At 45.6% G+C, this 71,013-nt stretch overlaps 6 protein-coding genes and 1 pseudogene across 7 annotated transcripts; 6 read left to right on the top strand and 1 right to left on the bottom strand.

Moving 5' to 3' along the window:
• Positions 1-964: 964 nt before the first annotated feature.
• On the top strand, positions 965-2,657 carry LOC139566228 (2-oxoglutarate receptor 1-like; annotated as a pseudogene).
• Positions 2,658-14,854: 12,197 nt separating this feature from the next.
• On the top strand, positions 14,855-16,041 carry LOC139566446 (2-oxoglutarate receptor 1-like). The gene has a single exon (XM_071387619.1). It carries the CDS (start codon positions 14,876-14,878, stop codon positions 15,914-15,916), a length of 1,041 nt encoding a protein of 346 aa, XP_071243720.1. The 5' UTR covers positions 14,855-14,875; the 3' UTR covers positions 15,917-16,041.
• Positions 16,042-20,385: 4,344 nt separating this feature from the next.
• Positions 20,386-21,326, top strand: LOC139566495 (kelch-like protein 41b). Its single transcript, XM_071387767.1, has 2 exons — positions 20,386-20,530; positions 20,921-21,326. Exons 1-2 carry the CDS (start codon positions 20,391-20,393, stop codon positions 21,030-21,032), a joined length of 252 nt encoding a protein of 83 aa, XP_071243868.1. The 5' UTR covers positions 20,386-20,390; the 3' UTR covers positions 21,033-21,326.
• Positions 21,327-24,985: 3,659 nt separating this feature from the next.
• LOC139566450 (2-oxoglutarate receptor 1-like) lies at positions 24,986-26,803 on the top strand. The gene has a single exon (XM_071387628.1). The coding sequence runs from the start codon at positions 25,469-25,471 to the stop codon at positions 26,507-26,509; it is 1,041 nt and encodes a 346-aa protein (XP_071243729.1). The 5' UTR covers positions 24,986-25,468; the 3' UTR covers positions 26,510-26,803.
• A 1,187-nt stretch (positions 26,804-27,990) lies between these two features.
• Positions 27,991-29,308, top strand: LOC139566227 (kelch-like protein 41b). Its single transcript, XM_071387263.1, has 3 exons — positions 27,991-28,025; positions 28,441-28,587; positions 28,978-29,308. Exons 1-3 carry the CDS (start codon positions 27,991-27,993, stop codon positions 29,087-29,089), a joined length of 294 nt encoding a protein of 97 aa, XP_071243364.1. The 3' UTR covers positions 29,090-29,308.
• Positions 29,309-31,506: 2,198 nt separating this feature from the next.
• LOC139566440 (2-oxoglutarate receptor 1-like) lies at positions 31,507-35,136 on the top strand. Of its 2 annotated transcripts, none has more exons than XM_071387611.1 (2): positions 31,507-31,609; positions 33,793-35,136. In XM_071387611.1, exon 2 carries the CDS (start codon positions 33,820-33,822, stop codon positions 34,858-34,860), a length of 1,041 nt encoding a protein of 346 aa, XP_071243712.1. In that variant the 5' UTR covers positions 31,507-31,609; positions 33,793-33,819; the 3' UTR covers positions 34,861-35,136. The 2 variants fall into 2 exon arrangements, with proteins under 2 accessions (XP_071243712.1, XP_071243713.1); XM_071387612.1 differs by lacking the exon at positions 31,507-31,609 and adding an exon at positions 31,628-32,859.
• Positions 35,137-43,001: 7,865 nt separating this feature from the next.
• Positions 43,002-69,328, bottom strand: LOC139566389 (heparan-sulfate 6-O-sulfotransferase 3-B-like). Its single transcript, XM_071387513.1, has 2 exons — positions 68,224-69,328; positions 43,002-46,372 (listed from the first exon to the last, which is right to left on the bottom strand). The coding sequence occupies exons 1-2, from the start codon at positions 68,790-68,792 to the stop codon at positions 45,613-45,615; spliced, it is 1,329 nt and encodes a 442-aa protein (XP_071243614.1). The 5' UTR covers positions 68,793-69,328; the 3' UTR covers positions 43,002-45,612.
• Positions 69,329-71,013: the final 1,685 nt, after the last annotated feature.

Genomic DNA, 71,013 nt, shown 5'->3' with positions numbered 1-71,013 from the left:
TAGTTGAACGCTTCGCAACAAATGTTGCTACTTATCCATTTGATCCATAACCATCGTGGTCCCAAATGAGAACAACCACGTCGTCGAGCGATCACACCAAGGATTGATCCAAACACTGTACAACCACATACGCTGAAGACAAACAAAAAAACCTCTGCAGCATAGCACACAACAAAAACTGTCGCGCCAATCAATAGCTCTTTCCCAATAGAGCTTAACGAGCTCTTTTATCTCCTCCTTCCTTACTGCTCATGCTCTCTTAAAGTGGCAGCGCACGGTGAAGGCTCCGTGCAGGATTTCGCCACAACAGTAGTAGAAGTAGCAGTAGTAGTTGTAGCAGTATTAGTAGTAGTAATAGTGGTAGTAGTAGCAGTACTACTAGTAAAAGTAGCAGTAGAAGTAGTAATAGTAGTAGCAGAACCAGTATTAGTAGTAGTAATAGTGTTGACTGTGGTAGAAGTAGGCCTAAAAGCAGTGACAGTTACTGTTGGTGGGTTCTACAGTCCTGCAGATTTTTATCACATTTTTAAGTGTGCATTAAATTGTAAAATAAATCACAGACAGTGTCACCAGCAAAGCACCGCCACACCATCACACCTCCTCCTCCATGCTTCACAGTGGGAACCATACATTCGGAGATCATCCGTTCACCTACTCTGCATCCCACAAAGACACAGCGGTTGGAACCATAAACCTCAAATTTGGACTCATCAGACCAAAGGACAGATTTCCAACGGTCTAATTGCTCGTGTTTCTTGGCCCATACAAGTCTCTTCTTGTTATTGGTGTCCTTTAGTAGTGGTTTCTTTGCAGATATTTGACCATGAAGTCCTGATTCATGCAGTCTCCTCTGAACAGATGATGTTGAAATTTGTCTTGAAGTCTTTGTTACTTGATTTGTCTTTGTTACTTGAAGTCCTTGAAGCATTAATTTGGGCTACAATTTCTAAGGCTAGTAACTCTAATGAACTTTTCCTCTGCAGCAGAGGTAACTCTGGGTCTTCCTTTCCTGTGGCGGTCCTTGTGAGAGCCAGTTTCATCATATCACTTGATGGTTTTTGCGACTGCACTTGAAGAAACTTTAAACGTTTTTGACATTTTCCGATTGACTGACCTTCATATCCTAAAGTAATGATGGACTGTCGTTTCTCTTTGCCTTTTTGAACTGTTCTTGACACAATATAGACTTGGTCTTTTACCAAATAGGGCTATCTTTTTACCACACCCACCTTGTCACAAAACAACTGTTTGGCTCAAACGCATTAAAAAGGAAAAAAATTCCACAAATTAACTTTTAACAAGGCACACCTGAAATGCATTCCAGGTGACTACCTCATGAAACTATTTGAAAGAATGCCAGGAGTGTGCAAAGCTGTCATCAAATGAAAGTGTAGCTACTTAATAAAATATATTTTGATTTCTTTAACACTTTTTTGGTTACTACTTGATTCCATATGTGCTATTTCATAGTTTTGATGTCTTCACTATTATTCTACAGTGTAGAAAATAGTACAAATAAAGAAAAACCCTTGAATGAGTAGGTGTGTCTCAACTTTTGACTTGTATATAATTATATAACTCTCTGTCTCTACTTAGGTGTTTCTTCTAGGCCTATAACAACAATCACATCACGGTCATGTCTAGCGCCATCTACGGCGGGAGCAAATCCAACGATAACTGCACCAACGTGGACAGCCTGATGAAACGCTACTACCTGTCCGTCATGTACAGTGTCATTTTCATTGTGGGGCTGCTGGGTAACGTCACCTCCATCGCCATCTACCTGACCAAGCTACGACCCTGGAAGTCCAGCAGTATCATCATGTTCAACCTGGCGTTGACGGATCTTCTGTATGTTCTGAGTCTGCCTTTCATGGTCTACTACTACACCAACGGTGAATCCTGGGCCCTGGGCGACTTCATGTGTCGCTTTCTGCGTTTCGGGTTCCACTTTAACCTATATGGTAGTATACTGTTTCTCACCTGTTTGGCTGTGTTTCGATATGTCGTGGCGGCGCATCCTCTGAGGGCGGCGCAGGTGCAGCAGAAGAGGTGGGGTATCTTGGCGTGCGCCGCGGTCTGGGCTATAGCCGTGGCAGAGATCGTGTCCATGCTCACCATGATCACCATGGAGAAGAAAAACAACAAGACACACTGTTTGGATTTTGCTAGCAGTGACCCGGCTGTCCTGTGGTGGTATGGTTGGCTGCTGACCATGGTGGTGGTGGTGTGTTATGTGTTATATCGTCCGTGACCTAGCCAAGGGGCCCCACAACCACAGCCCTTGCCGGGGACGGGCACACCGCCTCACTGTACTGATCCTGGTGGTGTTCATTGTATGCTTCTTGCCGTACCACGTCCTGAGGATCCTAAGAGTAGACACCAGGAGGAAGCCTGAGTCGTCATGTATGCTGGTGCACTGGGTCCACGCCGCTTTTATCCTGTCCAGGCCCATAGCGGGGCTCAACACCTTCTTTAACCTGGCTGTGTACACCCTGGCCGGGGACAAGTTCCAGCAGGCCTTCCTCAGTGTGTTCCCCTGGGGCCCCTGGTGGACCAAGTTCAGGACTCACCTCAAACTCAGCCTGGCTGTCGTCAGTAAGCCCAGTAACACAGCTTCAGCCGAAAGGCCAGCAGCCAAGGATATGGCATGAAATAAGGACATGAGATATAATACAGTGTTCTGTTTCATTCTGTGTGGATATTACTATCATGGCAATATATTGTCCTACAATATTGTATATACTGTACTGTGATCCTGTAAATAGAAAAGCTTTGATCAGATTTTATTATACGCCAATATGAGGTTTACAACATTGATGTGATTTCTATAAAAATATTACATACTTGTAAAGAGTGACTTTATATCTACTGTATAGTCTAATTGATATTGCCATATCACTTTATTATAAATAAACGTTTAACAATCCAATATCCGTCTCAGGGCTTGGTGGGTATTTGATGCATTGTTCTGGCATGACTTGAGAGAAACAAGAACATGATACACTTGACCCAGGACCAGAAACATGTCAACATGATTCAGACAACAAATGTTTTCAATTCTATACCCAGTGTTGGCACTCTCTCAGGTATGTATTTCTCACCTACTTAACACAAGCAACTTTGAAATGAGAGTCTTGGAATAAGGAACATATTGGCTGTGGGGAAAGGAGTGGCTGGGCAGAAAGATGTCCTGCTGTTATGTGACGTCTGTTTCACATCTGATATTATGGCGAATCACAGAACCACTTTCTAATAATAAAACTGATTTTTATTTATTCTATTTATTTATTTCACGTTTATTTAACCAGGTAGGCCAGTTGAGAACAAGTCATTTTTTACAACTGTGACCTGGCCAAGATAAAGCAAAGCAGTGCAACACAAACAACAACACAGAGTTACACATGGAATAAACAAACGTCCTGTTACGGCTGTCGTCTGAATGAGACCAAGGTGCAGCGTGGTAGGCGTACATTTTGAATTTATTAAAATGAACACCAAAAAAACCAAGAAAGATAAACGACACGTAAAGTATTGTAGCGCTAACACAGCAACTAACAAAAACAAGATCCCACAACAGAAAGTGGGAAAAAGGGCTGCCTAAGTATGATTCCCAATCAGAGACAACGATAGACAGCTGCCTCTGATTGGGAACCATACTCGGCCAAAAACAAAGAAATAGACAACATAGAATGTCCACCCCAAATCACACCCTAACCTAACCAAATAGCGAAATAAAACGTCTCTCTAAGGTCAGGGTGTGACAGTACCCCCCCCCCCCCCCCCAAAGGTGCGGACTCCTGGCCGCAAACCTGAACATATAGTGGAGGGTCCGGGTGGGCATCTACCCTCGGTGGCGGCATAGCCGCCGCTCCCTACGCTCATCCTTCCGCTTCTGTGGAACCGGACCGTGGACTTGTACCTGGCAACCGTCCACCCGGCTCCTTCGGGCCGTGAGAGGGTGTCCGTCCTCGTCTCGTGCCTCACTGGGAAAGCCCTGGTGTGGGTCAACGCTGTGTGGAGAGAGGGAGATGCGGCGTTGGACCAATTTGAGGAGTTCACCCGCCGCTTCGGGCAGTCTTCGACCACCCGCCCGAGGGTAGAGCGGCGAGTGAGCGCCTCTTTCATCTGAGGCAGGGGACGAGGAGCGCACAGGAGTTCGCCCTGGAGATTCGAGCCCTGGCTGCCGGCACGGGATGGAACGACAGGGCCCTGATCGACCATTATCGCTGCAGTCTGCGTGAGGACGTCCGTCGGGAGTTGGCCTGCAGAGACACCATCCTCATGTTCGACCAGCTGGTGGACCTGTCCATCCGGCTGGACAACCTGCTGGCTACCTGTGGATGTTCAGATCGGGGTCTGTTGGTTCCATCCCCACGCACCCCCTCTCCGATACCCATGGAGCTGGGAGGGGCGGTGCGCAGGGAGACCGGAGGGGATTCCAGCTCGTGCACCATCTGTGGCCGCAGAGGTCACACTGCCGGTCGGTGCCGGGTTGGTTCCTCTAGGTATCGAGGCAGCAGGCAGGGCGCTCTGGTGTTACCCCAGGTGAGCCGGCACCATATGTTTGTGTGTATGTCACTTTCCCTGAGTTTTCCCCGCATTCCCAGCATAAGGCGCTCGTCGATTCAGGCGCAGCTGGGAATTTTATTGATAGAGCGTTCCCCCATAGTTTAGGGATCCCCATTGTTCCCGTGGCTGTGCCCTTCCCCTTTCACGCCTTAGATAGTTGACCATTAGGGTCAGGGTTGATTAGGGAGGTCACCGCTCCTCTGGGCATGGTGACGCAAGGGATCACTAGGAGATAATTAGTCTCTTCCTCATTGACTCTCCTGCGTTTCCCGTGGTGCTAGGCCTACACTGGTTAGCTTGTCATAACCCCACTGTATCTTGGCCACAGAGGGCTTTCACGGGGTGGTCGCGAGAGTGCTCGGGGAGGTGTTTAGGGGTTTCCGTTGGTGCTACTACGGTGGACAGTCCAGACCAGGTCTCCACCGTACGCATTCCCCCTGAATATGCCGATTTGGCTCTCACCTTCTCCAAAAAGAAGGCGACTCAATTACCACCCCATCGACGGGGCAATTGTGCGATAAATCTCCTGGTAGACGCTGCACTTCCCAGGAGTCACATGTATCCCCTCTCACAGGCGGACACGGAGGCTATGGAATCATTTGTCTCTGAATCCCTGCGTCAGGGGTACATTCGGTCCCCCACTTCAGATCGCCTCCTAGAGTTTATTTTTTGTGAAGAAGGAGGGAGGTCTGCACCCGTGTATTGACTATCGAGGTCTGAACCAGATCGCGGTAAGGTACAGTTACCCGCTCATAGCCACAGCGATTGAGTCAATGCACGGGGCGCACTTCTTCACCAAACTAGTTCTCAGGAGCGCTTACAACCTGGTGCGTATCCGGGAGGGAGACGAGTGGAAGACGGCTTTCAGTACCACCTCAGGGCACTATGAGTACCTCGTCATGCCGTACGGGTTGATGAATGCTCCATCAGTCTTCCAAGCCTTTGTAGACAAGATTTTCAGGGACCTGCACGGGCAGGGTGTAGTGGTGTATATTGATGACATTTTGATATACTCCGCTACATGCGCCGAGCATGTTTCCCTGGTGCGCAGGGTGCTTGGTCACCTGTTGGAGCATAACCTGTACGTCAAGGCTGAGAAATGTCTGTTCTTCCAGCAGTCCGTCTCCTTCCTAGGGTATCGTATTTCCACCTCAGGGGTGGGGATGGAGAGTGACCGCATTTCAGCCGTGCGTAATTGGCCGACTCCCACCACGGTAAAGGAGGTGCAGTGGTTCTTAGAGTTTCCCAACTACTGCCGGAGGTTTATCCGGGATTTTGGTCAGGTAGCGGCTCCCATTAACTCACTGCTGAAAGGGGGCCCGGTACGCTTGCAGTGGTCGCCTGAGGCGGACAGGGCTTTTAGTCACCTGAGGGCTCTGTTTACCTTGGCTCCCGTGGTGGCCCATCCGGATCCCTCTTTGGCGTTCATAGTGGAGGTGAACGCGTCCGAGACTTGGATAGGAGCTGTGTCCCTCAGCGCTCGGGTACGCCACCGAAGCTCCGCCCCAGTGCCTTCTTCTCGAAGAAGCTCAGCTCGGCGGAGTGAAACTATGACGTGGGGGACCGGGAGCTGTTGGCTGTCGTCAAGGCCTTGAAGGCGTGGAGACATTGGCTTGAGGGGGCTAGACACCCTTTTCTCATCTGGACTGACCACCGTAATCTGGAGTACATCCGGGCGGCGAGGAGACTGAACCCTCGCCAGGCAAGGTGGGCCATGTTTTTCACCCGTTTTGTGTTCACCCTTTCCTACAGACCAGGCTCCCAGAACGTGAAGGCAGACGCATTGTCTCGGCTGTATGACACAGAGGAGCGGCCCATGTATCCCACTCCCATACTCCCGGCCTCCTGCCTGGTGGCGCCGGTAGTGTGGGAGCTGGACACGGACATTGAGCAGGCGTTACATGCGGCGACCGCTCTGGTCCAGTGTCCGGCTGGGCAACTGTACGTCCCGTCTGCTGTTTGTGACCGGTTGATCTATTGGGCCCACACGTCACCCTCCTCTGGTCATCCTGGGATCGGTCGGACAGTGTGCTGTTTGAGCGGGAGGTACTGGTGGCCTACCTTGGCTAAGGACGTGAGGGTTTATGTTTCCTCCTGCTCGGTGTGCGCCCAGTGTAAGGCTCCTAGGCACCTGCCCAGAGGTAAGCTACAACCCTTACCCGTTCCACAACGGCCTTGGTCGCACCTGTCGGTGGATTTTCTGACCGATCTTCCACTCTCACAGGGTAACACCGCGATCCTGGTCGCTGTGGATCGTTTCTCTAAGTCCTGTCGTCTCCTCCCTCTGCTCGGTCTCCCTACGGCCCTACAGACTGCGGAGGCCTTGTTTACGCACGTCTTCCGGCACTACGGGGTGCCTGAGGATATAGTGTCTGATCGACGTCCCCAGTTCACGTCTAGGGTCTGGAAGGCGTTCATGGAACGTCTGGGGGTCTCGATCAGCCTTACTTCAGGGTTTCACCCCGAGACTAATGGGCAGGTGGAGAGAGTAACCAGGATGTGGGCAGGTTTCTGCGGTCCTATTGCCAGGACCGGCCGGGGGAGTGGGCGGCGTTCGTGCCCTGGGCTGAGATGGCACCGAACTCGCTTCGCCGCTCCTCCACTAACCTCTCTCCCTTCCAGTGCGTACTAGGGTACCATCCGGTTCTGGCACCTTGGCATCAGAGTCAGACCGAGGGTCCTGCGGTGGACGACTGGTTCAGGCGCGAGGAGGAGACATGGGAAGCTGTCAGTGTTCACCTTCAGCAGGCTGTGATGCGCATAAAGGAGAACGCAGATCGCCACCGCAGTGAGGCCCCTCTGACTGCTCTGCCGGAAGCTGGGTCCGCGGTTTGTGGGGCCACTTAAAGTCCTGAGGAGAATGAACGAGGTTTGTTATAGGTTACAACTTCCACCTGATTACCGTATTAACCCCTCGTTCCATGTGTCTCTCCTCAGGCCGGTGGTGGCTGGTCCGCTCCAGGAGTCTGAGGTGCGGGAGGGTCCTCCGCAGTACACAGGGCCCCTGTGTACTCCGTTCGCTCCATACTGGATTTGAGGCACCGGGCGAGGGGCCTTCAGTATCTCGTGGAGTGGGACGGGTACGGTCCGGAGGAGAGGTGCTGGGTTCCGGTTGAGGACTTATTGGACCCTTCAATGCTGCAGGAGTTCCACCATCTTCTTCCAGATCGCCCTGCGCCTCGCCCTCCGGGTCGTCCACGAGGCCGGTGTCGGCGCACTGCTGGAGCCGCGCGTCAAGGGGGGGTACTGTCACGACTTCTGCCGAAGTTGGTTCCTCTCCTAGATCGGGCGGCGTTCGGCTGTCGATGTCACCGGCCTTCTAGCCATCGCCAATCCACTTTTCATTTTCCATTGGTTTTGTCTTGTCTTCCCTCACACCTGGTTTCAATTCCTTCAATTACATGTTGTGTATTTAACCCTCTGTTTCCCCCATGTCCTTGTTTCTTGTAGTGCTTGTGTACGTTATGCTGGTGGATACCGGGTTTTGTTTGACCCATTCATTTATTAATATGTTTATGGTGGTTTTATGTTTATTAACTTCTCTGCGCTACGGATCCCTTTTACGGGATCATTTTCCTAAACAACCGCTGAATTGCAGGGCGCAAAATATTACAAAAAATATTTATAATCATGCAATCACAAGTGAAATATACCAAAACACAGCTTAGCTTGTTGTTAATCCACCTATTGTGTCAGATTCTGAAAATATGCTTTGCAGCGAAAGCAATCTAAGCTTTTGTGAGTCTATCAATCAATGCTAGAACAGCTAGCCCCAAATTAGCATGGTCACGAAAGTCAGAAAAGCTATAAAATTAATCGCTTACCTTTGATAATCTTCGGATGTTTGCACTCACGAGACACCCAGTTCCACAATAAAGGTTATTTTTGTTCGATAAATATTACTTTTATAACAAAATAAACGCCATTTGGGTTGCGCGTTATGTTCAGAAAACTACAGCCTCGTTCCGGTCCTGAAAGGCAGAAGAAAATTCCCAAACGTATCAGATTCAAAAATATTACTAAAAATATTTATAATCATGCAATCACAAGTGAAATATACCAAAACACAGCTTAGCTTGTTGTTAATCCACCTATCATGTCAGATTTTGAAAATATGCTTTGCAGCGAAAGCAATCTAAGCTTTCGTGAGTGTATCAATCAATGCTAGAACAGTTAGCCTTATATTAGCTTGGTTAGCTTGGTCACGAAAGTCATAAAAGCAATAAAATTAATCGCTTACCTTTGATGATCTTCGGCTGTTTGCACTCACGAGACTCCCAGTTACACTGGGATAAATATTACTTTTATAACAAAAAAACGCCATTTGGGTTGCGTGTTATGTTCAGAAAACCAAAGCCTCGTTCCATTCGACGAAAATTCCAAAAAGTATCCGTAAGGGTCGTAGAAACCAGTCAAATGTTTTTTATAATCAATCCTCAGGTTGTTTTTAACAAACATGATCAATAATATTTCAACCGGACCGTAACCTATTTTATAAGAGAGAAAAAGAAAATGGAGAGCTACCCTCTCGCGCGCAGGAACTAATCAGAGGACACCTGACTAGTTTTGAAAAATCTCGCTCATTTTTTAAAATAAAAGCCTGAAACTATGTCTAAAGCCTGGTCACAGCCCGAGGAAGACATTGGAAAAGGAATCTGGTTGATACCCCTTTAAATGGAGGAGGGGCAGGCAACGGAACAGGGATTTTTCCAAATAAAAGGCACTTCCGGGTTGGATTTCCTCAGGTTTTCGCCTGCAAAATCAGTTTTGTTATACTCACAGACAATATTTTGACAGTTTTGGAAACTTTGGAGTGTTCTCTATCCTAATCTGTAAATTATATGCATATTCTACAATCTGGACCTGAGAAATAGTCTGTTTACCTTGGGAACGTTATTTTTTTTTTAAACAAATCTGACCCCTAGCGTCAAGAGGTTAACCTCTCTGGGATATTCGGGACGCTAGCGTCCCACCTCAACAACAGCCAGTGAAATTGCAGGGCGCCAAATTCAAAACAACAGAAATCCCATAATTAAAATTCTTCAAACATACAAGTATTTTACACAATTTTAAAGATAAACTTGTGGTAAATCCAGCCACATTGTCCGATTTCAAAAAGGTTTTACGACGAAAGCACACAAAACGATTATGTTAGGTCAGCACCTAGTCACAGAAAAACACAGCCATTTTTTTCCAGCCAAAGAGAGTAGTCACAAAAAGCAGAAATAGAGATAAAATTAATCACTAACCTTTGATGATCTTCATCAGATGACACTCATAGGACTTCATGTTACACAATACATGTATGTCATATTTATATCCAAAAATCTTAGTTTACATTGGCACGTTATGTTCAGTAATGTTTTGCCTCCAAAACATCCGGTGATTTTGCAGAGAGCCACATCAATTTACAGAAATACTCATAATAAACATTGCTAAAAGATAAAGTTCATATTTATATCCAAAAATCTTAGTTTACATTGGCACGTTATGTTCAGTAATGTTTTGCCTCCAAAACATCCGGTGATTTTGCAGAGAGCCACATCAATTTACAGAAATACTCATAATAAACATTGCTAAAAGATACAATTGTTATGCATGGAATTATAGATAAACTTCTCCTTAATGCAACCTCTGTGTCAGATTTCTAAAAAACTTTGCGGAAAAAGCACACCATGCAATAATCTGAGTACGGCGCTCAGACACAAAAACAAGCCATGTTGTGGAATCAACAGAAGTCAGAAATAGCATTATACATATTCACTTACCTTTGATTATCTTCATCAGAATGCACTCCCATGAATCCCAGTTCCACAATAAATGTTTGTTTTGTTCAATAATGTCCATAATTTATGTCCAAATACCTCCTTTTTGTTCGCGCGTTTAGTACACAAATCCAAACTCAGGAGGCGCGGGCAAGTCCAGGTAAAAGTTCAAAAGAAAAGTAATATTACAGTTCGTAGAAACATGTCAAACGAAGTATAGATTCAATCTTTAGGATGTTTTTATCATAAATCTTCAATAATGTTTCAAACAGAGAATTCCTTTGTCTGTAGAAATGCAATGGAACGCAGCTAACTCTCACGGGAGTGCGCGAGACTGAGCTCGTGGCACTCTGCCAGATCCCTGACTCAATCAGCTCTCATTCCCCCCTCCTTCACAGTAGAAGCATCAAACAAGGTTCTAAAGACTGGTGACATCTAGTGGAAGCCTTAGGAAGTGCAATATGACCCCATAGACACTGTATATTCGATAGGCAATGTGTCACGCACTGACCTTAGAGAGCCTTTTTTATGTCTCTTTTTGGTTTGGTCAGGGTGTGATTTGGGTGGGCATTCTATGTCCTTTATTTCTATGATTTGTGTTTCTATGTTTTGGCCGGGTATGATTCTCAATCAGGGACAGCTGTCTATCGTTGTCTCTGATTGGGAATCATACTTAGGCAGCCCTTTTTTGAACCTGTGATTGTGGGTAGTTGACTTTTGTTAGTTGCACTTAGCCTTCGTAAGCTTCACGGTCGTTTATTTTGTTTCTTGTTTTGTTGGTGACATTCTATAATAAAAGGAAATGTACGCTCACCACGCTGCACTTTGGTCCACTTCTTTCGACGGCCGTGACACAATAACTTGAAAAACTACAAACCTCAGATTTCCCACTTCCTGGTTGGATTTTATTTACATTTATCTCGGGTTTTTGCCTGCCATATGAGTTCTGTTATACTCACAGACATCATTCAAACAGTTTTAGAAACTTCAGAGTGTTTCCTATCCAAATCTACTAATTACATGCATATTCTAGCTTTTAGGACTGAGTAGCAGGCAGTTTACTCTGGGCACCTTTTTATCCAAGCTACTCAATACTGTCCCCCCAGTCCCAAAGAAGTTAAACGACACCGTTGTAAATCAGTTTTCGCTCTCCTGCACCTGACTTCTCTGCCACCTGTACGCACCCCGCTACAGAACTTTACACCAAAACTCTAGAAACAAATTTCACATTCACCACAAAGAATTTTAGGAGCATATGTTGTGCTATTGTAAATGTGGGCATTTTCACTATATCGTAACTACCTCTAGATACCCTTTACATTCATGATTTGAACTTGCACTGTAACATTACTAAATACTTATAACCACCACAGCTTTTGACCGGTTTCACCGGCATCCATTTCTAGTTCACTAATGTCTGTCATCAACATGTATCAAGCATATCAACCTGCAGGCTGATGCCAAATGCAGGACATGTGACATCATAGTACAGTACAGTAACACTAAGCCACTAAACCACTAGCACTGAGGGGGAATAACGCAGCTCAATGTACTCCACGCTATTCCTCTCTTTATTTAACTGCTGCACAGCAATTTCTAGTTCACTAATGTCTGTCATCAACATGTATCAAGCATATCAACCTGCACGCTGATGCCAAATGCAGGACATGTGACATCATAGTTGTCGTGGAAAATTGCAGGATTATGTTATAATGCTGGTATTGCATTATAATGGTTGTTTTATTCGACAGAATAGAGTATTCTGTTAACTATTATGTGTGTGTTCCACTGAGGATGGGCCTCTATGAGATAGCACTGACAGAGGAGATTTACGATGTCTTTGGGTGATAAAACCTAAAGAGCATTCCAGATGACATGAGGTAATGTTTCGTGCTATGAGTACCAGGAACGAGATTAGAACCTCGTTTTAGGGACCAAACTGAACGATAATTTATAGCGAATGCTATCTGGCTGTGGGATACTCCTCTCTCTCAAGTAAAAGTGTTTCTATGTGAACAGTTCCAAAGATCTGTGGTTTGTCATGGAAGTTGAGAGGGGTGTATCTTGGCTATAAAAGATCTTTGTACTTTTCTGTTGACACTTTCAATGGTTCATTAGAGATAGCGCATCATTGAAAGTCAAAGGCTATTGCTAAGCTCTTATTATTAAAGATGTAGTATAACTCTGACTGGTGTGTGAAATTTGTAACACTCCTCATTTGGTAAAGCAGAAATATGCCACCACATAGTACAGTAACACTAAGCCACTGAACCACTAGCACTGAGGGGGAATAACGCCGCTCAATGTACTCCACGCTATTCCTCCCTTTATTTAACTGCTGCACAGGAATGATGTACTGTACCCATAGTGAAGAGGAAGTAGTACTGTACTTCCCGTATATGTTCAATAGTTTCATGTCAAATACAGCTGAAATAGGATCTGAATTCTTTGTGAATACGGGTTCTATGCAGAAGTCAATGAGGTAACGCCCAACAAAGGCACAGTGCGTGACATGCTTGTGTTTTCCTGTAGTGGGGGCCACACAGTGCTGTACGAGGTTAAAGTAGCTGGAAGGAGGGACTAGATGTGGCTGATGTTTAAGAGAGAAGAGGAGGAAAGTCTCAGACAGGATACCGATGACTGAGGGAACAGCACTGACTGACTGATTGTAAGTTGCCATATCACTAACTCTATCTCTAGCCTTGTTTATACCTGGTGCTAACATACGTATTTTGTCCTGATCTTATCCACATTCTGATTGTGCCCACATTGTAGCTGTTGCATCTACACACGGTATTAAAATGTGTCTCCTATCCTTCAACTGTGTCTGCATTGTGAACAGATTCCCTGGTGCCTCCCAGTATGCAGATTATTTGACAAATTTTTAAAAATAATATGTATTTATTTATTTTAGGACATGGTGTTACCTGTCAATGATTTTAGAGACCGGTATAGTGATGATTTAAATTATTTGACCATCCAGATCGGTTTAGCATTGGTCATTATTGCTAGGTAGCTGCACATGTTACAGTATTTTCTGAATGGAAGAATACATGAAGTGCAGACTTAAAAAGTAATGAACATGATGAGAAGGAATAATCAGACCTGAGGGGTAAATTTTGCACTGGCATGGTGTGGATGTTTTTGTTTGTGTAAGCTTCCAGACAAACCTGAGACTGTCTCACACCTTTTGTGATAATGAGAGCAGAGGGAACTAGAAATTGTAATTAGTAGAATAAGTTTAGAAATTGAAATTGTTAGAGGCTAGTGTTGAAAAGGTGAGGGTAAGTGACTGTTTTAGAAATAGTAGTTGTAGTAGTAGTGGTAGTAGTAGTAGTAGTAGTAGTAGTAGTAGCAGTAGCAGTATTAGTAGTAGTAGTAATAGTAGTAGTAGTAGTAGTAGTAATAGTGTTGACTGTGGTAGAAGTAGGCCTAAAAGCAGTGATAGTTACTGTTGGTGGGTTCTACAGTCCTGCAGAGTTTCATCAAATTTTTAAGTGTGCCTTGAATTCTAAATACCATCACACCTCTTCCTCCATGCTTCACGGTGGGAACCATACATGCGGAGATCATCCGTTCACCTATTCTGCATCTGACAAAGACACGGGTTTGGAACGATAAATCTCAAATTTGGACTCATCAGACCAAAGGACAGATTTCCACCGGTCTAATGTCCATTGCTCGTGTTTCTCGGCCCAAGCAAGTCTTTTCGTCTTATTGGTCTCCTTTAGTAGTGGTTTCTTTGCAGATATTTGACCATGAAGTCCTGATTCACACAGCCTCCTCTGAACAGTTGATGTTGAGATGTGTCTGTTGAACTCTTTGAAGTATTTATTTCGGCTGCAATTTCTGAGGCTGGTAACTCTAATGAACTTATCCTCTGCAGCAGAGGTAACTCTGGGTCTTCCTTGCCTGTGGCGGTCCTAATGAGAACCAGTTTCATCATAGCGCTTGATGGCTTTTGCGACTGCACTTGAAGAAACTTTAAAAGATCTTGACATTTTCCGATTGACTGACATTCATTTCTTAAAGTAATGATGGACTGTTGTTTCTCTTTGCCTTTTTGAGCTTTTCTTGACATAACATGGACTTGGTCTTTTGACAAATATGGATATCTTCTTACCACACCTACCTTGTCACGACACAATTGTTTGGCTCAAACGCATTAAGAAGGACATTAATATGGCACACCTGAAATGCATTCCAGGTGACTACCTCATGAAGCTAGTTGAAAGAATGCCAAGAGTGTGCAAACCTGTCATCAAGGCAAAGGGTGGCAACTTTAAAGAATCTCAAATATGAAATATGTTTTGATTTGTTTAACACTTTTTTGGTTACTACATTATTCCATACGTGCTATTTCATAGTTTTGATGTCTTCACTATTGTTCTACAATGTAGAAAAAAGTTTCAATAAAGAAAAACCCTTGAATGAGTAGGTGTGTCCAAACTTTTGACTTGTATTGTATATAATTATATAACTCTCTGTCTCGACTTAAGTTCCTCTTCTAGGCCTATAACAACACTCACATCACGGTCATGTCTAGCGCCATCTACGGCGGGAACAAATCCAACGATAACTGCACCAGCGTGGACAGCCTGATGAAACACTACTACCTGCCCGTCATGTACAGTGTCATTTTCGTTGTGGGGCTGCTGGGTAACGTCACCTCCATCGCCATCTACCTGGCCAAGCTACGACCCTGGAAGTCCAGCAGTATTATCATGGTTAACCTGGCGTTGACGGATCTTCTGTATGTTCTGAGTCTGCATTTCATGGTCTACTACTACACCAATGGTGAATCCTGGACCCTGGGCGACTTCATGTGTCGCTTTCTGCGTTTCGGGTTCCACTTTAACCTATATGGTAGTATACTGTTTCTCACCTGTTTGGCTGTGTTTCGATATGTCGTGGTGGCGCGTCCTCTGAGGGCGGCGCAGGTGCAGCAGAAGAGGTGGGGTATCTTGGCGTGCGCCGCGGTCTGGGCTATAGCCGCAGCGGAGATCGTGCCCATGCTCACCATGATCACCATGGAGAAGAAAAACAATAAGACCCACTGTTTGGACTTTGCTAGCAACGACCCGGCTGTCCTGTGGTGGTACGGTTGGCTGCTGACCGTGCTGGGCTACCTGCTGCCCCTGGTGGTGGTGGTGGTGTGTTACGCCGGTGTGGTCTGTGAACTAGCCAAGGGGCCCCACACTCACAGCCCTTGCCGGGAACGGGCACGTCGCCTCACTGTACTGATCCTGGTGGTGTTCGTGGTATGCTTCCTGCCGTACCACGTCCTGAGGATCCTAAGAGTAGACACCAGGAGGAAGCCTGAGTCGTCATGTATGCTGGTGCACTGGGTCCACGCCGCTTATATCCTGTCCAGGCCCGTAGCGGGGCTCAACACCTTCTTTAACCTGGCTCTGTACACCCTGGCCGGGGACAAGTTCCAGCAGGCCTTCCTCAGTGTGTTCCCCTGTGGCCCCTGGTGGACCAAGGTCAGGACTCACCTCAAACTCAGCCTGGCTGTCGTCAGTAAGCCCAGTAACACAGCTTCAGCCGAAAGGCCAGCAGCCAAGGATATGGCATGAAATAAGGACATGAGATATAATACAGTGTTCTGTTTCATTCTGTGTGGACATTACTATCATGGCAATATATTGTCCTACAATATTGTATATACTGTACTGTGATCCTGTAAATAGAAAACCTTTTATCAGATTTTATTATACGCCAATATGAGGTTTACAATATTGATGTGGTTTCTATAAATATATTAGATACTTGTAAAGAGTGACTTTATATCTACTATATAGTCTAATTGATATTGCCATATCAGTTCATTATAAATAAACGTTTAACAATCAACATTTAACAATCCAACATCCGTCTCAGAGCTCAGTGGGTATTTGATGCATTGTTCTGGCATGACTTGAGAGAAACAAGAACATGATACACTTGACCCAGGACCAGAAACATGTCAACATGATTCAGACACCAAATGTTTTCAATTCTATACCCAGTGTTGGCATTCTCTCAGGTATGTATTTCTCACCTACTTAACACAAGCAACAATGAAATTAGAGTCTTGGAATAAGGAACACATTGGCTGTGGGGAAAGGAGTGGCTGGGCAGAAAGATTTCCTGCTGTTATGTGACGTCTGTTTCACATCTGACATTATGGCGAATCACAGAACCACTTCCTAATAAGGAAACTGATCTTTATTTATTCTATTTATTTATTTCACCTTTATTTAATTAATTTAACCAGGTAGGCTAGTTGAGAACAAGTTCTCATTTACAACTGCGACCTGGCCAAGATAAAGCATAGCAGTGTGAACAGACAACAACACAGAGTTACACATGGAGTAAACAATAAACTATTCAATAACACAGTAGGTGTAAAAAAAATGGTCTATATACATTGTGTGCAAAAGGCATGAGGAGGTAGGCAATAAATAGGCCATAGGAGCGAATAATTACAATTTAGCAGATTAACACTGGAGTGATAAATCATCAGATGATCATGTGCAAGTAGAGATACTGGTGTGCAAAAGAGCAGAAAAGTAAATAAATAAAAACAGTAAGGGGATGAGGTAGGTAAATTGGGTGGGCTGTTTACAGATGGACTATGTACAGCTGCAGCGATCGGTTAGCTGCTCAGATAGCAGATGTTTAAAGTTGGTGAGGGAAATAAAAGTCTCCAACCTCAGCGATTTTTGCAATTCGTTCCAGTCACAGGCAGCAGAGAACTGGAAGGAAAGGCGGCCAAATGAGGTGTTGGCTTTTGGGATGATCAGTGAGATATACCTGCTGGAGCGAGTGCTACGGGTGGGTGTTGTTATCGTGACCAGTGAACTGAGATAAGGCGGAGCTTTACCTAGCATGGACTTATAGATGACCTGGAGCCAGTGGGTCTGGCGACGAATATGTAGTGAGGGCCAGCCGACTAGAGCATACAGGTCGCAGTGGTGGGTGGTATAAGGTGTTTTAGTAACAAAACAGATGGCACTATGATAAACTGCATCTAGTTTGCTGAGTAGAGTATTGGAAGCTATTTTGTAGATGACATCGCCGAAGTCGAGGATCGGTAGGATAGTCAGTTTTACTAAGGTAAGTTTGGCGGCGTGAGTGAAGGAGGGTTTGTTGCGAAATAGAAAGCCAATTCTTGATTTGATTTTGGATTTGTCACGATCGTCTTGCGGTGAGAGAGAGGACCAAGGTGCAGCGTGTGAAAAATACATCTTCTCTTTATTAGAAGATGAACAAACGAAACAAAAACAACAAACAGACAAACGTGAAGCTATTAAAGACTAAGTGCACACTTGCAACATAGAACATAGACAATTACCCACAAAACCCCAATGCCTATGGCTGCCTTAAATATGGCTCTCAATCAGAGACAATGAACCACAGCTGCCTCTAATTGAGAACCAATCTAGGCAGCCATAGACATACAAACACCTAGACAAGACACTGACCCATTTAACATACAAAACCCCTAGACAATCCAAAACACATACATTCCCCATGTCACACCCTGACCTAACTAAAATAATAAAGAAAACAAAGATAACTAAGGCCAGGGCGTGACAGGATTGGAGATGTTTAATATGAGTCTGGAAGGAGAGTTTACAGATGGTGATTGACAAAGTCGAAAGCCTTGGCCAGGTCGATGAAGACGGCTGCACAGTACTGTCTTTTATCGATGGCGGTTATGATATCGTTTAGTACCTTGCGTGGCTGAGGTGCACCTGTGACCAGCTCAGAAACCGGATTGCACAGCGGAGAAGGTATGGTGGGATTCGAAATGGTCAGTGATCTGATTATTAACTTGGCTTTCGAAGACTTTCGAAAGGCAGGGCAGGATGGATATAGGTCTGTAACAGTTTGGGTCTAGAGTGTCACCCCCTTTGAAGAGGGGGATGACCGCGGCAGCTTTCCAATCTTTAGGGATCTCGGACGATACGAAAGAGAGGTTGATCAGACTTGTTATAGGGTTTACAACAATGGCGGTGGATAATTTTAGAAAGACAGGGTCCAGATTGTCTAGCCCAGCTGATTTGTATGGGTCCAGGTTTTGCAGCTTTTTGCAGATCTCAGGTGGGCGATCGACCCAAGGAGAATGCCGGAGCCCGCCTGGGATTCTCTGGAGCAGTGTGAGGAGGGATACCGGCGAATGGAGGCAGCACGACGACGCGGTAGGAAGCCTGTGAGTCAGCCCAAAACATTTCTTGGGGGGGGGGCTACAAGGGAGTGTGGCGAAGTCAGGTAGGAGACCTGCGCCAACTCCCCGAGCTTACCGTGGAGAGCGAAAGTACGGGCAGACACCGTGTTATGCGGTAAAGCGCACGGTGTCTCCTGTACGTGTGCTTAGCCCGGTGCGGGTTATTCCACCTCCCCGCACTGGCCGGGCTAGATTGAGCATTGAGCCAGGTGCCATGAAGCCGGCTCAACGCGTCTGGTCTCCAGTGCGTCTCCTCGGGCCGGCATACATGGCACCAGCCTTACGCATGGTGTCCCCGGTTCGCCAACACAGCCCAGTGCGGGTTATTCCACCTCCCCGCACTGGTCGGGCTACGGGGAGCATTCAACCAGGTAAGGTTGGGCAGGCTCGGTGCTCAAGGGAGCCAGTACACCTCCCCGCCCCAGCCCAGTACCACCAGTGCCAACACCACGCACCAGGCTTCCTGTGCGTCTCCAGAGCCCTGTTCCTCCTCCACGCACTCTCCCTGTGGTGCGTGTCTCCAGCCCAGTACCTCCAGTTCCGGCACCACGCACCAGGCCTACTGTGCGCCTCAGCCGGCCAGAGTCTGCCGTCTGCCCAGTTCCGCCTGCACTGCCCGTCTGCCCAGTTCCGCCTGCGCTGCCCGTCTGCCCAGCGCCGTCTGCGCTATCCGTCTGCCCAGCGCCGTCTGCGCTATCCGTCTGCCCAGCGCCGTCTGAACCGCCCGTCTGTCCTGAGCCTTCAAAGCCGCCCGTCTGTCCTGAGCCTTCAAAGCCGCCCATCTGTCCTGAGCCTTCAAAGCCGCCCGTCTGTCCTGAGCCTTCAGGGCCGTCCGTCAGTCAGGAGCCGCCAGAGCCGCCCGCCAGACAGGAGCAGCCAGGGCCGCCCGCCAGACAGGAGCAGCCAGAGCCGCCCGCCAGACAGGAGCAGCCAGAGCCGCCCGCCAGACAGGAGCAGCCAGAGCCGCCCGCCAGACAGGAGCAGCCAGAGCCGCCTGCCAGCCATGACCTGCCAGTGCCGTCAGCTAGCCATGACCTGCCAGTGCCGTCAGCCAGCCATGACCTGCCAGAGCCGTCAGCCAGCCATGACCTGCCAGAGTCGTCAGCCAGCCATGACCTGCCAGAGCCGTCAGCCAGCCATGACCTGCCAGAGCCGTCAGCCAGCCATGACCTGCCAGAGCCGTCACTCAGTCCGGAGCCGTCACTCAGTCCGGAGCCGCCCCTCAGTCCGGTGCCGCCCCTCAGTCCGGTGCCGCCCCTCAGTCCGGTGCCGCCCCTCAGTCCGGTGCCGCCCCTCAGTCCGGTGCTGCCCCTTAATCCAGTGGGGTTTATATGGAGGGTCGACATTACAAGGAGGCCACGGAGGCGGGGATTAACTATGGTGGGGTGGGGACCACGTCCAGAGCCAGAGCCGCCACCGTGGACAGATGCCCACCCAAACCCTCCCCTATAGGTTAAGGTTTTGCGGCCGGAGTCCGCACCTTGGGGGGGGGGGGGGTACTGTCACGTTCCTGACCTTATTTCCTTTGTTTTGTCTTTGTTTAGTTGGTCAGGACGTGAGCTGGGTGGGCATTCTATGTTATGTGTTTCTATGTTGGGTTCATGTTCAATTAGCCTGATATGGTTCTCAATCAGGGGCAGGTGTTTTACGTTTCCTCTGATTGAGAACCATATTAAGTGGGGCTGTTCTCACTGTTTGTTTGTGGGTGAGTGTTCCTGTGTCAGTGTTTGTGCCACACGGGACTGTTTCGTTTGTTAGTTTGTTCCTGTTCGTGCGTTCTTCGTTGTCTGTAAGTCCCCCTGATGCTATCCCTAATGACCTTCTTTCACAGATGGGAGATGTTCACAGACTTTCCCCAGGAGAGGAGCTCAGTGAACCTGCTGAGCAGTGAGGGGGCCCTGTACGCCGTTGGGGGCTTCACCATCATCCAGAATGACAACAAGGAGGTGGTCCCCGCAGAGGTCACTGATGTTTGGCAGTAAGACCCCTCTTTTAATGTTATTATGTCATCAACCAGGATTTGAACCCAGGTCTTCTTCATGCATACAACAGGACTGTGTTAGCCCATCGTGCTAAAGCCTAGACAGTAACTCAGTGAGCTAACACAAGTTCACCTTGTTCAGCCCTGTTTGATGTTGGTTTGTTATTTTAGATGACTTACATTTCCATTCCTGAGAACAAAAAAGTAGAACATATTCGTCTTAGTTCATTTATAATAATTTGTTATATAAATGTATGATAAGAAATAAAGGTAAAGCTAAATGAAAAAATAAATGAGAGGGCCCTACTTGGTCAGTGGTACTGTACAAACAATCAACTACGTCTTGGTTTGTTCCTCATCACTGTATCTTCCTTTTCCCTGTGTTAGGTACGAGGACGACAAGAAGGAATGGAGCGGGATGCTGAGGGAGATGCGTTATGCCGCTGGCTCCTCCTGTGTATCCATGCGCCTCAAAGCTGCCAAGATGCCCAAACTCTAGACCCTCGCTGCGCCATCATGATTCCCCATGATGCCCTCTGTCTGCCCGGACTACCACCATCTTCTCTTGGTAGTCTTTCCATTTCAGTAATAGAGGGGGTGTCACCGTCACATGACAACTCAAATGTGGACTCTCATTGGTTGATGGTGTTGAGGTTCAATTTGTCTATTTATGATCTAAGGTGATTTTCTGTACAATAAAAACAACATCTACTTTGCGTCAGTGAAGACTGCATTAGTATATTAGTTTCTCTCACTATCGAGTAACCCACAACGTGTATTTAGCTAGCTTTTTGTATAATAAACATTTGTTCAAAAACTCCTGTTATGGTTGATTTTAATTTGGAGTAAGTTTAGTTTAGTTTAAACATCTGTCTGTCCATAGCACACATTTTTTCTAGAACTAGATTCAGTTCGAGATATGGTAAATAAGGAAATTAAATATAGGTGTGAGCCGGTTGGTATAGTAAAAACAAACAGGGTAAACACCAACTCATTGGCCGGTTTAAACAACTGTCCTGCATTATGCATATACTATGTACACCACATTATGTGTCATACCATCACTGTAGGTCCCAGAAGATTTCCACAGTAGGTTTGGCATACACTAGGTTAATCTCCGCAACCAAAAGTGGTGGAAAAGGTACCCTATTGTCTTACCTTAATAGAAAATGAAGCAAGTAAAAGTGAAAGTCACCCAGTAAAATACTACTTTAGAAAAATTCTAAAAGTATTTGGTTTTAAATATACTTATGTATCAAAAGTGTATATCATTTCAAATTCCTTATATTAAGCAAACCAGAAGGCACAATCCTCTTTCTTTGTTATTTACGGATAGCCAGTGGCACTCTCCAACACTCAGTGAGTCCGCCAGATCAGAGGCAGAGAGATGACAGGGGTGTTCTCTTGATAAGTGTGTGAATTGATCATTTTCCTGTTATGCTAAGCATTCAAAATGTAATGAGTAATTTTGGGTGGCAGGGGAAATGTATGGAGTAAAAAGCATATCTTCTTTAGGAATGCAGTGAAGGTAAAGTTATCAAAAAAACAAATAGCAAAGAACAGATTCCCCCCAAAACTACTTAAGTAGTACATTAAAGTATTTTTAATTAAGTACTTTACACCCCTGGTAACCCAGAACTGGAAATCTCTATGTTACGTAGTCTGTCCTAGATATGAAATGTAGGTGAACTTTACACCAAAACACACAAAAGAAAATCCACATTCACCACAAAAAATTTTAGGAGCATATGTTGTACTATTGTAAATGTGGGCATTTTCACTATATCGTAACTACCTCTAGATACCCTTTACATTCATGATTTGAACTTGCACTGTAACATTACTAAATACTTATAACCACCACAGCTTTTGACCGTTTTCACCGGCATCCATTTCTAGTTCACTAATGTCTGTCATCAACATGTATCAAGCATATCAACCTGCAGGCTGATGCCAAATGTAGGACATGTGACATCATAGTACAGTAACACTAAGCCACTAAACCACTAGCACTGAGGGGGAATAACGCAGCTCAATGTACTCCACGCTATTCCTCCCTTTATTTAACTGCTGCACAGGAATTATGTACTGTACCCATAGTGAAGAGGAAGTAGTACTGTACTTCCCGTATATTTTTAATAGTTTAATGTCAAATACAGCTGAAATGGGATGTTCATTATTTTTTCAGAAGGGTTCTATGCAGAAGTCAATGAGGTAACGCCCAACAAAGGCACAGTGTGTGACATGCTTGTGTTTTCCTGTAGTGGGGGCCACACAGTGCTGTACGAGGTTAAAGTAGCTGAAAGGAGGGACTAGAGGTGGCTGATGTATAAGAGAGAGGAGGAGGAAAGTCTCAGACAGGATACCGATGACGGAGGGAACAGCACTGACTGTAAGTTGCCATATCACTAACTCTATCTCTAGCCTTGTTTATACCTGGTGCTAACATGCGTCTTTTTTTCTGATCTTATCCATATTCTGAATGTGCCCACATTGTAGCCATTGCATCTACACACGGTATTAAAATGTGTCTCCTGTCCTTCCACTGTGTCTGCATTGTGACCAGATTCGCTGGTGCCTCGCAGTATGCAGATTATTTTACAGATATTCATTCAAAATAATATGTATTTATTTAAGTTAAGACATGGTGTTACCTGTCAATTATTTTAGAGAGCGGTATAGTGATGATTTAAATTATTTGGTCGTCCAGATTGGTTTATACTTGAATGATAATATCCAAATACTCTGGGTCCCTGACTACCTCCGGAGGTGGTCAGGAAGATCTGATCACTGACAGATCACAATGTGTATTTTAATCGTCCACACCTGTCTAAAAATGTGGGCCCAATCCGAATGTGGACAAGACCAGGACAAAGGACGCATGTTAGAACCAGGTATAAACGAGGCTTATTACTCAATGTGTATAGTACAAAGAAATTCTAAGGATGATTTTTTTTATTCTAGTCTAGCGTTGATCATACTTACTAGGTGGCTGCACATGTTACAGTATTTTCTGAAAGGAAGAATACATGAAGTGCAGAGTAAAAAAGTAAGGAACAAGATGAGAAGGAATAATCAGACCTGAGGTGTAAACTTTGCACTGGCATGGTGTGGATTTTTTTGTTTGTGTAAGCTGCCAAACAAACCTGAGACTGTCTCACACCTTTTGTGATAATGAGACCAGAGGGAACTAAACATGTTAATTTTAATTAGTATTAGTAGAATACGTTTAGAAGTTGAAATTGTTAGAGGTCAGTGTTGAAAAGGTGAGGGTAAGTGACTGTTTTAGAAATAGTAGTTGTAGTAGTAGAAGTTGTAGTAGTAGTAGTAGTAGTAGTAGTAGTAGCAGTAGTAGTAGCAGTAGCAGTATTAGTGTAACAGTATAACTTTACGTCCGTCCCCTCGCCCGAACCAGGGACCCTCTGCACACATCAACAACAGTCACCCACGAAGCGTCGTTACCCATCGCTCAACAAAAGCTGCGGCCCTTGCAGAGCAAGGGGAACCACTACTTCAAGGTCTCAAAGCGAGTGACGTAACCGATTGAAACGCTATTAGCGTGCACACAGCTAACTAGCTAGCCATTTCACATCCGTTACACTAGTAGTAGAAATAGTGGTAGTCGTAGCAGTACCACTACTAGTAGTAGTAGTAGTAGTAGTAGTAATAGTAGTAATAGTAGTAGCAGTAGCAGTACTAATAGTAGTTGCAGTAGTAGTAGCAGAAGCAGTATTAGTAGTAGTAATAGTAGTAGTAATAGTGTTGACTGTGGTAGAAGTAGGTCTAAAAGCAGTGATAGTTACTGTTGGTGGGTTCTACAGTCCTGCAGATTTTTATCACATTTTTAAGTGTGCATTGAATTCTAAATAAATCACAGACAGTGTCAAAAGCAAAGCATCCCCACACCATCACACCTCCTCCTCCATGCTTCACGGTGGGAACCACACATGCGGAGATCATCCGTTCACCTACTCTGCATCTGACAAAGATACAGGTTTGGAACCATAAATCTCAAATGTGGACCCATCAGACCAAAGGACAGATTTCCAACGGTCTAATATCCATTGCTCGTGTTTCTTGGCCCAAGCAAGTCTCTTCTTATTATTGGTGTCTTTTAGTAGTGGTTTCTTTGCAGCAATTTGACCATGAAGTCCTGATTCACACAGTCTCCTCTGAACAGATGATGTTGAGATTTGTCTGTTACTTGAACTCTTTGAATCATGTATTTGGGCTGCAATTTCTGGGGCTGGTAACTCTAATGAACTTATCCTCTGCAGCAGAGGTAACTCTGGGTCTTCCTTTCCTGTGGCGGTCCTCATGAGAGCCAGTTTCATCATATCGCTTGATGGTTTTTGCGACTGCACTTGAAGAAACTTGAAAAGTTCTTGACATTTTCCGATTGAATGACCTTCATTTCTTAAAGTAATGATGTACTGTCGTTTCTCTTTGCCTTTTTGAACTGTTCTTGACACAATATGGACTTGGTCTTTTACCAAATAGGGCTATCTTCTTACCACACCCACGTTGTCACAAAACAACTGTTTGGCTCAAACGCATTAAGAAGGAAAGAAATACCACAAATTAACTTTTAACAAGGCACACCTGAAATGCATTCCAGGTGACTACCTCATGAAGCTATTTGAGAGAATGCCAAGAGTGTGCAAAGCTGTCATCAAATCAAAGTGTAGCTACTTAATAAAATATATTTTGATTTCTTTAACACTTTTTTGGCCACTACTTGATTCCATATGTGCTATTTCATAGTTTTGATGTCTTCACTATTATTCTACAGTGTAGACAATAGTACAAATAAAGAAAAACCCTTGAATGAGTAGGTGTGTCCAAACTTTTGACTGGTATTGTATATAATTATATAACTGTCTGTCTCTACTTGGGTTCCTCTTCTAGGCCTATAACAACAATCACATCACGGTCATGTCTAGCGCCATCTACGGCGGGAACAAATCCGACGATAACTGCACCAGCGTGGACAGCCTGATGAAACGCTACTACCTGCCCGTCATGTACAGTGTCATTTTTGTTGTGGGGCTGCTGGGTAACGTCACCTCCATCGCCATCTACCTGGCCAAGCTACGACCCTGGAAGTCCAGCAGTATCATTATGTTCAACCTGGCGTTGACGGATCTTCTGTATGTTCTGAGTCTGCCTTTCATGGTCTACTACTACACCAACGGTGAATCCTGGACCCTGGGCGACTTCATGTGTCGCTTTCTGCGTTTCGGGTTCCACTTTAACCTATATGGTAGTATACTGTTTCTCACCTGTTTGGCTGTGTTTCGATATGTCGTGGTGGCGCATCCTCTGAGGGCGGCGCAGGTGCAGCAGAAGAGGTGGGGTATCTTGGCGTGCGCCGCGGTCTGGGCTATAGCCGTGGCAGAGATTGTGCCCATGCTCACCATGATCACCATGGAGAATAAAAACAACAAGACCTACTGTTTGGATTTTGCTAGCAACGACCCGGCTGTCCTGTGGTGGTACGGTTGGCTGCTGACCGTGCTGGGCTACCTGCTGCCCCTGGTGGTGGTGGTGGTGTGTTACGCCGGTATCGTCCGTGAACTAGCCAAGGGGCCCCACACCCACAGCCCTTGCCGGGTACGGGCACGCCGCCTCACTGTACTGATCCTGGTGGTGTTCATGGTATGCTTCTTGCCGTACCACGTCCTGAGGATCCTAAGAGTAGACACCAGGAGGAAGCCTGAGTCGTCATGTATGTTGGTGCACTGGGTCCACGCCGCTTATATCCTGTCCAGGCCCGTAGCGGGGCTCAACACGTTCTTTAACCTGGCTCTGTACACCCTGGCCGGGGACAAGTTCCAGCAGGCCTTCCTCAGTGTGATCCACTGCGGCCCCTGGTGGACCAAGGTCAGGACTCACCTCAAACTCAGCCTGGCTGTCGTCAGTAAGCCCAATAACACAGCTTCAGCCGAAAGGCCAGCAGCCATGGATATGTCATGAAATAAGGACATGAGATATAATACAGTGTTCTGTTTCATTCTGTGTGGACATTTCTATCATGGCAATATATTGTCCTACAATATTGTATATACTGTACTGTGATCCTGTAAATAGAAAAGCTTTGATCAGATTTTATTATACGCCAATATGAGGTTTACAATATTGATGTGGTGTCTATAAATATATTCGATACTTGTAAAGAGTGACTTTATATCTACTGTATACTCTTATTGATATTGACATATCAGTTCATTATAAATAAACGTTTAACAATCAACATTTAACAATCCAACATCCGTCTCAGAGCTCAGTGGGTATTTGACGCATTGTTCTGGCATGACTTTAGAGAAATAAGAACATGATACACTTGGCCCAGGACCAGAAACATGTCAACATGATTCAGACACCAAATGTTTTCACTTCTATACCCAGTGTTGGCACTCTCTCAGGTACGTATTTCTCAGGAATAAGGAACAGGTTGGCTGGGGGATAAAGGAGTGTCAGGGGGGAAAGTTTCCTGCTATTAAGTCTGTTTTACATCTGACATTATGAAGAATCACAGAACCACTTCCTAATAAGGAAACCGACAATAAACTGTATAATCCTGCTTTTCCTCTGAAGGCTATTTACTATAATACATTATTCATCCAATTTCATTTCAACTCATTTCATCATTTGATAGTATCAAATAGCTAACAAACTAGTGTCAGATTAGTGGTGCTTAAATGTTTATTTGAGGCTGTACTATTTGAGTCCCACATCAAAGGGTGGTAATGTCCACTGTCCACCCTACCTTGTGGGAGCCCAGACCTCACTTCAGATTCAAAGCTGAAAGAAAGCATCTAACGCAAAGAAACACTCGAGGGAACTCTGACAGTAAAAAAGACCTCTGTATGGTATCTTGCTACCATAACACAATGAGAACAATAAAGACGAGTGATAGGCTAGGATGGAAACTTGAATATGAATATAAATGAGTAGGCCTATGCATGTAACAAGTTCCTCCTGTCTCTAGCTGCAATTGATTATTGGCTATTGTTTCTTGTCAACCTTTCAATCTCTTCCTCTCCCGTTCCAGTAAACATTGTTGAAAAGCTCCTTATTTAGGGAAGAATGGAAATACATTTTAGGTCCCCTCGACAATTGAAAATTAAGTTTTGTGTGTGTGTGTGCACGTGCGTGCGTGTGTTTTGCTAAAGAATTGGTGTGAGTTGCAGCTGTTTGTAGTCTATAATTCTAAGATCTGAGCATGCTAGACTATAGAGCTAGTGTAGAAGTCATTACTTTCATTATGGAAGTACACATGGTTAAGTGAATAGTTTTCAAATGTGACCATAGTGAAAATAATGTAATGTGTTCATGTGAGCAGTGGAGGCTGCTGAGGGGAGGATGGCTCATAATAATGGCTGGAATGGAGTCAATGGAAACCATGTCTTTCATGTGTTTGATACCATTTCATTGACTCCATTCCAGCCATTACCATGAGTCGTCCTCCCCTCAACAGCCTCCACTGCATGTGAGCACGTATTATAATACATGTTGTCTGATTTATTGAATCCAAACCGTAACTGTAAATCCATCACAGTCTTTCTATACTGTTGCCAGAAGGACAATTCCTGAGATCTGACAACCCTGTCTATCATTCTCCCGTGCAGCAAAGCCCTGAACAAAATGGTTGTATACAACCACAAGCAGTCAGAGTGGAGGGAGCTGGCTGCCTTGAAGACAGCCAGAGCCATGTTTGGAGCTGTCGTTTACAACGGAAAGATTGTGGTGGCCGGTGGAGTCAACGAGGAAGGCCTCACTGCTGCATCTGAAGTCTACGACTTTGGAACAAAGGAGGAGGGTAAACGTTATTAGTATCTTGAGTCAGGATGGCCTTAATTATAAAGAGTCCCCCTGATGCTATCCCTAATGACCTTCTTTCGCAGATGGGAGACGTTCACAGACTTTCCCCAGGAGAGGAGCTCAGTGAACCTGCTGAGCAGTGAGGGGGCCCTGTACGCCGTGGGGGGCTTCACCATCATCCAGAATGACAACAAGGAGGTGGTCCCCGCAGAGGTCACTGATGTTTGGCAGTAAGTCCCCTCTTTTAATGTTATTATGTTATCAACTGGGATTCAAACCCGGGTCTTCTTCGTGCATGCGAAAGGACTGTGTTAGCCCATCGTGCTAAAGCCTAGGCAGTAACTCAGTGAGCTAACACAAGTTCACCTTGTTCAGCCCTGTTTGATGTGGGTTTGTTATTTTAGATGGCTTACATTTCCATTCCTGTGGACAAAGAAGTAGAACTTATTCATCTTAGTTCAATTATAATAATTTGTTATATAAATGTATGACAAGAAATAAAAGTAAAGCTAAATGAAAAAATAAATGAGAGGGCCCTACTTGGTCAGTGGTACTGTACAAACAATCAACTACGTCTTGGTTTGTTCCTCATCACTGTATCTTCCTTTTCCTTGTGTTAGGTACGAGGAGGACAAGAAGGAATGGAGCGGGATGCTGAGGGAGATGCGTTATGCCGCTGGCTCCTCCTGTGTGTCCCTGCGCCTCAATGCTGCCAAGATGCCCAAACTCTAGACCCTCGCTGCGCCATCATGATTCCCCATGATGCCCTCTGTCTGCCCGGATTATCATCATCTTCTCTGGGTAGTCTTTCCATTTCAGTAATAGAGGGGGTGTCACCGTCACATGACAACTCAAATGTGGACTCTTATTGGTTGAATGTGTCGAGAGTTTATTTTTGTCTCTTTATGATCTCAGGTGATTTTCTATACAATAAAAACAACATCTACTTTGCTTCAGTGAAGACCACATTAGTATATTAGTTTCCCTCACTATCGAGTAACCCACAACGTGTATTTAACTAGCTTTTTTGTAAAGTAAACATTTGTTAAAAAACTCCTGTTATGGTTGATTTGAATTTGGAGTAACAGTAGTCGCCATTTTTCATGGCTAGTTTAGTTGAAGGATTAACCCCTTTTTTTCCCTTTTCGTCTAAAATGACACCCAAATCTAACTTCCTGTAGCTCAGGCCCTGAAGCAAGGATTTGCATATTCTTGGTACCATTTGAAAGGAAACACTTTGAAGTTTATGGAAATGTGAAAGGAATGTAGTAGAATATAACACAATAGATCTGGTAAAAGATAATACAATGAAAAAAACAACCGTTCTTTTGTATTTTTTTGTACCATCATTTTTGAAATGCAAGAGAAAGGCCATAATGTATTATTCCAGCCCAGGTGCAATTTAGATTTTGGCCACCAGATGGCAGCAGTGTATGTTCAAAGTTTTAGACTGATCCAAAGAACCATTGCATTTCTGGTCAAAATGTTGTATCAAGACTGCCCAAATGTGCCTAATTTGATTATGAATAACTTTTCATGTTCAAAAGTGTGCGCTCTCCTCAAACAATAGCATGGTATTCTTTCACTGTAATAGCTACTGTAAATTGGACAGTGCAGTTAGATTAACAAGAATTTAAGCTTTCTGCCAATATCAGATATGTCTATGTCCCGGGAAATGTTCTTGTTACTTACAACCTCGTGCTAATCGCATTAGCCTATGGTAGCTCAACCGTCCCGTGGAAGGGACACCTATCCCGATTAAATATTTGTCTGCGAATAGCACGCATGTTTTACTAGATTAAGGTCGAAGATATGGTAAATAAGGAAAATAAATATAGGTGTGAGCCAGTTCGTATAGTAAAAACAAACAGGGTAAACACCAACTCATTGGCCGGTCTAAACAACTGTCCTGCATTATGCATATACTATGTACACCACAGTATGTGTCATACCAACACTGTAGGTCCCTATAGATTTCCACAGTAGGTTTGACATACAGGAGGTTGATCTCCATTACCCACAGTGGTGGAAAAAGTACTCTATTGTCATACCTTAGTAAAAGTATAAATCACTTCAAATTCCTTATATTACGCAAACCAGATGGTAAAATTCTCTTTCTTTGTTATTTACAGATAGCCAGTGGCACTCTCCAAAACTCAGAAATAATTTACAAACAAAGCATTCGGGTTTCGTGAGTCCGCCAGAGCAGAGGGAGTAGGGATGACCAGGGATGTTCTCGTGATAAGTGTGTGAATTCGATAATTTTCCTGTCCTGCTAAGCATTCAAAATGTAATGAGTAATTTTGGGTGTCAAGGAAAATGTATGGAGTAAAAAGTGATTATTTTCTTTAGGAATGTAGTGAGGTAAAAGTTATCAAAAATATATATAGTAAAGTACAGATACCCCCAAAAACTAAAAGTAGTAAAGTAGTACTTTAAAGTATTTTTAATTAAGTACTTTACACCCCTGGTGACCCAGAACTGGAATCTCTATGTTACGTAGTCTGTCCTAGATATGAAATGTAGGTGAACTTTACACCAAAAATAAAATTTAAAAAAATCCACATTCACCACAAAGAATTTTAGGAGCATATGTTGTACTATTGTAAATGTGGGCATTTTCACTATATCGTAACTACCTCTAGATACCCTTTACATTCATGATTTGAACTTGCACTGTAACATTACTAAATACTTATAACCACCACAGCTTTTGACCGTTTTCACCGGAATCCATTTCTAGTTCACTAATGTCTGTCATCAACATGTATCAAGCATATCAACCTGCAGGCTGATGCCAAATGCAGGACATGTGACATCATAGTACAGTAACACTAAGCCACTAAACCACTAGCACTGAGGGGGAATAACGCAGCTCAATGTACTCCACGCTATTCCTCCCTTTATATAACTGCTGCACAGGAATGATGTATTGTACCCATAGTGAAGAGGAAGTAGTACTGTACTTCCCGTATATTTGTAATAGTTTCATGTCAAATACAGCTGAAATAGGATCTGAATTCTTTGTGAATACAGGTTCTATGCAGAAGTCAATGAGGTAACGCCCAACAAAGGCACAGTGCGTGACATGCTTGTGTTTTCCTGTAGTGGGTGCCAGACAGTGATATAGGAGGTTAAAGTAGCTGAAAGGAGGGACTAGAGGTGGCTGATGTATAAGAGAGAAGAGGAGGAAAGTCTCAGACAGGATATCGATGACTGAGGGAACAGCACTGACTGACTGACTGACTGACTGTAAGTTTCCATATCCCTAACTGTACTCTAGCCTTGTTTATACCTAGTACTAACATAAGTCTTTTGTCCTGATCTTATCCACATTCTGATTGTGCCCACATTGTAGCTGATGCATCTACACACGGTATTAAAATGTGTCTCCTATCCTTCCACTGTGTCTGCATTGTGACCAGATTCCCTGGTGCCTCCCAGTATGCAGGTTATTTGACAGATATTCTTTCAAAATAATATTTATTTATTTATTTTAAGACATGGTGTTACCTGTCAATGATTTTAGAGACCGGTATAGTGATAATTTAAATTATTTGACCATCCAAATCGGTTTATACTTGAATGATAATATCCAAATACTCTGGGTGAAGATCTGATTGTGATCAGATCACAATGCGTCTTTTAATCGTCTACACCAGTCTAAAAATGTGGGCACAATCAGAACAAAGGACGCATGTTAGAACCAGGTATAAACGAGGCTTCTGACTCAATGTGTATAGTACAAAGAAACTAAGGATGATTTTTTTTTATTCTAGTCTAGCGTTGATCATACTTACTAGGTGGCTGCACATGTTACAGTATTTTCTGAAAGGAAGAATACATGAAGTGCAGAGTAAAAAAGTAAGGAACAAGATGAGAAGGAATAATCAGACCTGAGGTGTAAACTTTGCACTGGCATGGTGTGGATTTTTTTGTTCGTGTAAGCTGCCAAACAAACCTGAGACTGTCTCACACCTTTTGTGATAATGAGAGCAGAGGGAACTAGAAATGATCATTTTGAATTAGTCGTAGTATAATATGTTTAGAAGTTGAAATTGTTAGAGGCTAGTGTTGAAAAGGTGAACGTAAGTGACTGTTTTAGAAATAGTACCTGTAGTATTAGTAGTAGTAATAGTAGTGGTAGTAGTAGTAGTAGTAGTAGTAGAAGAAGTAGTAGTAGTAGTAGTAGTAATAGTAGTAGTAATAGTTTTGACTGTGGTAGAAGTAGGCCTAAAAGCAGAGATAGTTCCTGTTGGTGGGTTCTACAGTCCTGGATAGTTTCATCAAGTTTTTAAGTGTGCCTTGAATTCTAAATAAATCACATAGTGTCACCGGCAAAGCTTCACGGTGGGAAAAATACACGCGGAGATCATCCGTTCACCTTTTCTGCGACTCACAAAGACACGGGGTTGGAAAAATAAATCTAAAATGTGGACTCATCAGACCAAAGGACAAATTTCCACCGGTCTAATGTCCATTGCTCGTGTTTCTTGGCCCAAGTAAGTCTCTTCTTCTTATTGGTGTCCTTTAGTAGCGGTTTCTTTGCACATATTTGACCATGAAGTCCTGATTCACGCAGTCTCCTCTGAACAGTTGACGTTGAGATGTATCTGTTACTTGAACTCTTTGAAGTATTTATTTGGGCTGCAATTTCTGAGGCTGGTAACTAATGAACTTATCCTCTGCAGCAGAGGTAACTCTGGGTCTTCCTTTACTCTGGCGTTCCTCATGAGAGCCAGTTTCATCATAGTGTTTGATGGTTTTTGCGACTGCACTTGAAGAAACTTGAAAAGTTCTTGACATTTTCCGATTGAATGACCTTCATTTCTTAAAGTAATGATGGACTGTCGTTTCTCTTTGCCTTTTTGAGGTGTTCTTGACATTAACTTGTACTCTGTCTTTTGCCAAATAGGGCTATCTTCTGTTTACCACCTCTACCTTGTCACACACAACTGTTTGGCTCAAACGCATTAAGAAGGAAAGAAATACCACAAATTAACTTTTAATAAGGCACACCTGAAATGCATTCCAGGTGACTACCTCATGAAGCTAGTTGAGAAAATGTCAAGAGTGTGCAAAGCTGTCATAGTGTGGCTAATTTAAAGAATCTGAAATATAACATTTATTTTTATTTGTTTAACACTTTTTTGGTTACTACATAATTCCATGTGTTAATTAATAGTGTTGATGTCTTCACCCTTGAATGAGTAGGTGTGTCCAAACTTTTGATTTTGATTTCTTTAACACTTTTTTGGCCACTACTTGATTCCATATGTGCTATTTCATAGTTTTGATGTCTTCACTATTATTCTACAGTGTAGACAATAGTACAAATAAAGAAAAACCCTTGAATGAGTAGGTGTGTCCAAACTTTTGACTGGTATTGTATATAATTATATAACTGTCTGTCTCTACTTGGGTTCCTCTTCTAGGCCTATAACAACAATCACATCACGGTCATGTCTAGCGCCATCTACGGCGGGAACAAATCCGACGATAACTGCACCAGCGTGGACAGCCTGATGAAACGCTACTACCTGCCCGTCATGTACAGTGTCATTTTTGTTGTGGGGCTGCTGGGTAACGTCACCTCCATCGCCATCTACCTGGCCAAGCTACGACCCTGGAAGTCCAGCAGTATCATTATGTTCAACCTGGCGTTGACGGATCTTCTGTATGTTCTGAGTCTGCCTTTCATGGTCTACTACTACACCAACGGTGAATCCTGGACCCTGGGCGACTTCATGTGTCGCTTTCTGCGTTTCGGGTTCCACTTTAACCTATATGGTAGTATACTGTTTCTCACCTGTTTGGCTGTGTTTCGATATGTCGTGGTGGCGCATCCTCTGAGGGCGGCGCAGGTGCAGCAGAAGAGGTGGGGTATCTTGGCGTGCGCCGCGGTCTGGGCTATAGCCGTGGCAGAGATTGTGCCCATGCTCACCATGATCACCATGGAGAATAAAAACAACAAGACCTACTGTTTGGATTTTGCTAGCAACGACCCGGCTGTCCTGTGGTGGTACGGTTGGCTGCTGACCGTGCTGGGCTACCTGCTGCCCCTGGTGGTGGTGGTGGTGTGTTACGCCGGTATCGTCCGTGAACTAGCCAAGGGGCCCCACACCCACAGCCCTTGCCGGGTACGGGCACGCCGCCTCACTGTACTGATCCTGGTGGTGTTCATGGTATGCTTCTTGCCGTACCACGTCCTGAGGATCCTAAGAGTAGACACCAGGAGGAAGCCTGAGTCGTCATGTATGTTGGTGCACTGGGTCCACGCCGCTTATATCCTGTCCAGGCCCGTAGCGGGGCTCAACACGTTCTTTAACCTGGCTCTGTACACCCTGGCCGGGGACAAGTTCCAGCAGGCCTTCCTCAGTGTGTTCCCCTGGGGCCCCTGGTGGACCAAGTTCAGGACTCACCTCAAACTCAGCCTGGCTGTCGTCAGTAAGCCCAGTAACACAGCTTCAGCCGAAAGGACAGCAGCCAAGGATATGGCATGAAATAATGACATGAGATATAATACAGTGTTCTGTTTCATTCTGGGTGGACATTACTATCATGGCAATATATTGTGCTACAATATTGTATATACTGTACTGTGATCCTGTAAATAGAAAACCTTTTATCAGATTTTATTATACGCCAATATGAGGTTTACAATATCGATGTGGTTTCTATAAATATATTAGATACTATATCTACTGTATACTCTTATTGATATTGACATATCAGTTCATTATAAATAAACGTTTAACAATCAACATTTAACAATCCAACATCCGTCTCAGAGCTCGGTGGGTATTTGACGCATTGTTCTGGCATGACTTTAGAGAAACAAGAACATGATACACTTGACCCAGGACCAGAAACATGTCAACATGATTCAGACACCAAATGTTTTCAATTCTATACCCAGTGTTGGCACTCTCTCAGGTACGTATTTCTCACCTACTTAACGCAAGCAACAATGAAATTAGAGTCTAGGAACAAGGAACAGGTTGGCTAGGGGTGAAAAGGAGTGGCTGGGTAGAAAGATTTCCTGCTATTAAGTGACGTCTGTTTTACATCTTACATTATGAAGAATCACAGAACCACTTCCTAATAAGGAAACCGACAATAAACTCTATAATCCTGCTTTTCCTCTGAAGGCTATTTACTATAATACATTACTCATCCAATTTAATTTCAACTCATTTCATCATTTGATAGTATCAAATAGCTAACAAACTAGTGTCAGATTAGTGGTGCTTAAATGTTTATTTGAGGCTGTACTATTTGAGTCCCACATCAAAGGGTGGTAATGTCCACTGTCCACCCTACCTTGTGGGAGCCCAGACCTCACTTCAGATTCAAAGCTGAAAGAAAGCATCTAACGCAAAGAAACACTCGAGGGAACTCTCTGACAGTAAAAAAGACCTCTGTATAGTATCTTGCTACCATAACACAATGAGAACAATAAAGACGAGTGATAGGCTAGGATGGAAACTTGAATATGAATATAAATGAGTAGGCCTATGCGTGTAACAATTTCCTCCTGTCTCTAGCTGCAATTGATTGTTGGCTATTGTTTCTTGTCAACCTTTCAATCTCTTCCTCTACCGTTCCGGTAAACATTGTTGAGAATTTCCTTAGAAGCAGTGTTTAATGCATTTTGAGAATGTACAGGTGTATGCCAACAGGAGCATGTGTTCTCCTATCATACTATCTACTGTCATTCAGAGGTGTTCAGATGTACAGATTAGTGCTGTGTTGCACACTGACTGGGAACCAGGAAGTAACTGTTTCTGTCTGGTAAACCCTCTCCTGTCTGGTAAACCTGTCTCTTCCTTCCTCCACGCCTCCCTTTCTATCTGTAAATTTTCATGTTTCCCGATTAACCACTTGTCTTTCTATTAGCACCCACCCTTCCCATATAAGTCAACTGGAATGTAAGTTGACAAAGCCACTGTTTTACAGGTGTCTCTACAGGCCACAGCTACTTTTCTATTTAAAAATATATATATATCATTCCCAAACATCAATTCTACATAATATGTTGAATATGACATAAGTGTACTGAGTATAAGGACTCCATGTGGTTCAGGGCTGTCTTCCTTTCAATGTATATTTAAGGTAAATTAGTCAACCCGAACGGCCCATTTCAATCAACAGTGAGAGATCTTCTTCAGAAAAGAGGAGTGATTGGATTGTTTGTTCTTTAGAAATGATGTCACCAAACGATTCTACTGAGTGCCATATCCCTTCATGCGTCACTGTAATGAGTGCGCTGAGAGTCGGGAAACAAGTACAGGGAGCGAGTGTTTTAATAAATAAACAAACCACAAATAACGCACTGACACGAAACAGAGTCCATAACACCTGGGGAAAGAACCAAGGGGAGTGACAGATGTAGGGAAGATAATCAAGGAGGTGATGGAGTCCAGGTGAGTGTCATGAGGTGCTGGTGTGCTTGACGATGGTGACAGGTGTGCGGGATAATCAGCAGCCTGATGACCTAGAGGCCTGAGAGGGAGTATACGTGACTGTCACTAACCATTTCACAGTGCTCGCTCATGTTAATGATTCTAAAAGTATAAGAGCTCCTATGGTTAGAACAAGTGCCATTTGGGGAAGCGGTGGACTTGACACTGAGGTTAATTTTGGTCTGAATTCTTGCAACAATGGATTTCTACTGGGATCACACTGCTTTTCAAAGAAAGCTTCACATTCTAAGTGTTATTCACAGTAGTGCACGGTATTAGTTACGGAGAAAAACAACTTATCTCACTGTTGCTGGGTTCCCTTGATAAGAAATAATGATGGTTGTACAATTATGGGAGTAAGAACACACTGACTTCCTCATCCTCCTCCTCCTCCTCTTCCTCCCCTCCCTCCTCCTCCTCAATACATACAGTTGAAGGCAGAAATTTACATACACCTTAGCCCAGTGGTTCTTAACCTGGGTTCGATCGAACCCCAGGGGTTCGGTGAGTCAGTCTCAGGGGTTCGGCGGAGGTCAAGACACACATCCGACTCATATGATTCGTGATGACACGCCCCGCTTGGCCATCATTGGCTGCAGGTGATCACGCTACATCGCTTGGCCTATCTGTGCTGCAGGGAATTTGGTGCGCTCAGTAGTCGACTTGTGACTGTCGTGATGGTACGTCTTGTAATTTCTTTCTTAATATTTTAATCCCTTCATACTTACTATGTCGAGCAAAAAAAGAAAGTGGTCGGACGAATATGTACAATATGGATTCACATGTATAACGGAACGTGATGGGAGTCAGCGTCCTAACTGCATGATTTGCAATGCCAAGTTGAGCAATTCTAGTCTAGCACCGGCAAAACTAAGAGAACACTTCCCCGCACCTGTACAATGGAATCAGCAGGAGCAGCCACACCTCCTCTCCCATCGATGGAGGAGAGGGTCCTCCATCACACCACCGTTCTTCACTGGATTGGGTCCGCCATGGATCAGATGATGGAGAGGATGGACCGATGGGAGAGGAGTGGCCTTCCCACCTCATCTCCAGCGCCCCCTCCACCAGCACCACCTACCCCTGCTTCAGCATCCGGCTCCGGGGCCCTGCGTCTGGCGCTCCCCAGGGAGTATGATGGGACGGCGGCTGGGTGTCAGGGGTTTCTCCTCCAACTGGAATTATACCTAGCTACCGTCCGTCCGACTCCCTCAGGGGAGGAGAGCGTGAGCGTCCTCTGGAGTGGGCCCTGGAGTGGGCCAATGCAGTGTGGAATGGCCCAGACTCGGCGAGGGATCACTACCCCGAGTTCACCCGCCGATTCCGGGCTGTGTTCGATCACCCACCGGAGGGCCGAGCGGCTGTTCCACCTGCGACAGGAGACGAGGAGCGCGCAGGACTTTGCCCTGGATCTCCGGACCTTGGCCGCAGGAGCGGGGTGGAACAACAGGGCTTTGATGGACCACTTCCGTTGTAGCCTCAGGGAGGACGTCCGCAGGCAGCTAGCGTGTCGGGACACTACTATTTCATTGGATGAACTGATAGACATGTCCATTCATCTGGACAACCTGCTGGCTGCCCTTCGGGCGTCCGGAACGGGCCCGGTTGATTCCACCCCCAGGCCCTCCTGCTCCCATCCCCATGGAGTTAGGGGGGGCTGCATCGAGGGGGACCAGAGGAGGAGTATCCTCCTGCACCAGTTGTGGTCGGCGAGGACACACGGCCGACCGGTGCTGGAGGAGCTCGTTTGGGAGTCGGGAGGGCAGGCGGAGCACTACTCGTTCACCCCAGGTGAGTCCGCACCAGACTCACCCAGAGCTTCCTGTCGGCCATATGTTTGTGCTAACCTCTTTCCCTGGGTTTTCTCCCTCTCTACAGCATAAGGCGCTAGTCGATTCAGGCGCAGTAGGGAACTTTATGGATCATGGGCTCGCACTAAGGCTAGGGATTCCCCTGGTGTCGTTAGACCAACCTTTCCCCGTGCACTCCTTAGATAGCCGACCATTAGGATCAGGGCTGGTCAGGGAGGCCACGGTGCCACTGGACATGGTAACGCAAGGGAGTCATAAGGAACGGATTAGTCTATTCCTTATTGATTCACCTGCGTTTCCAGTGGTGCTGGGAATTCCGTGGCTAGCTCATCACAACCCGGTGATTTCATGGAGACAGGGGGCTCTTCGAGGGTGGTCAGAGGAGTGTTCAGGCAGGTGTTTAGGAGTTTCCGTAGGTGCGACTACGGTGGAGAGTCCAGACCAGGTTTCCACCGTGCGCATTCGCTCTGAATATGCCGATTCTGTAAGAAGAAGGCGACCCAATTACCACCCCATCGTCGAGGGGACTGCGCGATAAACCTCCTGGAGAACGCTGCACTTCCTAGGAGTCAAGTGTACCCATTGTCCCAGGAGGAGACAGTGGCTATGGAGACATATGTCACTGAATCTCTGTGGCAGGGGTACATTCGGCCCTCCACGTCACCCGTCTCCTCGAGCTTCTTTTTTGTGAAGAAGGAGGAGGGAGGTCTGCGTCCGTGCATTGATTATAGAGGTCTAAATTCAATCACAGTGGGGTTTAGTTACCCACTACCACTCATCGCTACGGCGGTGGAATCATTTCACGGGGCGCGTTTCTTCACAAAACTGGACCTGAGGAGTGCGTATAACCTGGTGCGTACCCGGGGAGGAGATGAGTAGAAAACCGCATTTAGTACTACATCTGGCCATTATGAGTACCTCGTCATGCCATATGGGTTGAAGAATGCTCCAGCCATCTTCCAATCTTTCGTAGACACGATTCTCCGAGACCTGCACGGGCAGGGAGTGGTAGTGTACATCGATGACATCCTGATCTATTCTGCCACACGCGCCGCGCACGTGTCTCTGGTGCGTAAGGTACTTGGGCAACTGCTGGAGCATGACCTGTATGTCAAGGCTGGGAAGTGTGTGTTCTCCAAACAAGCCGTTTCCTTCCTGGGTTATCGCATTTCCACCTCCGGGGTGGTGATGGCGGGTGACCGCGTTACAGCCGTGCGTAATTGGCTGACTCCGACCACGGTAAAAGAGGTGCAGCGGTTTTTAGGGTTTGCCAAATACTACCGGAGGTTTATCCGGGGTTTTGGTCAGGTGGCTGCTCCCATTACCTCACTGCTGAAGGGAGCACCGGCGCGCTTGTGCTGGTCAGCAGAGGCGGGCAGAGCTTTCAGTCGTCTGAAGGAGCTGTTCACCAATGCGCCAGTGATGGCGCATCCGGACCCCTCTTTAGCGTTCATAGTGGAGGTGGATGCGTCCGAGGCTGGGGTAGGGGCCGTGCTGTCCCAGCGCTCGGGTGCGCCACCAAAGCTCCGCCCTTGTGCCTTTTTTTCCGAAGAAGCGCGGTCCGGCGGAGCGAAACTATGATGTGGGGGACAGGGAGTTGTTAGCTGTAGTCAAGGCTCTGAAGGTGTGGAGACATTGGCTTGAGGGTGTGAAACACCCGCGTCAGGCTAGATGGGACATGTTCTTTACCCAGTTCCGCTTCCCCATCTCGTACCGGCTAGGCTCCCAAAACACCAAGGCCGACGCGTTGTCCCGCTATATGATACCGAGGAGCGGTCCATCGAACCGACCCCCATCCTTCCACCTTCATGTCTCGTGGCACCGGTGGTATGGGAGGTGGACGCGGAGATAGAGAGGACCTTGCGGTTGGAGCCTGCTCCCCCTCAGTGTCCAGCAGGGGCTCAGTACGTGCCGCGGGGTGTCCGGGACAGGTTACTTCATTGGGCTCATACTCTACCCTCCTCGGGTCATCCTGGCATTGAGGACAGTGCGGAGTCTTAGGGGGAGATACTGGTAGCCCACGTTGGCTAAGGACGTGAGGTTTTATGTCTCCTCCTGTTCGGTGTGCGCTCAGAGCAAGGCTCCTCGACACCTGCCTAGTGGGAAGTTACAGCCCCTCCCCGTTCCACAACGGCCGTGGTCACACTTGTCGGTGGACTTCCTCACCGATCTTCCCCCGTCCCAGGGAAGTACCACGATCCTGGTCGTTGTGGATCGGTTCTCTAAGTCCTGCCGTCTCATCCCGTTGCCCGGTCTCCCTACGGCCCTGCAGACTGCGGAGGCTCTGTTTACCCATGTCTTCCGGCACTACGGGGTGAATGAGGACATCGTCTCTGATCGGGGTCCCCAGTTCACGTCCAGAGTTTGGAGGGCGTTTATGGAGAGGCTGGGGGTCTCGGTCAGCTTGACCTCGGGTTTCCACCCCGAGAGAAATGGGCAGGTGGAGCGAGTAAACCAGGATGTGGGCAGGTTTCTGCGGTCGTATTGCCGGGACCGTCCAGGGGAGTGGGCGAGGTATGTTCCTTGGGCAGAGCTCGCTCAGAACTCCCTTCGCCACTCCTCGACTAACATGTCTCCCTTCCAGTGTGTGTTGGTCTACCAGCCGGTCCTGGCCCCATGGCATCAGAGCCAGACCGAGGCTGCTGTGGTGGAAGAATGGGTGCAGCGCTCAAAGCACACCTGGAAAGCCGTCCAGGAATCGTTGGGACTGGCTGGGGGACGGCAGATGAAGAGCGCTGACCAGCACCGCAGTGAGGCCCCCGCGTTCGCACCGGGGGACCGGGTCTGGCTCTAAACCTGAAACCTGCCCCTCCCTCCGCCTACCCTGCCAGAAGCTGGGGCCGCAGTGTGTGGGGCCATTTAAAGTCCTGAGGAGGATAAACGAGGTGTTTATAGGTTACAACTTCCTACTTATTATCGTATTAACCCCTCGTTTCATGTGTCTCTCCTCAGGCCGGTGGTGGCTGGTTCCCTACAAGAAGATGAGGTGCCTAAGGTCCCTCCGCCCCCTCTGGACATCGGGGGGTCCCCGGCGTACACAGTACGTACCATTCTGGACTCGAGACGCCGGATGAGGGGCCTACAGTACCTCGTGGACTGGGAGGGGTACGGTCCGGAGGAGAGGTGCTGGATACCGGTGGAGGACATTTTGGACCATTCACTCCTGAGAGACTTCCACCGCCTCCACCCGGATCGCCCGGCGCCTCGCCCTCCGGGCCGCCCTCGAGGCCAGTGGCGGCGCGCTGCGGGAGCCGCGCGTCAGGGGGGGGGTACTGTCACGACTCCCGCCGAAGTTGGCTCCCCCGCCTGTTCGGATGGTGATCGGCTGTCGTCGTTACCGGCCTACTAGCTGCCACCGATCCCTTTTTCTTTTCGGTTAGTTTTGTCTCATTAGTTACACCTGCTCCTATTTTGTGTGTGCTTGATTTGCTTCCCTATTTAGCGTGTGGAACCCGCCCCTTTGTTGTGCGGGATTATTTTCATGTTCACGTTTATGTCGTTGGTGTTGTTTGTGCTCTGGACCGTGTTACCCGTTGTGTTGGGTTGGTCAGTGTTTTGCACCCTGCGTGTTTGGGCATTTACTTTTGGTTCCGCATTAAAGTGCATCTTTCCCCTGGACCTCTCTGCTCTCTGCGCCTGATTCCTAGCTACACACCTAGTCAGCCGTGACACACAGTCAACTTAGCGTATGTAAACATCTGACCCACTGTAATTGTGATACAGTGAATTATAAGTGAAATAATCTGTAAACATTTGTTGGAAAAATTACTTGTGTCATGCACAAAGTAGATGTCCTAACTGACTTGCCAAAACTATAGTTTCTTAACAAGAAATTTGTGGAGTGGTTGAAAAATGGGTTTTAATGACTCCAATCTAAGTGTATGTAAACTTCCGACTTCAACTGTAGATCACTGGTTCTGTTCAGCCTCTCTGGTGTGTAGAAATCCCCAGGGTGACTATGTACCCAGATGAAGGAGTACGGCATTCAGACAGCCTACTCTTTACTGTGCTGCGTTGGAGTCAAGCTCAATGGCACTTTAAACGCTTAATTTCACCCTGAACTGCCTGTAACCACAACTAATGGCTAACAGCTGCTCTACACCACCATGACATAAGAGGGCTCTAATTGGTTCAGACAGCCAGCCTATTGTGCCACCCCGGTGTTTATTTCTAACATCTTAAACAGAGTTTCATCACACAGTGAGTGAGTGTGTCTACGTGTTTGTGTGAGTGTTTGTGTGTGCGCGTTTGTGGATTTGACAGGGAAGGCGTGCAAAGAGAACTGGATGTCATCAAGACTTCTCTTTGTCATGAATAACACAATGTGAACGGAAGCAGAAAAAAGGACAGATTTTGGAAAGCTTGGAAATCAGTGGTATGCTGCGTACATTTAATGAACAGCTTTCCTACAGGTGAACGTCTTGAATATCATCATACTGTACATACTAACTCATAGTTGGAACGCAAACTTACAAAGTGAACTAATACAAGTCCTGTCCTAAATAACCAAAGTATGGGAGGGTGGTTAATGAATCCTTTATTGTGTTATTTACTATCGTATCTTACCGTATCTTACTTTAGATATCATATCAAGTCCTAGGTTGCAAAGCTACCACTAATTCACTAAAGTTACCGGAATTTTCAGTAGTTTTGGTAATTAAAATGTAATCTTTGGTAACTTTGGTCATTTACTCAAATAACTTAAAAAATATATATTCATATATGTATACATTTTTTATATCTGTGTCCATATTGTCCATGACTTTCTAGTGTATAGACCATATCGTTCAAGAGAAAATAGGCTAATTAATGAAAAAAAGCATCTAATCAACAATGGCATTTTTTTCATTTAACTCTGCAACTCTTCCAACTATTGACTTTTTTCACAACTGCCACCAGTTTGGTGACAAAACAGTTACAACAAAGACATAAAAGTGTGTAAAAAAATATAAATGTGTTTTATGCTGAAACCCTCATATTAAACACCAATGGTATTCACTAAGTTGATGGTTTATATTTTAATAATATTTTACAGGTTTTTCATTCAATTTCCTATTTTAAAATCTTATGCGATTATTTTATACATTTTACATGTGATAAGGCCACATAGAGGGCCATATATAATTACAGACACCTGTGATAAACTGAAGTACCCAAAATGACCTGTAGATGTCATCTGATAAAATACAAAAAGAGAGCTACCAAAATCCTGGTAGTTTACTGGTAAACTTTGAAAGTTTCCAGTATTATACAGTACTGTGCAAAAGTTTTAGGCTGGTGTGAAAAAATGCTGTAAAGTAAGAACGCTTTCAAAAATAGACATGTTAGTAGATTATATTTATCAATTAACAAAATGCAAAGTGAGTGAACAGAAGAAACATCTACATCAAATCAATATTTGGTGTGACCACCCTTTGCCTTCAAAACAGCATCAATTCTTATAGGTACACTTGCACACAGTTTGAAGGAGCTCAGCAGGTAGGTTGGCCCAAACATCTTGGAGAATTAACCACAGTTCTTCTGTGGACTTAGGCAGCCTCAGGTGCTACTCTCTTCATGTAATCCCAGACAGACTCGATGATGTTGAGATCAGGGCTCTGTGGGGGTCATACCATCACTTCCAGGACTCCTTGTTCTTCTTTACACTGAAGATCGTTCTTAATGACTTTCGCTGTATGTTTGGGGTTGTTGTCATGCTGCAGAATACATTTGGGGCCAATCAGATGCCTCCCTGATGGTATTGCATGATGGATAAGTGTCTGCATGTACTTCTCAGCATTGAGGAGACCATTAATTCTGACCAAATCCCCAACTCCATTTGCAGAAATGCAGCCCCAAACTTGCAAGGAACCTCCACCATGCTTCACTGTTGCCTGCAGACACTCATTCGTGAACCGCTCTCAGCCCTTCGGTGAACAAACTGCCTTCTGCTACAGCAAAATATTTCTAATTTTGACTCATCAGTCCAGAGCACCTGCTGACATTTTTCTGCACCCCAGTTCCTGTGTTTTCGTTCATAGTTGAGTCGCTTGGCCTTGTTTCCACGTCGGAGGTGTGGCTTCCTGGCCCCACGTCTTCCATGAAGGCCACTTCTGACCAGACTTCTCCAGACAGTAGATGGGTGTTACCAGGGTCCCACTGTTTTCTGCCAATTCTGAGCTGATGGCACTGCTGGACATCTTCCGATTGCGAAGGGAAGTAAGCATGATGTGTCTTTCATCTGCTGCAGTAAGTTTCCTTGGCCAATCACTGCGTCTATGGTCCTCAACATTGTCCGTTTCTTTGTGCTTCTTCAAAAGAGCTTGGGCATCACATCTGGAAACCCCTGTCTGCCTTGACATTTCTGCCTGGGAGAGACCTTGCTGATGCAGTATAACTACCTTGTGTCTTGTTGCTGTGCTCAGTCTTGCCATGGTGTATGACTTTTGACAGTAAACTGTGTTCAGCAACCTCACCTTGTTAGCTTACCTGCCTAAAACTTTTTCACAGTACTGTACCCTCCCTTTGCAACCCTAAGTGAACCACATTACTTTTCAAGAATCCTGAGGCGCTAATTTTGTTTACGTACAGTCCCATGGAGATTCTGATCAAATCTTGTAGAATGTCCATTTCACACTATGGTTGTTCACCAACTTTGAAGAACAGACAAGCATTAGAAAATGAACACACACAATAAACTCTGCATGAGAGGAGAAACAAAAGTTTACCACATCATAATACATAGTAATAATAAATAATAAATACATCCATCTGAAAGATTAAGACACCATTGGGCAGCCCAAGGCAGAGAGAGAGAGAGAGGGAGCAGAGAGAGAGGGAGCAGAGAGAGAGAGAGAGAGAGAGAGAGAGAGAGAGAGAGAGAGAGAGAGAGAGAGAGAGAGAGAGAGAGAGAGAGAGAGAGAGAGAGAGAGAGAGAGAGAGAGAGAGAGAGAGAGAGAAACTGACAAGAAGTACTAGTCCTTACATGGGTGTTACGGCTTCACCATCTCACCACCTGGCTGCTGTAGTCCTCTGTGGTGGCTACACCTCCCACCTCCTCCCCTTCCACCCCCTCTATCTCCCTCTCCTCCTCCTCCCTCCTGGCTTTGGAGATGGGGGCTCTGTGCTGGTGTAGCCGCTGCCTCTCCTGCCTCCTCCTCAGCCTCTGCTCCCGGTGCTGTGTCTGGTGGCTGTACTGGTACCTCCGGAGGAACAGCTCCTTGGCATACTCGTACAGCTCCACGTCCAGGGCGTTGAGCCCCTCGATGCGCCGCCGCAGAGCCCCCTCCCCCACCCCCACGCTGGCCGCCCGCGTGCTGTTGATCTGCGTGAAAGCCTGGATGAAGCGCAGGCCGAACGTCCGCTCAAACAGGTACTGCGTCTTGCGCTGGAACTCGGTCAGGCCGTAGAAGGCCATGTTGCGGAGGTTGTTCTTGGCACTGGCTAGTAGGACGCGGCCGCGCTCCCGTTCGGCGCCGGCGGTGAAGGTGGAGACGTTGTAGCAGCCCACCAGGCTGAGGTCGGCCAGCATGCGGACCTGCCGGTTGTTGGCCAGGTTGGAAGGGCAGTCCATGAAGTTGGTCAGCGTGACCCCGGTCCAGTCGTCGCCACTGTAGCAGGCGGGCAGTTCGTCCTGGGTGGGAGAGCGGCCGTCACACATGTGCAGGGCTGTCTTCCAGGTGGCGCCGCGCTGCACGTGCTTCCACTCGCTCAGGTAGCGGGAGACAGGGTCCCTCAGCATGGTGATGTAGTAGAAGTTCCTGCAGCAGCAAAGACAGAAAGAGACATTAGTTTCAATATTTGCTTCCCTTCCATGTCTCCTTTCCTTATCTTATTTCCTCCGTGCTCTCCAATCTGTAATGACAGAACTGGGAAGTGGGAGAGTTAGAGAGAGTGAGACTGGCACACGTCTTTCACTTTCCCTCCCTCTATCTAACACTCACTGATGAGCTAGAGGGTGGCAATGAGCTATAATTATTTGACCATGTGAGAGAGAAAAAAGGTGGAAATGGGGCGATGAAAAGAATGAAGAAAATATAATATTTCTCACATTTAAAAATAGCCAGCATTAGAAGTCTGATAACTCTCTCTCCTAACAGTGATCCTAATGAGCTGAGAGCACAGTGGGCTATCTCATTTTTAACACTGAATAAGAGATATTTCTCATCTTATTGCTAGGCCTCCCTAGCTCCTGAATATGCATACCCCGGTACCTTCCTTTCACTACATAACAAATAGCTACATTTAAGTAGGCTTTTTCATTGCGCTCTACTGTACTTTTTCGGAAGATTATCAATTTATCGAACATCCAATCCCTAGAGGATTTTTCCTAAATCAATAAAGGGAATATAGGCTAAAGATGAGAGTGTAGTCAGAGAGATCCCCTTCTATGTATATAGAATCACTTCTTCTAACACAGATCAACCCGGACTGCAGTATTTTCTACATGATCCCGTAGTCAAATAAAGTAAGGGAAACGTTTCGGGCACTGGAAAAAATAGTAGCCCCCCCTTGACAGGTAGTGACGGGAGTTTGAGAATTGAGATCAAGACTAAAACCTTGAAAGCTGCAACTACATGGAGTCAGACTGTGTCAAACGTAGAGCGCTGCTTGTTTCCACTTCCAGATTCCTAACGGCCAGCTGCTAGAGATTTATGAGGAGCGGGTAGGACAGAAACTGAGTTGCTTACATTTTGCCTGAACAGAAACTGAGTTGCTTACATTTTGCCTGAACATAAACTGAGTTGCTTACATTTTGCCTGAACAGAAACTGAGTTGCTTACATTTTGCCTGAACAGAAACTGAGTTGCTTACATTTTGCCTGAACAGAAACTGAGTTGCTTACATTTTGCCTGAACAGAAACTGAGTTGCTTACATTTTGCCTGAACAGAAACTGAGTTGCTTACATTTTGCCTGAACAGAAACTGAGTTGCTTACATTTTGCCTGAACAGAAACTGAGTTGCTTACATTTTGCCTGAACAGAAACTGAGTTGCTTACATTTTGCCTGAACAGAAACTGAGTTGCTTACATTTTGCCTGAACAGAAACTGAGTTGCATACATTTTGCCTGAACATAAACTGAGTTGCTAACATTTTGCCTGAACATAAACTGAATTGCTAACATTTTGCCTGAACATAAACTGAATTGCTTACATTTTGCCTGAACATAAACTGAATTGCTTGAACAGGATTTTCTCAACGGTGAGCAATAGCGTTGAGTAGTCAGAGTACAGTATGTCAGATGTTGTCTCTATACTGATGAACAAATATTGATTTCTACCAAACCTCTTAGGGGTAATTAAGAAAAGTGAAATGTCAGTCTGCACCACTGAAGTGGTAATAATGGCTCTGTGACAGTCATTTAAAGAACCATCTGACTGTTGACCTTTTGGTGCAGGGGACACACACACACCACCCTCAAAGGTAATTAGGAGATTATTGTCAGGTGGCAGACTACCATCGACCGAGATTTTAATGTGTCAGCATAAATAGATCCTAACAAAGTTTTTTCTCATGACACACATGCGCGAGCGTGCGCGCACACACACACAGACTCACACACGCACACACACGCACACACTGACTCACATACACGCACAGACTCACACACACACACACACACACACACACACACACACACACACACACACACACACACACACACACACACACACACACACACACACACACACACACACTCCAAGCCGTATTGGATATCCGACCACGGCACAGGCTGTAAATGAATTAAACTGGCAGCTTTGATACACTGAGAGTGTGGGGAGAGATGGACACACACACCCACAGCTGTACAGAGAGATGGAGAACACACTCCCAGAGCTGTACAGAGAGATGGAGAACACACTCCCACAGCTGTACAGAGAGATGGACACACACTCCCAGAGCTGTACAGAGAGATGGAGAACACACTCCCAGAGCTGTACAGAGAGATGGAGAACACACACCCAGAGCTGTACAGAGAGATGGACACACACTCCCACAGCTGTACAGAGAGATGGAGAACACACTCCCAGAGCTGTACAGAGAGATGGACACACACACCCACAGCTGTACAGAGAGATGGACACACACACCCACAGCTGTACAGAGAGATGGACACACACACCCACAGCTGTACAGAGAGATGGAGAACACACTCCCACAGCTGTACAGAGAGATGGACACACACTCCCACAGCTGTACAGAGAGATGGACACACACACCCACAGCTGTACAGAGAGATGGACACACACACCCACAGCTGTACAGAGAGATGGACACACACACCCACAGCTGTACAGAGAGATGGAGAACACACTCCCACAGCTGTACAGAGAGATGGACACACACTCCCACAGCTGTACAGAGAGATGGACACACACTCCCACAGCTGTACAGAGAGATGGACACACACTCCCACAGCTGTACAGAGAGATGGACACACACTCCCACAGCTGTACAGAGAGATGGACACACACTCCCACAGCTGTACAGAGAGATGGACACACACTCCCACAGCTGTACAGAGAGATGGACACACACACCCACAGCTGTACAGAGAGATGGACACACACTCCCACAGCTGTACAGAGAGATGGACACACACTCCCACAGCTGTACAGAGAGATGGACACACACTCCCACAGCTGTACAGAGAGATGGACACACACTCCCAGAGCTGTACAGAGAGATGGACACACACTCCCAGAGCTGTACATGTGTGTGTGTGTGTGTGTGTGTGTGTGTGTGTGTGTGTGTGTGTGTGTGTGTGTGTGTGTGTGTGTGTGTGTGTGTGTGTGTGTGTGTGTGTGTGTGTGTTCGAGGGACAGAGTCGTTGGGAAGGTCAGGGCATCAATCAACAGTTAATAGAGTCCGTCATCAAACAATCGAGTGTTCAGCTTTATCTTGCTGTGCAAAACAACAGTGCACACTTTGTTTCAACATGCACACTTTGTTTCAACATGCACACTTTGTTTCAACATGCACACTTTGTTTCAACATGCACACTTTGTTTCAACATGCACACTTTGTTTCCACATGCACACGTGTGGCATGTAATTGTCTTGGGCGAAGATCATATTCTGTAACAGGATGGATGTTGACTTACAGACTGGCTACACTCCATGCATTTACATATATACTGAACCAAAATATAAACGCAACGTGTAAAGTGTTGGTCCCATGTTTCATGAGCGGAAATAACAGATCTCAGACATTTTCCATTCGCACAGAAAGCTTATTTGTCTCACATTTTGTGCACAAATTTGTTTACATTCCGGTTAGTAAGCATTTCTCCTTTGCCAAGATAATCCATCCACTTGACAGGTGTGGCATATAATGAAGCTGATTAAACAGCATGATCATTACACAGGTGCACCTTGTGCTGGGGGACAATAAAAGGCCACTCTAAAATGTGCAGTTTAGTCACACAACACAATGCCACAGATGTCTCAAGTTTTGCGGGAGTGTGCAATTGGCATGCCTACTGCAGGAATGTCCACCAGAGCTGTTACCAAAAGCCACCTCCAATGTCGTTTTAGAGAATTTGTCAGTACATCCAACCGGCCTCACAACCGCAGACCACGGGTAACCACGCTAGCACAGGACCTTCACATCCGGCTTCTTCACCTATGGGATCATCTGAGACCAGCCCCCCGGACAGCTGATAAAACAAAGCCCTTCTGATTGGCTGGGCCTGGCTCCCCAGTGGGTGGTCATGTGAAATCCACAGATTAGGGCCTAATGAATTTATTTCAATTGACTGATTTCCTTGTATGAACTGTAACTCAGTTACATTGTTGAAATTGTTGCATGTTGCGTTTATATTTTTGTTCATTATACTTGTTTCATTTCTACAGCACAGAAAGAACTCCAGTCACTTGAAGCAGACCAGAGCCTGAGGGCTTGCTTTACCGTGTTAGCGCCAGTCATCTTTAAAAGGGGATGAAATCGAAATAAAACAAGCTGAAAATGTGAAACTCCAAAACTATTTAACGCCAAATTGTATATACTCTGTGTGCTTATACATATATTATGATCCCTTATAAATGACACTCAAACAATGCTTAGGGTCCATCATATTTTTGATCAAAATTATTTTCTTTTTTTATCACAGAAAATCTGGTGAGTTTATGTCAAATGGTTTTATATTTTTGTATGTACATAACGTGTAATATCGGGATGCAAACTCAAAATGCAATACATTTCAACTCTATATCTGACATGGTGCAGGTGTCTTCTTTTGAAGCCCATAACCACGTGTGTATAATTTTCTTTCAAAGAAGATTTGTTTAAGACTACCAAGAAACACTCTGTGTGACCCTTATTCAGCGCACTGCAGTAAAAGGTTAAATGCTGCAGGTACATGGACAGATCTAGCTTACCAACCTCTAACCGGTACTTTAACCCTGACATTAGATGACCGTCTACACTGCAACTCCCTCCCACTGTTTAAACAGCTGTTGCGGGTTGCTACTCCTCTAATGAATATCTGTGATTTCTACTGGGTTTCCATAATGGAATGAGACAGCTCGGATTCTATTAGTGTGCCTGGAGGACTGATCCTGTCTGATGACTTCATAGAGAAACAAACTACTATTCGCACAGAGCTCAATCAGAGAAGCAGGTAAATACATTTGATTGATTGATTGATTGATTGATTGATTGATTGATTGATTGATTGATTGATTGATTGATTGATTGATTGATTGAAATTAGCCCGGCTACTCTCTGTGTTGCTCCACAAAATCCCCGATTAACTTCAATTCAAGTTGTGTTACAACAAGGAATATGAACATGTAGTGTAAGAAGCCGAAATAACTTAATATTTATAACCATGAAGTCACTATTTATTGAGATAAAATATCAAACCAAGCAATATAGGGAAAGTAAGTAAATGAGCAACAACGTAATTCACTACTACATAATCATTTTCATTCAGAAGAACACCCCCCCTCATCTCCTGGCATGGTCAATGCAATGGCTGTGTCTAAAATGCCACCCTATTCCATGTAGTGCACTTATTTTGACAAAAGTAGTGGAATGTATAGGGAATAGGGTGCCATTTGGGATGCATCTGACCCAGTGGCAGAGAGAGGCCTCTATCCACCCTAATAAGATGAGTGCCTCTCAATCATTCATAACTGACCATTTCAACACTCTGAGCACTCTGGACAAGCAATCAATACTGCCCTGCCAGGACTCCCAGTGTCTGTCTGATCGATGGTTGAATAAAGATAATTGGTCAAAGATAAAAAATAAAAAAAATGGGCGAAGTTGGCTTATGGAATTTAACACGGCTGGAGTTGTATCCACTGGCCTTCAGTAAACTATACACTGTCTGCAGTGTCTGCTGACCTTTTAGACACGTTTCTCTGGTTCAGAAATGTCTGAGGGGAACAGAGGGTGTTATGGGTACTCAGACCCAAGATAGTCGGGAAGATACTTGGACACAAACTCATATGATTAAAAAATATATAACTCTAAGAAAACAGTATGCTGCTATATCGAAGCACTCAATGACTAACATAAATGAATGGATGGGACACTTAAAACAGGAGCAATAGTTGTTGAAACACCTTGTATTCCCATATGTCTATTTCTATGCCCCTCTTATGGCCTGATCTCCAAGTCTCCTTCATCTGCAGTGCCGACAGCCTCTCATTGATTTCCCGGAGTGTGTGGGGCGAACTTGACGCTCTTGCTGTCTCCCCCCTTGCCTCCCCTCACCTCCCCCTCGCTTGCTTAGGCTTTCAAGGAACTCACGCCGTAGAGGAAATGAGGAACATGGGATCAATATTAGCCAAGACAATTCTCATTCATTACTATTAAGGAAACACACTGGCTTGATGAGGTGGAATTGAGTCACTTACTGGAAAATGGCTCAAATCAAATACAATTTTATTTGTCACATGCTTCATAAACAACAGGTGTAGACTGACAGTGAAATACTTACTTGCGGGCCCTTCCCATCAAAGGAGAGATTATTTTTTTATAATAAAAAAGAACAACAAGAGGAATAAATACACAATGTCGATGCACAGTGGTAATTGAGGTAGATATGTACATATAGGTAGGGGTAAAGTGACTAGGCAACAGGATTGATAGTAGCAGCAGTGTATGTAATGAGTCAAACGAGTTAGTTCAAAAAGGGTCAATACAGATAGTGCGGGTAGCTATTTGGGCAACTATTTAGCGGTCTTATGGCTTGGGGTTAGAAGCTATTCAGGGTCCTGCTGGTTCCAGACTTCATGCACTGGTACCACTTGACGTGCGGTAGCAGAGAGAACAGTCTATGACTTGGGTGGCTGGAGTCTTTGACAATGTTTAGGGCCTTTCTCTGGCACCACCTGGTATAGAGGTCCTGGATGGCAGGGAGCGTGGCCCCAGTGATGTACTGGGTCGTACGCAATTCCCTCTGTATGTGCCTTGTGGTTGGATGCCAAGCAGTTGCCATACCAAGCGGTGATGCAGGCTAGCTCGGTGATGCAGGCTAGCCAGTTAGCCTGGAGCTAGCATCGAGCTAGGCCCATCTCTGGGCCAGCCGAAGAAATTCATCAGATAATTCCTGGGCTTCAATACCTCTTTTGCCAATTAGCCTGGACCCTTTGCTGCCGACACGGAGCCCGCCGATCCATCACGACTGGTCTACCGATGTAACCGTCCCAGGGGGTTTCTGTCCCGAAGCAAGCACCAGTTAGCCTGGAGCTAGCCTCGTGCTAGGCCCATCTCCCGACTAGCCGAAGAAATCCATCAGATAATACCTGGGCTTCACTCACTGGATCCTATGATCACTCGGCTACACATGCCTCTCTCTAATGTCAATATGCCTTGTCTATTGCTGTTTTGGTTAGTAATTTCACTGTAGAGCCTCCAGCCCTGCTCAATATGCCTTAGCTAGCCCTTATGTTCCACCCCCCACACATGCGGTGACCGCACCTGGCTTAAATGGTGCCTCTAGAAACAAAACCTCTCTCATCGTCACTCAATGCCTAGGCTTACCTCCACTGTACTCACATGCTACCATACCCTTGTCTGTACATTATGCCTTGAACCTATTCTTCCGCCACCCAGAAACCTGCTCCTTTTACTCTCTGTTCCGAACGCACTAGACGACCAGTTCTTTTAGCCTTAAGCCGTACTCTTATCCTACTCCTCTTTTCCTCTGGTGATGTAGAGGTTAACCCAGGCCCTGCAGCCCCCAGCATCCCTCCCATTCCCCAGGCGCTCTCATTTGTTGACTTCTGTAACCGTAAAAGCATTGGTTTCATGCATGTTAACATTAGAAGCCTCCTCCCTAAATTTGTTTAATTCACTGCTTTAGCACACTCCGCCAAAAAGGAAGGCCACCAAAAATCCTGAAAATTCCATCCCTAACTATAACATTTTCCGTCAAGCTAGAACTGCCAAAGGGGCGGAGCTGCAATCTACTGCAGAGATAGCCTGCAGAGTTCTGTCATACTATTCCGGTCTGTGCCCAAACAATTCGAGCTTCTGCTTTTAAAAATCCACCTTTCCAGAAACACGTCTCTCTCTCTCTCTCCACTTGTTATAGACCCCCCTCAACCCCCAGCTGTGCCCTGGACACCATATGTGAATTGATCGCCCCCCATCTATCTTCAGAGTTCGTACTGTTAGGTGACACAAACTGGGACATGCTTAACACCTACAATCTAAGCTAGATGCCCTCAATCTCACACAAATGATCAAGGAACCTACCAGGTAAAACCCTAAATCCGTAACCATGGGTACCCTCTTAGATATCATCCTGACCAACTGATCAACTTGATCATCCTGACCAACAGATCACCGACCATTTCGAATCTCACCGTACCTTCTCCACTATGCAATCTGGTTTCTGAGCTGGTCATGGGTGCACATCAGCCATGCTCAATGTCCTAAACAGCTTCAACGACATACAACACTCCTTCTGTGGCCTCCAACTGCTTTTAAATGCTAGTAAAACTAAGTGCATGCTATTCAACAGATGGCTGCCTGCACCCTCCCGCCTGACTAGCATCACTACTCTGGACGGTTCTGACCTAGAATATGTGGACAACTACAAATACCTAGGTGTCTGGTTAGACTGTAAACTCTCCTTCCAGACTCACAATAAGCATCTCCAATCCAAAATGAAATCTAGAATCGGCTTCCTATTTCGCAACAAAGATCCTTGACTTTGGCGATGTTATTAACAAAATAGCCCCCAACACTCTACTCAGCAAACTGGATGCAGTCTATCACAGTGCCATCCTTTTTATCACCAAAGCCCCATATACCACCCACCACTGCGACCTGTATGCTCTCATTGGCTGGCCTTCACTACATATCCGTCGCCAAACCCACTGGCTCCAGGTCATCTATAAGTCTTTGCTAGGTAAAACTCTGCCTTATCTCAGCTCACTGGTCACCATAGCAACACCCACCCGTAGCACGCGCTCCAGCATTTATACTGCACTGATCATCCCCAAAGCCAACACTTCCTTTGGCCGCCTTTCCTTCCAGTTCTCTGCTGCCAATGACTGGAACGAATTGCAAAAATCTCTGAAGCTGGATTCTTATATCTCCCTCTCTAAATTTAAGCTGCTAGGGAGTCCTCAATGTAGGTCTCCATAGCCTTGGTCTCCGGAACCGGAAGAGAGTACAGTCGTCCCCGGGGTGGAGTGGTGCCTGGGAAAAGATTATTCCCATAGTCATATGGTTGCTGCGGCGGCAGCGAAGTGGCCCGGGCCTTACTGAACACCTCCCGGGGGTCCTGGTACTCCACGGGAATGGCGGAGAGGTCCGGAGCAACTTCCGAGGCCCCAGGAAGACGTCCCGGGGCAGGCTGCGCTGACTTCAGGCAATGGGCATGGCAGAACGGGCTCCAGCCCACCCATGATGGCACCGGCAGACCAGTCAATGAGGGGATTGTGTTGCTGCAGCAAGGAGAATCCCAATACCACAGGAACCTGAGGAGACTTAATGAGCAGGAAATGGATCATCTCACTGTGGTTCCCTGACACACGAAAGTTGATGGGGGTGGTATTATGGGTAACCCGGCCTACAGAGCGCCCGTCCAGTGCTCTAACGTCCATGGGAAAGGAGAGGGGCTGTACCCCAGAACCTGAGACCATCCTACCCACCTCGTGCCTGGCGACAGCACCCAGCTGGGGAATAGCGAAGCAGGTTTGGGAGGCACAGCATTCCCAGCCAAACCGGATTTTTGTGCCTGACTCAGTCCACTCGGCGGTCCTGGAGTGGGCCCACTCCTCCAGGCTTGCCTGCCACCTGGGCTCCCAGCGGACACTGGCTTATTGTGCAACAATGCTTTTGGTGGCCTACCATGGTTCCTGCCGTCTCCGCATTTGTCGCCGCTTGCATGGTCTGTGCACTGAATAAGACTCCTCGGCAAGCTCCAGCTGGTCTCCTCCAACCTCTGCCTGTCCCTCACCATCCCTGGTCCCACATCTCCCTAGACTTTGTCATGGGTCTCCCCCCATCTGATGGCAACACCGCCATCCTGACCGTTGTGGATCGGTTTTCCAAAGCCGCATACTTCATTCTTCTCCCCAAGCTACCCTCTGCCAAAGAGACGGCCCAGCTCATGGTGCAGCATGTCTTCCGGATCCATAGACTGCACGTTGACATGGTCTCCGCCCGGGGTCCTCAGTTCTCGTCCCGGTTCTGGAAGGCATTCTGCACCTTCATTGGGTCGTAGGCCAGCCTGTCCTCCGGGTTCCACCCCCAGTCCAAAGGCCAGTCGGTGCGAGCCAACCAAAACCGAGAGACAACTCTGCACTGCCTGGTCTCCGCCAACCCCACCACCTGGAGCCAGCACCTTGTGTGGGTCGAATACGCCCACAACACCCTTCCCTGCTCTGCCATGGGTCTATCACCTTTTGAGTGTTCCCTGGGGTATCAGCCCGCTCTTCCCTGAGCAGGAAGAAGAGGTCGGCATACCTTCTGCCCAGATGTTTGTCCGCCGCTGTCGTCGTACCTGGAGGAGAGCCCGGTCGGCCCTTTTCAAGACCACCTCCAGGTATCGACGACAAACGGATCGCCACCGGACCCCGGCTCCCGTACGCTTCGCATACATCCCACCTTTCATCTGTCCAGGTAGGACACCAGGTGGCGCCTCTAGAGGGGGGTGGGGTACTGTCACACCCTGATCTGTTTCACCTGTCTTTGTGCTTGTCTCCCCCTCCAGGTGTCGCCCATCTTCTCCATTATCCCCTGTGTATTTATACCTGTGTTCTTTGTTTGTCTGTTGCCAGTTTCTTTTGTTCGTGAAACCTACCAGCGTTTGTTCCCCTGCTCCTGCCTGTTTCTTGCTCCTGTTTTATAATTCTTCCCGGGTTTTGACCATTTTGTCTACCCTGACCCTGAGACTGCCTGCCGTTCTGTACCTTACCCCACCTTACTGGATTATTGACCCCTGCCTGCCCTGACCTGTATTGTCCTGTATTGACGCTTCGCTTATTTGATGGCTTGTCAGAGGTCGTAGCCGAATTGCTTATAAGCTTCCGGATTAGAGTCCTGCTCCTTGAATGTGGCAGCTCCATGGGTTCTGGTTGGGATATGTACGTACGGCCACTGTGGGGACAATGTTGTTGATACACTTATTAATGAAGCCAGTGACCAATGTGATAAACTCCTCAATGTTATTAGATGAATCCCGGAACATATTCCAGTCTGTGCTAGTGGAACAGTCCTTTAGCCTAGCATCTGCTTCATCGGACCACTTCCGTATTGAGCGCATCACTGGTACTTCATGTTTGAATTTTTACTTGTAAGCAGGAATCAGGAGGATAGAGTTTTGGTCAGATTTGCCAATGGGAGGGTGGGGGAGAGCCTTGCATGAGTTTATGTGTGTGGAGTAAAGGTGATGTAGAGTTTTGTTGCATTTAGTTGTACAGGTGATATGCTGGTAAAAAATTAAGTAAAACTAATTTCTGTTTCCCTGCATTAAAATCACCAGCCATGAGAAGCACCGCTGTATGTACTGTATGTACATTTTCCTGTTTGCTTATGGCCCTATACAGCTCATTGAGTGCAGTCTTAGTGCCAGCATCGGATTGTGGTGGAAAATAGATATAGAAAAATATAGATGAAAAATCTTGGTAAATAGTATAGTCTGCAGATTATCATGAGGTATTCTAACTCAGGCAAACAAAAAGTTGAGACTTCCTTAACATTAAAGATCATGCACCAGCTGTTGTTAACAAAGAGACACACTGTCATGTGTTAGTTGTGCAGAGGTGAGAACGGAGGCAGGCGCAGGACACAGAACTGAGTAAAATAACGTACTTTACTCTGGAAAAATAATCAGCAAAAATAAATCCACGCAGGGATCACAAACCCTAACACAACAGACTAACACAGAACCGGGAACAATCAAGCACAAAACATAATGAGAACCAGAGGGTTAAATATGGAAATAATAATAATGCAATGGGAACCAGGTGTGTACAATCAAGACATCACAAATGGAAAAAGAAACGTGGATCGGTGGCAGCTAGAAAGCCGGTGACGACGACCGCCGAACGCCGCCCGAACAAGGAGAGGCGCCAACTTTGACGGAAGTCGTGACACACACTCCTTCCTATTTTGTCTTACCTGAGGCTATCGACCAGTCTTGACGATGCATGGAAAAACCAGCGAGATGTACAGTGCATTCGGAATGTGTTCAGACCCCTTGACTTTTTCCACATTTTGTTACGTTACAGCCTTATTCTAAAATGTATTAAATAGTTTTTTCCCTCATTAATCTACACACAATACCCCATAATGACAAAGCAAAAACAAGTTCTTAGACATTTTTGCAAATGTATAAAAAAAAACGGAAATATCACATTTAAATATGTATTAGGAAAGGAAAGGGGATACCTAGCCAGTTGTACAACTGAATGTATTCAACTGAAATGTGTCTTCCACATTTAACCCCTCTGAATCAGAGAGGTGCGGACCCTTTACTCAGTACTTTGTTGAAGCACCTTGGGCAGTGATTACAACCTCGAGTCTTCTTGGGTATGATGCTACATGCTTGTCACACCTGTATCTGGGGAGATTCTTCCATTCTTCTCTGCAGATCCTCTCAAGCTCTGTCAGGTTGGATGGGGAGCGTCGCTGCACAGCTTTTTTCAGGTCTCTCCAGAGATGTTCGATTGGGTTCAAGTCCGCGCTCTGGCTCGGCCACTCAAGGACATTCAGAGACTTGTCCCAACTAGTCTCCCAGTCCCTGCAATTGAAAACAATCCCCACAGCATGATGCTGCCACCACAATGCTTCACCGAAGGGATGGTGCCAGGTTTCCTCCAGATGTGACGCTTGGCACTCAGGCCAAAGAGTTCAATCTTGGTGTCATCAGTCCAGAGAATCTTGTTTATCATGGTCTGAGAGTCCTTTAGATGCCTTTTGTCAAACTCCAAGCGGGCTGTTATGTGCCTTTTACTGAGGAATGGCTTCCGCTTGGCCACTCAACCATAAAGGCCTGATTGGTGGAGTGCTGCAGAGATGATTGTAGAAAAAGTCAAGGGGTCTGAATACTTTCCGAATGCACTATGTATTATCCATGTCCTTGTTCAGCCACGACTCCGAGAAACATAGAATATTACAGTTCTTCAGTTTGTTCTCTAGTGACTGTACGTTCGCCAACAGAACAGAGGGTAGAGGCGGTTTATTTGCTCGTCAACATAATCTCGTCAGGATGGCAGCTCGTCTGCCTGTCTTGTGCTGTCGCTTCCTCTTTCGAGTCCCGGGGATTAGCAGCAAGTCCAGAGCTGTCGAATCATTGAATTGTCATCCATAAATTGTCATCCAAATCGAGGTTAGTGGTCACTGTTCTGTCCAGAAGCTGTTTTCGTTCCTAGGAAATTATGGCAAACACGTTGTGTACAAAAAAGTTACGATCAGTGTAACAAAACACTCAAAAAGCAGAATTGGTCAGGAGCCTGTAAAATGGCTGCTATCCACTGCAGCACCATCTCTTACTCTTCTGCTGTGTTGACTGTTTTAAGTCTGTGCACTAAGTCCCCCCATAGGAAGTTTGGCCAAGCTGAGACTACTGTCTGTGATTCCAATCCAATGAGGTGAATAAGTCCATCAGACATTTTCATAAATCACGGTTGCCTGACCTGGTACTTGTGTACTAGCGGTCCTAACCTACCCTTACTTCTGCCATATTGTGTGATACTGGTAGATAAGAGGTTTGAAAGTTGTGGATGTTTCTACTTCACACTGAAGCTAGGGTGTTGATGATTCTTGGGGAGTGTAGCACACAACCAGTGCAAATCCAATTCAAAGGTGTCACTAACATCACACTGAAGCTACATTCACCCACATAGGCTACACAAGCCGTACCATTTTCTATCATACACTTTCATATTCACAATAACCCAATCGGTTGTCCTATTCCCAAACTTAACACCCTCAAACACTCTCCAACACCTCTTTCTGGTGTGTGAATTAGCTTCCCTGCAGGAGACCCAGAGGGTGTGAGTTTGTGACCTGTTCCCCAGCCCCCCTGCAGGAGGTGGAATTTCCTGCTGGGAATGGAGGTTGTGTCCTTGAACCGTGCAGTTTCGTGTTTGTATCAAGCACGTTGTGATTGGTAGAGGCAGCAGGCCAACGGTGTTAGACAAGAAATAGAAAGATAGTGAGAGATGCGATTTAAAAATATATATATTATTTAACTAGGCAAATCAGTTAAGAACAAATGCTTATTTACAATGATGGCCTACCCCAGCCAAACCCGGACAACGCTGGGCCAATTGTGCGCAACCCTAAGGGACTCCCAATCATGGCTAGATATGATGCAGCCTGGACCAGGGACTGCATTGATGCCTCTAGCACTGAGATGCAGTTCCTTAGACCGCTATGCCACTCGGGAGCCCAAAATGAAGACATACCAGAGCTAACCACTAACTAACTGATCACTAACTGGCAATTAACCATTCACAATGAACCATTAACCAACCAACCACTGGTAATGTTACTTTACTTAGTGGCAGATTCATTCAATACTTACTGTAGGGGCCTGAAAGATTGTCAAAACAGGGAACTGAACATAAATCACATCGCCCTAAACATTTCTTTCCGAATATTAGAATGTCAGTATGGGAGTTATATTAGTGTGGGAAACGATCAGATGGGAGTTGGATCATCAGTGTGTCCATTGAGCCAGAGCCACGTGGAGCTGTGTGACTACTGCCAACAGCCAGACTGTGGGAGATATCCTCCCCAGTCTGGTCTAGAGATCTACTTAATGAACCCTCGCAGAGAGAGAGAGAGAGAGAGAGAGGCAGTTACAAATTTTTTTGAATAATGATTTGAGAAGAATGGGTAGAGAGGGACAGGGAGGGACAGAGACACAACGACACAACAAAGAGCTGGAGCTCTGCATTATAAACCCTCGCTGCACCACAGGGTCTAAGAAAAATACAAACAGAGGGTGAGAGGGAGAAGTGACAAAAAAGAGGCAGGGAATGATACGGTAAGATGAAAAGAGCATAGATACTACATATACAAAGCTCCTTCTTAGAGACTGCAGGGAGGACAACTCCACAGGAGTTGAAAGACCTGCCTGAGCTGTCTGTAGAGTAAGGTCAGATCCTAGAAATAGATTGAAACTCATTCCAGTTCTATGGGTCAGACTGACCTCCTGTCCATTCACACTCCCAGCACTGTCCCCGGCCCGTACAGCCAAGTGTGGGAGTGAACAGATCCATTCACTCTAGTGTGAGATTGATTTTGTTAAATGACTGATTGCTGCTCAAGCCAGTTCCAGGATTGGAAGGCGTTGTTGGGGTAATTAACTTGTAATGACAAGAGCCCAGAGATCATCATGGTCAGGTAAAAAAAACGAACTAGCCCCAATTATGACAACTGAGCTTACTAAGTCCTCACTGAGAATGTTTGATACAGAGCATCAAGTAACGTCAGAGCACTAGGCAGAATGGGACTGGTAGTGTATCTCTCTCAGTGTGTGAGTCCCAAATGTCATCCTATTCCGTAAAGGTCACTAGTTTTAACCAGAGCAATATGGGCCCTGGTCAAAAGTAGTGCACTATATAGGGATTAGAGTTACATTTGGGACAGAACCACTGTTTCTCTTCCTGAATGTATATGACTGTCACCATGTATTAGGGACCAATCAGATCCCTTCTGCACTCTCTCCTGTTCGACGGCATCTGTTCGACGGCGTGTATATAGTCTCTCTCCACAGATGAAGCGTGAATGATGATGCAACACTCATTTAAAGCAGGGAAAGATGCTACGTGCTAGCCAAGCATGAACAGCTGTGTGTGAAATCCTTTTTTCCTTTAGAGATGCTGTGATAACTTAACACCATTCGTTTGGCTGATGTTGTTGGATTAAATAGAGTCGTGCATATTAATTGAGCAATTAGTTGACGTGACTGAACAGATAATAGAATACCTTCCTACAGTGCTCGCACGCGCACACACACACAGGCACATACCCACACACGCCCACGTGCCAACACACACACACACTCACACACACAAATGCCCACACACTTACTGCACATCCACAGTACAACGTGCAGTCCATTACAAGCCCACGGGAGAATAGGCAGAAAAGGTATGTTACTCCATACGGCACAGATTCATTTCAGATTGAGTAGACAGAGAGAGAGAGAGAGAAAGAGAGAGAGACAGAGAGAGAGAGAGAGAGAGAGAGAGAGAGAGAGAGAGAGAGAGAGAGAGAGAGAGAGAGAGAGAGAGAGAGAGAGAGAGAGAGAGAGAGAGAGAGAGAGAGAGAGAGAGAGAAAGAGAGAGAGAGACAGAGAGAGAGAGAGAGAGAGAGAGAGAGAGAGAGAGAGAGAGAGAGAGAGAGAGAGAGAGAGAGAGAGAGAGAGAGAGAGAGAGAGAGAGAGAGAGAGAGGGCTAACTGTGGTTCTCTGATGGTCTCAGATCTGGGATGCTATTTCAGGAGCTACAGGAAAGCCCTAGGGATACTGGTGTAGAGACAGTGGAATAAAATGAGAGATTTACTGGGTAGATCTTGGGTAGTGCATGTGTGTGAGAGAGAGAGAGAGAGACAAACTTTTGTTTAACCATTTCACTTGCTTTGACAATGTAAACATATGTTTCCCATGCCAATAAAGCCCATTGAATTGAATTGAGAGAGAGAGGGAGAGAGGAGAGTGGGAGAAGGAGGGCGAGGGTAAGAGGGCGGGGGAGAGGGACGGTGGGTGGGGGGGGGGGGGGGGGACACCAAAGAATAATGGACTCTCCAGTGAGTTACTTGGACCACAATTTATTTCAGCCTTCACTTTCCCCCCAGCACAGAGCAGCGCAAATTTCTCAATTGACAGAAACCTGCTTTTGTTGCAAAGACTTGTACATTTCCTAAAGATAAACTATACAAGTCAGGAGCACAGCAGCCTGTCAGGATTGTAGTTAGCATGTCACCTTTCTCTTTATCACAGTTATCAGAAAGACCATGTACTGCTTATGGAACTACATACAGTAATACATGGAACCACAGCAATGGCCTACAGACACAGATGGCCAAACAAGTAATAATGCAACCACATGTCACTCATGAGCATGTCCTGATTGTTTCTCAGAAAATAACTTGGTATGGAGACTTGAAAACAGTCAAGTTATGTCACTATTTCAAATGACCTTATATTAGAGAAACCTGTGTACTCAAAACACTTCTTGATAAGACAGAAAAAGAGAGGGGAAAGGAACAAGTAGAAAGAACATGAAGAACAACAGGCTTGTATTCGGGACTTTAGTGACGTGCTGTACATACACATGAAGAACAACAGGCTTGTATTCGGGGCTTTAGTGGCGTGCTGTACATACACATGAAGAACAACAGGCTTGTATTCGGGACTTTAGTGACGTGCTGTACATACACATGAAGAACAACAGGCTTGTATTCGGGACTTTAGTGACGTGCTGTACATACACATGAAGAACAACAGGCTTGTATTCGGGACTTTAGTGACGTGCTGTACATACACATGAAGATCAACAGGCTTGTATTCGGGACTTTAGCGACGTGCTGTACATACACATGAAGAACAACAGGCTTGTATTCGGGACTTTAGTGACGTGCTGTACATACACATGAAGATCAACAGGCTTGTATTCGGGACTTTAGCGACGTGCTGTACATACACATAAAGAACAACAGGCTTGTATTCGGGACTTTAGTGGCGTGCTGTACATACACATGAAGATCAACAGGCTTGTATTCGGGACTTTAGCGACGTGCTGTACATACACATGAAGAACAGCAGGCTTATATTCGGGACTTTAGTGACGTGCTGTACATACACATGAAGATCAACAGGCTTGTATTCGGGACTTTAGTGACGTGCTGTACATACACATGAAGAACAGCAGGCTTATATTCGGGACTTTAGTGGCGTGCTGTACATACACATGAAGATCAACAGGCTTGTATTCGGGACTTTAGTGGCGTGCTGTACATACACATGAAGAACAACAAGTTTTTGTATAAATCGGGATCTGCTCCTTAATCTGCCTCCAGATGATAAAAGGATGTAATCTCTAATCTCCCGTAAAGGAGTGTGGAGATTACTACTATCCTCTGAATACCTCTGCAGAATGCATGATATTACATTACAATGGAATATATTACGTTCTGATTAGGGACTGATACATTTTTGTAATATGATCCTAACCAACAACACATTGGTTTTTTGAAAGACTTCCCAGGCAATTGCTGGGAGAAAGTGTTGCTGACACAAGACTTTATTAAGGCATATGATCAATTGACCAACTTCTATGGGAAATAATAACTGAATGGACCTTTGGTCTAGTTCAGGGTTTCCCAAACTCTGGAAGGGGCCTCCCCTGGGTGCAGGTTCTGTTTTTTGCCCTAGCACTACACAGCTGATTCAAATAACCAACTCTTCATCAGGCTTTGACTAATTGAATCAGCTGTGTCGTGCTGGAGAAAAACCCCAAACGTGCACCCCTGGGAGGCCCCAGGACTGAGTTTGGGAAGCCCTGGTCAGGTTAACTCCAGATCTATAGAAACTACACAGAGGGAACACACTAATGACAGAATTACCTTATACCAACTTGGCTAATTAAGGTCAGAAATCATACCTCTCTCTCTCTCTCTCTATCCTTCTGCGAAGAAAAAACGGGTAAATGAGTGTCAGAACCGGGATGCTGTGTCTAATGATGTGTGAAGAGCATGCTCCGAGCTCTGTGTGCATGTGTGTGTGCGTGCGTGTGGCTGATCTACACAGAGTGTCTGGAACACACACATACCTCGGAGTGTGAGACATCTGCTGTACATGAATACACCTGGGGCTACACCTCCACTGATAATCACCTTCTGATCATATATTATCCGTTTTATTGACTTATTCTTATTCATTTTCGTCCTATCTGATGTGACTTCCTTGTTATATGTGTTTGTGAAATGGGTTGTAAATACAGTTAGAATTTCAATCTACCCTCTGAACTAACTGGGAGAGGAGCTTACATAAAACATCCTTCTCTTCAGATGGGAATCTTGAGCTGAGAGATTTAACAGATGAGAAATTGACTTAAGTGCAGGACAAGATTAATGTCAGAAATTTGCCACCAGATGGGTTTTTTCTCATTTTCTCATGGTCTGCTTTGGGTCCCAGTGCCAGTGAAACGTGGAGGAGGAAGACAACGCTGAATCATCAGTGTACTGGATTTTGTGCACAAAACCCATATTATTAGACTACTAGGCTGCTGTGGGTCCTGGGTAGGATGTTTAATCTCTCCTCCTATAAAACAAAGCAAAATGTTAATAATATATTTGTCTATTCTAGTAGTGGTGTCTCTTTATGGAAGAAACACATTAGCCAATGTTCACAGGCTCTGAGTAAAAGCCGTGTCCGTCAGCCTCAGGGTTCATTTCCAATGAATTGAAGAAGAAAAAAATGTCAAAGATAATGTGCGGTTTTCCAGTTCATAGCCGGTGATTCAATGCAATTTGAATTTGATTGTTCTGAGATGGAATTGACTCCAGAACAGGTAATTATGTTATCTTTATACTTGGGTGAGACAGTGAGGTTTGCCTCCTCTCTCTCTCTCTCTCTCTCTCTCTCTCTCTCTCTCTCTCTCTCTCTCTCTCTCTCTCTCTCTCTCTCTCTCTCTCTCTCTCTCTCTCTCTCTCTCTCTCTCTCTCTCTCTCTCTCTCTCTCTCTCTCTCTCTCTCTCTCTCTCTCTCTCTCTCTCTTTCCTACCATTGCAGCTGACCGTGCAAGAGCAGAAGTGACAAATTAAGCAGATTCTAAGGCTGGAGCAGTGTGTTGCTGCTTTGAGCAGCACGCCATACTGGACTCTGTGGCACAGTGCTCTTATTAGTAATTGGCAGTAACCTCACATGACTCACTGATGCGGTTGGTCAAGTGAAGGTAAATTATGTGGAAAGTAGGACGGAAGTCAAGAAGGGAGGGAGGGAGGGAGGGAGGGAGGGAGGGAGGGAGGGAGGGAGGGAGGGAGGGAGGGAGGGAGGGAGGGAGGGAGGGAGGGAGGGAGGGAGGGATTTTAGCATTAGGGCAGAGCCTAATCCTGATCATGTTGGTTAGGAACAGGAGATACATCCACATTCACCCACGGTGGGCGTTCCAACGAAAGTAGTCTGATGTGACAGGATCTGCTGGGATGGATGTGACCTTTCATGCGTTAGCCTGACTGAAGCGTCCCATGCTCTGGAGCTGCATGGGGACTGCCTGGAAATGCCAACGTTGTCAGAGCCCTGGCACCAGCCCTGACACAGCCTCGACCAGGGGAGACCAGATGATGGGGTGTCTGTGAGATGACCCGAGGGCAACAATAGACAGATGGCAGCTTTGGCTCCACTAAAGACCATCATGTCCCCATAGATGCTCCATGCTAGCCTATAGGCACGGAGACTCTCAGAGTGACAACCTCTCAATTTCCAATGTCAAGGCCCAGTGCAGTTAAAAACATGTTTTTCATGTGTTTTATATATTTCCCCACTATGAGGTTGGAATAATACTGTAAAATTGTGAAAATTATGATAGTGCCCTTTATAGTAAGAGCTGTTTGAAAAGGCCGCCTGAAATTTCAGTCTGTTTTGGTGGGATGGAATTTTGGCTTGCCTGACTTGCCTAGACCAATAAGAAAGAAAGTTCCAAACCTCTCTGCCAATAACAGCTTGTTTTCAGTTTTCCCCTCCCCACTCAGACGACACCCAGACAATCTTAGCAAATATCTTTGTTGAGAAATTGCTCTTTGCTAACAAGCTATTTTTGTTTATATTTGACCATTAAAAAAATGTCTCAAATGAAGGTAATTAATTGCTACCCAGAAATGATTTGATATGCAGATAAAAATGACTGCATTGGAACTTTAACAAACCAGTGCCATGGTTTTAGTCTGTTTGATCTGTTTCATTTCCATGCTTATTCTTCTTATACAAGCAGATCATATTTCTGTAATACTTAAGTGCATTGTTACCAGATTTACTGTTTTAAGTTTTACTATGTCAGTCTTTATGGTCTTTGATAACACCCTCATAATCATTGATTATCTTTGAACTCTTGATACCAATAAAAACCATGGGGATAATCTACAGTACTCTACTTGTATTATCCCTATGGTTACAGTACATCCTAAAGCTACAGTAAGAAGTATGGGATCAGGACCAACAAGAGGACAAATGCACCAACAAAAATACAAGAAGATTAAATGATTGTAATGTCAAGCAGAACCTAAAAGTAAAAACGGAACAAGTTTTCCTTTTTTTAACTAGAAGTGTTTCAGCCTTTCTACCCCAGAATGGAATTACCCTGACATAGGTGCAGTTTATAATGTGTTTATAATGTGTTTATAACCATTTATAAAGGCGTCATGTACAGTAGCCCTCTGTGAGGATAACTACTGCCTGTTAAAGCCTTCAGAAAAGTGCAAATTCATTTTCAACAGGAACATGAGTGCAAGGGCGGAAATTGGTCATATCTTTAGTCAAGCTCCTTGTCTTCTATACGTTTAATCAAGCTTGTAGCACGCTCTATTCAGAAGAGAGGCTAATCATAGTCTTTTAATACAAAGCATAACGATTTTAATCAGTGTTCATGCTGAGTTGGAACAAAAGCCTGCCCACTGCAGCCCCTGAGATCCAGGGTTTTCCACCCTCTGCATGCTATTGTTCCTGTTATAGAAATGTAGTATAGGCTACAATATTCTGTTATAGAAATGTAGTATAGGCTACAATATTCTGTTATAGAAATGTAGTATAGGCTACAATATTCTGTTATAGAAATGTAGTATAGGCTACAATATTCTGTTATATAAATGTAGTATAGGCTACAATATTCTGTTATAGAAATGTAGTATAGGCTACAATATTCTGTTATAGAAATGTAGTATAGGCTACAATATTCTGTTATAGAAATGTAGTATAGGCTACAATATTCTGTTATAGAAATGTAGTATAGGCTACAATATTCTGTTATAGAAATGTAGTATAGGCTACAATATTCTTTCAAACCTATCTGATCATTGGATTGAATTCTGTCGATGTACACTTGCATCTCACACTGTTTCTCCTGGCCACAAACAGTTTAGGCTCTACTGATTAGCTACAGGAACAAGAATCAAATTGAGACCCCCTACCGTCCGTTCCTCTGAGCATCCTTCTTGTCTTTCTTGTTCATCACTACAGGCACGCAGTTAGTCAGCTCGGTCCAGTCCGCATGCAGACCACAACTCCAACCAGTAGAGAACCTGGAGAAAAGCCAGGACTCCGCTTTGCCCGGGCGGTGACAGGTACATTTCTTCTGTCCGGGCATACAATCACACGGCTGTTCGAGGTGAATGTTTCTGACAAGGTGTCGTCCGAAAGTAGTCCCACCGGTCTTCTGGATGTGGAGGAACACTATAACGTCATCTCCTTTGATGTTGAAATCCACGTGTCGCTCAAGGTCTCGTTCAGTAAAATTGAATTTGGACAGAATTTTTGAGGAACCCTCCTCGTCCAGGCCATCTTGGTACGCGTAAATGTCGTCCCCCGAGTGATATTGGCGGAACATTCCACTCAACTTGTCCCCAGTTAGAAAGCGACAAGAGTTACTGCCGGCTGGACAAATGTACTGATAGCCTATCATCAAGAAGACCACGGCCAGTATCGGAATCAAAATTAGTTTGTTTGATTTATCCTCCATTGTGCGTGGTGAAATAGTCATGCCATTGATAAAAACGGTAACATAAAGTCTCCAGCCAAACCAAATGCTCCAACTCCTCGTGCACCCTGCTTCATCGTAGTCTAGATGGTTACAGTTGTCAAACTTGATGTCTCCTTTGGGGCGATGCACGTCTCTCTAGACAGGCAGCCGATTTATTTCCAGCAGCAAAATGTAATAATTAACTGTTCCCAACGCTGTGGCAATGTATCGTCTTCTATTGTCAGAAGCAAGGGAGACATTTGTGAAATTTGAAACGGAGACATAGCCTATCCAGGGTAGTCTATCTCACGAGCGCGTAGCTGATTCAACATCTTCTTCTACACGGCTCTGTCCGGAGGCGGCGAGTGCAAGCTCGCATAAGTGTATCACGCTGTCATTAGTAGCATAACCACCAGGCGCACACGCACTACCCATGCATCTCTCTATAGCCGACCAGTCCACTGTTCATTTGAAACCTTTGAGTCACCGCGACAATGTTTTTAAATAATAATTTTGTGTCGCTTAAGGCCGGCTCTTCAAGTCAGCATCTCAACAACAATTGTTCATCTGTGCGCAGGACAATACATTGAAAGCGGAGGATAGAGAACCCTCTGCATATGAACCAATCATTTATTATCACTTGCTGCAAAATTAACCAATCCATGAACATAGCCTACGTGAAATACCCATACCCAGGCCACCATACCAATGTTCGCAGTGAAACATTACTTTTTAAGCCAATCCAAACAGGGGATATGTGATTATGCCTATAGACCTACACCGGCCATCCCCATTAATGGAAATCAAATTCCTTTGCGGTCAGCTTGCAAAGGAGTTTCTGATGTCAAACTTCTGGTTCATCAAATTCCCAATAGTAACTACATGACTGTTATACAAATGTTGTATGTCTTCTTGGTTTTAAAGTGAGCCCTGTGCTGACCTGAACGGTCTATACTAGGCTATAGCGTTTCAGAACCTTGGACAGGTCCAATAGCGACAGACAGTACCTAGATTATAGGAAAGCAAAGCACCTTTGTAACCAGTACATTAGTGTGTGTATGTGTGTCAAATCAAATCAAATCAAATGTTATTGGTCACTAACACATATTTAGCAGATGTTATTGCTGGTGAGGCAAATTGCTTGTATTCCTAGCTCCAACAGTGCAGTAATATCTAACAATTCACAACAATATACACAAATCTAAAGTAAAAGAATGGGAGTTAAGAAATATATAAATATTAGGATGAGCAATGTTGGAGTGGCACTGACTAGAATACAGTAGAATAGAATACAGTATATACATATGAAATGAGTAAAGAGGTATGTAAACATTATTAACGTGACTAGTGTTCCATTATTAAAGTCACCGGTGATTCCATATCTATGTACATAGGGCAGCAGCCTCTAAGGTGCAGGGTTGAGTAACCTGGTGGTACCGGCTAGTGATGGCTATTTAACAGTCTGATGGTGTCACGTCTGCTCCTGCTCTTCCCCTCCCCCTGGCGCTTGAGGGCGCCAGAATGCCTTGCATCACTCACTCCTGCCATCCATCACGTACACCTGCCTTTCCTCGTCACGCGCATCAGCGTTATTGCACTCACCTGGACTCTTTTATCACCTGTTCATTTCCTCCCCTATATGTGTCAGTTCCCCAGCTCTGTTCCCGGCTTCTGCATTGATTGTTTTTCTGTTTGCTAAGCTGTTTATGTCTCGTTCCATGTCCGTTATTTATTAAATGTTACTCCCCGTACCTGCTTCGTCTCTCCAGCGTCATCCTTGTGATAGATCCTGACAGAATGCAGAAGCCATCACACGAAGCATCGGGGAGTACTGGCGTTCTGGTTGGTATAGTGGCATCGGCTCTGGGTCAACACCGATGGAACCGGGGGTGCCTAGCCTGCTCGTCGGGCTTCCACGCCCTAGCAGGCTCGAGAGGTTTCCTTGCCCCGGTTGGTTCGGAGGGCGCCCATCCCACGTCGGGCCTCAGCTGGATCGTCAGTTCTTGTCTGCCCAGCCTGTCCAGGAGTTTTTTGTTTGTTTGTTTTTTGTTTTGTCGGTGACGTCGGGGGTGGATTCTGCCGCCGATGGAACCGGGGGTGCCTAAGCCAGCCCGTCGAGCTTTCATGCCCTGGCTGGCTCGAGAGGTTTCATTGCCTCGGTTGGCTCGGTGGCTTCCCATCCCACGTCACAATCCACCGGATCATCGGGTTTCCTCAGCAGGATCGACAGGCGTCTGGACTC

Source organism: Salvelinus alpinus, chromosome 38, assembly GCF_045679555.1.
Source record: "Salvelinus alpinus chromosome 38, SLU_Salpinus.1, whole genome shotgun sequence".
Classification (NCBI taxonomy): domain Eukaryota; kingdom Metazoa; phylum Chordata; class Actinopteri; order Salmoniformes; family Salmonidae; genus Salvelinus; species Salvelinus alpinus.
The sequence above is the reverse complement of the archived record's forward strand: the minus strand, read 5'-3'. Positions and strand labels throughout refer to the sequence as shown.

Excerpts from the sequence above, each read along its gene's own strand:
- LOC139566446 (XM_071387619.1), top strand. The coding sequence starts at position 14,876 with ATGTCTAGCGCCATCTACGGCGGGAACAAATCCAACGATAACTGCACC.
- LOC139566495 (XM_071387767.1), top strand. The coding sequence starts at position 20,391 with ATGTTCACAGACTTTCCCCAGGAGAGGAGCTCAGTGAACCTGCTGAGC. Across the intron at positions 20,531-20,920 it reads GAGGTCACTGATGTTTGGCA|GTACGAGGACGACAAGAAGG; the intron begins GTAAGACCCCTC and ends TCCCTGTGTTAG.
- LOC139566450 (XM_071387628.1), top strand. The coding sequence starts at position 25,469 with ATGTCTAGCGCCATCTACGGCGGGAACAAATCCGACGATAACTGCACC.
- LOC139566227 (XM_071387263.1), top strand. The coding sequence starts at position 27,991 with ATGAGTCGTCCTCCCCTCAACAGCCTCCACTGCAT. Across the intron at positions 28,026-28,440 it reads CTCAACAGCCTCCACTGCAT|ATGGGAGACGTTCACAGACT; the intron begins GTGAGCACGTAT and ends CTTCTTTCGCAG. Across the intron at positions 28,588-28,977 it reads GAGGTCACTGATGTTTGGCA|GTACGAGGAGGACAAGAAGG; the intron begins GTAAGTCCCCTC and ends TCCTTGTGTTAG.
- LOC139566440 (XM_071387611.1), top strand. The coding sequence starts at position 33,820 with ATGTCTAGCGCCATCTACGGCGGGAACAAATCCGACGATAACTGCACC.
- LOC139566389 (XM_071387513.1), bottom strand. The coding sequence starts at position 68,792 with ATGACTATTTCACCACGCACAATGGAGGATAAATCAAACAAACTAATT. Across the intron at positions 46,373-68,223 it reads GATGCTCAGAGGAACGGACG|GAACTTCTACTACATCACCA; the intron begins GTAGGGGGTCTC and ends TTGCTGCTGCAG.